At 43.7% G+C, this 70,702-nt stretch overlaps 2 protein-coding genes across 2 annotated transcripts; both read left to right on the forward strand.

Annotated features, from left to right (window-relative positions):
• The first annotated feature begins 3,987 nt into the window (after positions 1 to 3,987).
• DUSP5 (dual specificity phosphatase 5) lies at positions 3,988 to 14,754 on the forward strand. Its single transcript, XM_086752088.1, has 4 exons — positions 3,988 to 4,531; positions 8,587 to 8,729; positions 10,211 to 10,430; positions 12,601 to 14,754. The coding sequence occupies exons 1-4, from the start codon at positions 4,135 to 4,137 to the stop codon at positions 12,999 to 13,001; spliced, it is 1,161 nt and encodes a 386-aa protein (XP_086608214.1). The 5' UTR covers positions 3,988 to 4,134; the 3' UTR covers positions 13,002 to 14,754.
• A 14,189-nt stretch (positions 14,755 to 28,943) lies between these two features.
• SMC3 (structural maintenance of chromosomes 3) lies at positions 28,944 to 56,330 on the forward strand. The gene is made up of 29 exons (XM_086752048.1): positions 28,944 to 29,113; positions 33,112 to 33,187; positions 34,549 to 34,587; positions 35,867 to 35,934; positions 36,267 to 36,338; positions 36,522 to 36,601; positions 37,194 to 37,272; positions 38,601 to 38,718; positions 39,289 to 39,464; positions 39,649 to 39,729; positions 40,033 to 40,197; positions 40,727 to 40,848; positions 41,251 to 41,464; positions 43,113 to 43,216; positions 43,439 to 43,538; positions 44,001 to 44,161; positions 45,524 to 45,665; positions 46,930 to 47,080; positions 48,107 to 48,259; positions 50,016 to 50,167; positions 50,387 to 50,545; positions 51,238 to 51,345; positions 51,523 to 51,631; positions 52,152 to 52,399; positions 52,519 to 52,731; positions 53,444 to 53,635; positions 53,803 to 53,980; positions 54,539 to 54,645; positions 55,814 to 56,330. The coding sequence occupies exons 1-29, from the start codon at positions 29,099 to 29,101 to the stop codon at positions 55,883 to 55,885; spliced, it is 3,654 nt and encodes a 1,217-aa protein (XP_086608174.1). The 5' UTR covers positions 28,944 to 29,098; the 3' UTR covers positions 55,886 to 56,330.
• Positions 56,331 to 70,702: the final 14,372 nt, after the last annotated feature.

The following is a 70,702-nucleotide window of genomic DNA, read 5'->3' on the forward strand; positions in this document are numbered from 1 at the left end:
AAACTGAAACCTGATTGTGCAGATAGCTGGAATCCCTGTTTTAAAATTGCCTGTCCATCTATACGCGGGAATAAGTAATCAGCTAGTGGAACAGAAAGAACAGCGGCTTCTAAAAGGAGAAGGGAGGTTTGGTTTATTCCTCTTTCTCTCCTGACAGCAGCTGTTGACAGCAGCTTGCAGCAGTCAGTGGAGTCACGTAGGCATGAGTCAGGTAAAAACCAGACGTAAGTCTGAGATTCCCTTTCAGCCTGATTTTCAGAAGTGCTGAGCGCAGGCAACTCCCATTCAAGCCAACGCACCGTTTAGCTTAATTCTATTTTGCAGCAGCAGAGCTGGGAATATAAACCAGGTCTGAGAGACACCGGGGCCACAATAAACTGAAATTCGTTTGGTTCTTCCTAATGGTATAGGCTGTGGCATGCATTTTTTTTCTAATTCTTTGGGAATAGTCACTTATGCTTATGAATTTGTCACAGAATGTAGATTTAAAGTGAAAAATGTTTGAACACTTGTTCAAAAAACACTTGTACCTGTCTTCCAGCCCTCCACTTACCGGCAGAAACTTATCTCACTGCTTGTGCTGTAAGTGTTTTGACATCAGCCACTCCAAAATTAGAAACTGATGTTATGGAAGACTTAATAACATTAAAGAAACGCCAACCCATCTTCCCTGCCGTCTTGTGCTGTGCTTTGTTTCTCTGAGGAATTTGTTGCATTTCACAACCGACCGGAGGATGCGGGTTCAGGATTGTGCCCCAGCAGGGATACGATGCAGCTCAAGCCCCAGACTGGGACTCCACAGCATTCAGGTTACTCTCTCTTTACCACCTCCCTGGCCCACCTCCTGTGAGACCCTTGATCTACCTTCCCTTCCTCCATCTCCTTCCCAGCAGCCAGAGCTCCCTGGCTTTCTCTCACCTCTGGTCTTGCTGAGGTTTGGGGTTAACTCTTTGGGGTGACAAGCACATGTGTAGCACCCAGCACAGGATGTTCCTTGTCTCAGCTCAGGCAACTCAAGCCCTAAAAACTTGGCTGATTCTGTCTCTTTTTGCTTCCAAAGAAATGACATTCATTTATTCATCTCAGTGCCTTCTTAAAGCTCCTTTTGAATTTTATTCTCTCCAAAAGGCATTTTGCTCTTTAGCAATGCCCGCTGGGTGCAATCCCACGGATGCTGTGCCCTGGAAGCTTTTACCTGGGGTGGGGGTCCGACTGTGCCCCCCAGGAGCTGGAGCCACCCCTCCCCAGCTGCCTGGAGAAAGTTTCCCTTGGCAGCACTGAGAACAGGCAGAAACAAAGAGCCCGGAGGAGGTGGGGAGGGGAGAAGGGAAGAATGAGCTAGGTTAGGGGAAATAGAGCCTGGAAGAAAAGGAAAGGACCAGCTGATCTGAAAGCCCCGATAAAAGCCCGAGACAAAGGACGAAAGAGCCTGGGAGATTATCAAGGGGAAGCAGGGGGAGGAGGAGCAGAAAGATGCAGCAGGACCTAAGTGGGAATTACGTAAAGTGCTGCAGGGAGGAGGGGAGTTTCCTACCTAAAGCAGGGGGTGGTTGAAGTTACTCAGCCACCTCCATTTACAGGAATCCAGCCCCTTTCTCCCCTCTGGCTGGGAGCACCTGTCAGAGGAAGGAGCTGGCATCCATGTCCATCCCACAGTCCTGACAGCATCAGCCCCGATTGCTCATCTGTTTCCAAGCACAACCGAGTCATTTCGCTGGTGGGCAGAGAAGTCAGGGACACGCTGCGTCCAGCACCCTGCAGCGGAGGAAGCGTTAATACTGCTGTTGTTAGCCTTGTTATTTTCTTCTAATAAAAAGGTGGTCATGACTCACTCCATTAAGAAACAGAAGCAGAGCTGTAATCTACTGAAAGGCAGTTGTTTGGATGCTCGGCTTTAGGTGTGTGGAAGGAGGAAGGTCAGCGGCAGGTCAGGTCTGGTGACACGCTCCCTGCGGCCAGCACAGGCCCAGCTGCAGGTGTTCCCCCAGCAGTTTATGTTCGGGGCTGCCATGATTTGCCCCCCTCCTTCAGACTAGCACTTCAGCCAGGAGCGCGGGGGGAGAAAAGCTCTCTTTCCCACCCCTCCACCTTTCACTTGGGTTTCCTGAGAGGAAATTATGCTCTTGTGCGACTGCATCGGCCTCCTCCTTCCTCCCGGGAGGGAGGAGCACGCGAGCATCTGCCCGCAGCCCCTCTTCCCTTCCCTGTGCCACGCTGGGACCAGTTCGCCAGCTGGGGTGTTACTGGGGGTCAAGTCCCCAGGGAGCCAGGCTGCTTCTTGGGGAGGAAGAAGCGGCTCCTGAAGCCGGGGGCTGGGAGGCAGGAAAGGCAGGTTGTGTTTGAGTGGTGCCGGAGGTTTCCTGTGTGAGCGGGAATAAGTCACTGCACCCCTGCCCACGCCAGATTCCCCACCAAGAGAAAAATAAAGCGGAGGAATTGGCCTGCCCATGCGAAGGGTTTTTGCATAGCTGTGACAATGGCTCTGATGGTGGGGATCCAGTTCAGGCAGGGACCACACCAGGACGTGGAGATGTCTAACCCAGCCGCACTCTCCGGCAATGCCCAGCTGCCTGCCGGGGTGGGTGCCAGGAGCCAGGCTGCTGTGGCGGCAGGGGCCAGGTGAAGACAACGCCCACACTAAGACGCTCTGTGAACATCTGCCCCTACCCACAGGCTACTTCTATTTCTGTTCCCTCTCGTACCCGGACTGACTCAGAGGAGGGGAGCGAGGGGGTCAGGTTAGAAGGTGTCAGCTAGGGGCTGCAAGAGGTTTGAAAGAGGAAGAGGAGGAGGAGGTGCTTCGAAACCAGTAGCTGCTATTCTTTCAATCAGCTCGAACATTTTCCCCTCACAGTCTCTTTCGTGCTTCTCTGTTTCAGCTGCAGGCAGGCTGAGGCAGGGGTGGCACTTCCTGCCTGCTGCCGGGGTGAGCATACTTACAGGGCACCATCAGCACAAATGACACCCTGCTCTCTGGGAGCTCCGCCGTCATCTGCCCGGGCTGTCACAAGCATGGCTGGAGCTCATCCTTTTGCCGAACTTCTTCCAGGGCTTTCCAGTTCTCTTTTTGGTCACTTTGCAAAACTTCTCCACAAGGGCTAGTGCGAGATTTCCCAATTCCCGTGTGTTGTGATGTCTGGACACAGACACAGCCTGAGGACTGTAGTGTAAGTCTTGAGGCACAGTCTTGCAGCCTGGAAGTCTGCCACAAGTAAAGGGACACAAGGCCTCTCCCAAACAGCCATGCCAGCAATTTTTCTGTTGCAGGTGACCCTCCTGTCCCTCCTGTCATCGTCGGGTCGTTCCCCCCCCCGCCACCCCCCATCATTAATTCTGCAGAAACGGCACACCTTGCTCTGCCCCAGGCTGTTCCTTGCTGCCTCCTTTGGGCCAGGTAACCGCATCCTCGGGGACGTTCCCCGGGCAGCCCGCGAGCCCACGCCTGCCACTCTGCCACCCCCGAGAGGGCCCAGGGGCCGGCAGCTCCCGTCCCCTGTGCTCGAGCTTCGCAGGGAGGTGAGGACGTACCCAGCGAGGGGGGAACGAGGGGGAACCGAAACCCCCTTTGCAACCTGGTGTGAGAAACGTGCCCCAGCGCTGCCCTTCCTCTTCCTCCCCCCTGCCTCGCCCCCCCCCCGCCCCCCCGCTTCCCGGCTCTCCGGACTGGCGGGGGAGGGGGAGCGGTGCTGCCGGGATGAGCCTCGGGCCGATGACGGGAGAATTTTTGCGGCGTTTTTCAGCTTCCTCTGCCTCCCGGCCTGACTAACGCTGCCTGCGCGGCCCCCGCCCGCTGCCGGGGAGGGAGGGAGGGGATCCCCCGCCAGGGGGCGGTGCGCCGGACGGCACGGGGCGGGGGATGCCCATATTTGGAAGGCGGGCGCGTCACTCCCCTTATATGGGCAGTGTCGTCAGCGCCCGGCCTCCCATTCATATAAATGCCCGGTGGCGGCAGCCGGGATTCCCTACCCGGCCTCGGCGCGCTGCTTCTGTCCATTCCCATCCCTTCCCCTCCCGTCCTGTCGCCGCCGGCCGAGCCCCTGCAGCCCCGCGGCTCCTGCGCCAGCACCAGGATCCTGCAGCCCGCACCCTCCCCGCTCCTGCCCCGGCTGCGGCGGGGCGCGACCCAGGGCCGGTATGAAAGTCACCTCCCTCGACTGCCGCCAGCTGAGGAAGCTCCTGCGGAAGGAGCCCTCCCGCTGCCTGGTGCTGGACTGCCGGCCCTACTTGTCCTACTCGGCCTCCTGCCTGCGCGGCTCCCTCAACGTCAACCTCAACTCGGTGGTAATGCGGCGGGCCCGCGGAGGGGCCGTGCCCCTCCATTTCGTCGTCCCCGACGCGGCGGCCCGCGCCCGGCTGCTGCTGGGGGGAGGTGAGGGGGCGGCGGGGCCCCCCCGCCTGGCAGCCGTGGTGGTGCTGGACCAGGGCACTGGCCACTGGCAGAAGCTGAAGAAGGACAGCACGGCTCAGATCGTCCTCAACGCCCTGCTCTCCAGCCTGCCGGAGGCCGGGGCCAGGGTCTGCTTCCTGAAAGGTGAGAGGGGTTGCGAAGGGAAAAAGCGGGGGGCGGGGCAGGTGGGGCGCGCATAGACCCTCAAAGCCTCGCCGGGTGTCGGCAGTGCTCCGGTCCCCTCTCCCTCGCCACCAATGCCCCGCTGTTAACCTGATTACTGGCGGAGGGCAAGGAGGTAACGGCGGGATTTCGTTCCTTTTCCACCCACTGGAACTAAATCCCGGATGGACTCTGCCAGCTGAGCCCAAATGCCTTTCCGCTCACCCCCGCCGCGCGTTTAAGAGGCTGATGGAAAGCAAAGAATATTAGGGAAGAAGAGCAAAAGTTGCAGATTATCCAAGGTGTGAAGGGGAGGCGAGAGAGATCGGGGCTGCGTGGGAAATAAAATCGGCCCCGCGGGTCAGGGGAGGTGAGCAGAAGCCCCCGCTCCTCGCCCTCTGCCCGACGGCACGGGGCGGCCCGGGTCGGGCGCCCGAAACCCGGGGGTCAGTGCCCGGTCCTCCCGCCGGGGCGGAGAGGTCTTTCTCGGGGCTGGCAGGGGAAACCCCCAGCCGAAACTCCGGGGCTTGTCGGGGGACAGAAACACCTCCCTCCCCCCACGTGTGTTATAGCCCTTTGATTGCGGTTCTTTGTTTTCCTTCCGTGTAACCTGGGGGTAATAAAACGATTTAGAAAATAGTAGCTCGCCCTTTCTCCTGCTCTCGCCTCCGTTTCTCCTGGCAGCGCCTTTGTCCCTTCGCCTTCTCGGGTTTCTCACCCCTGCCTCGCCCGTCGCACCGCACACCCGGCTGCCAGGGCCAGGCAGAAGCAGGAATTCCCAAACACCCCCCCCCCTTGCCCTATCCAGAGGCCATAGGGAGGGCGTAGAGAAGAAAACCAGGCGATGTTTCTTGAATAAACTCTGCCTCCGTGTCCCCACCGGCCAGAGTTAATTCACTTTTATTAAGCCCTTTCTCACACCGGGTTTTGTCCTGTTCGTGCCTCCTACAACGAACGGTGCCCGGAGGGTGTCCCCGCCGGGGCAGAGGCACCTCCAGCCCGGGTACTGTCCGGTACTGGGTGGGGGAGACCCCCAGGCCCCTTTGCCGGCTCTGCCCGGGCACCGCCAGCCTGCCGGCTCGTTTGGCCACGAGACCGTCCTTCCCTCCTCACGTACCAGCCCCAGGCTTTGAAGTGGTGGCGGTGGCTGTAGGCAGTTTATCTGGGGTGGGGTTTTGATGTAGGCTTGGCTTTGTACCTTGTGTGTGTTGCAAAGCGTCTTTCTCAAGAGCCTGTGGATTTCAGGCTGAAAAAAATTCCCCCTTAATGGATGACAAAGTTTCCCCCTTTTCACGCTGCTGTTCCCCTTCCCTCTCCTGGACGTGCCCTGGATCGCAGAATCAGGCCCATGAAGTCCACAGCCCGCTTCCAGAGCCAGTGTGGCCCAAGGAGCCGGTGACTCAGTGGGCAGCGCTGCTGATTCACCGGGGCCACGGACCCCCAGGAAGCTGATGTGGTCCGAGGAAAGATCTCTGGGACGGTGGGGATATAAATCATCCTGAAGCACTGGGCACTGCTCAGAAGAAAGGGTCCCTTGGGGGTCTGGAGCACTGACCTTGCAAAGAATGGGCTGTAAAACCACCAGGAAAAAAAAACCTCCTTGAAGTTTTCCCCTTATATCCATGTTCTCCCCAGGTGTGGGGGAGCTGGGAGGAGGTGTTTGCTACTTAAAGGGTAAGGTGGTCTCACCTTAGAAATCACAGTGATGAGATAAGATGTGAGGAGGTCACCAAGCATCCCTGGGATCCCACCCCAGGCAGGCCAGCCAGCTCAGAGCAATTGTGCGCCAATTTGCACGCCGGCCCCATTCCATCCTTTGTTTTCTGGCTTCTAGGGGTTTGAGTGTGTCACATCTTTCATCTGTGTAGGTGCAGTTTCATTCTGGCTGAGCTCAGCCCCAGCAGGGCGAGAGTGGTTGTGCGGCGGGGGAAGAAGGGCTGCAGGAAGATAAAATAACGGATCCTCCCTTGGCGCTGACAAGGATTCTATTATTTATTGATTAAAACTGAAGTACGGCCCCGCTCTCTGTGATGAGCAATCTAGTATTTGCAGAAATGACCTCAGGGAAGCTAGGTTGAGTGGGGAGGGGGAAGAGAGGAGATTGCTGGAGGACGGGATGAGAAGATGACTCACTGTAAGAATGGCCTGCAAATATCCTGATCCCCAAGGCTTGTAATTAACCATTCAACAGCTGCATGCTTAGCTGCCCCAGAGACATGAGACAAGCATGTCTGTTCGAACACACACGCTGATTTGGCTCAGGCAGATTTCTGTTTTCATTCAAGAGTAAAAACAACAACACAGGGTGTAAATGGGGATAATGACTCTGTATAAACTGGACATATTTTTCCTATGCGATGGCAACGGTTGCAGGGCAGGGGGAGATAAGGTCAGCTATGCAAAACAAGAGGATTTTTAAGTCCTCTCCATGAAGGGCGGTTGGAGATCAGGAGAGCGGAGGCGTCTGGAGAGCTGCTTGTGTTTGTTGGCTTTTCACACTCTGAGTTGTTAGTGATATCATTCTATCAACCCAGTTGTTCTGGGTATCATTTTATCAACCCCTCGCCTCATGGTCTCCATGGCCACTCGGCTGCTTGACCCACCGCCTCGTGCTGTGAGCTCTGAGGCGAGCTGGCTGAATGGGCTGGGGCGTAGGCGGAAAGGTGCAGGTGCTGAGTGCCAGTTGACTGCAAAGTCACTCTCCTGCCCTCCGTCACGGAAAACAAACTTTCATCACATTCAGTGGGCTTTGGATCATGCCGGCTGCTTGCAACACGAGGACCCCATGGCAGGACTGAGTGGGCGAGAGCAGCACGTCATGAATTTGAGTACACATCTGCTCAAACATTGCAAACAGATGAGGCACCGGCGTTACGGGGCTGAAATGTCAGAGGTGGCTGTACCGGGCAGCCCTGGCAGCGAGGGCGGCGGGGGCCCTGCGGCTGCTCAGATCTTCAGCGCTTCCTTTGTTTCGAAACCCTTCCCTGCACAGGGGCACCCACACTGACACCGCTTATCAGGGCGGAACAGTTGCAGATCAATGAATCGCATGGGAAGGTTTGCTTTCCAAGCTGTGTTTGCTTGAGGGCCGCACTCGGAAGGATTATTGAATTTAGCTGCTCAAGAGCTTTCGCCATTCATTTCTGTTCTGAAAAAGCACAGGTGGCAGACACGTGGCACGCCACTGACATTTCCAGGCTGCTTCTGCTACCTGACTTATTCAAGTCCATTTTGGAGATCGTGTGCTTCCATGCAGCGTGTTCCCAGGCTGGAAACAGGCAACGATTTAGCTGACGACAAACTTTGAGTAACAATGTAATAATAGGATTAATTCGTTTTCATTAGCAGTGCACTGAATGAAACGAATGCAGTACTTAACCATGCAGAATAGCTCATGTGGGGCTATTCAGCTGTCAAATGTTGTCACAGGATTTCATTAAGTTTTATAGCTGTTATTTAATAGATTGGTTTCAGTGGGACTGTCTTCATTACCTCGCTGTCTTGTGCATTGTGGTGATTAATGACACAGTTGCAAACATCCCCCTCTTGTGCTTATGTCCATTCAGAAATGCAAATAAAACATTTCTCACGTTGTTGCAGTGTATGCAGTAATAACTGATAAAGGGAGAATGGCTACTGAGTACAGAAATCTCCATCGCAAACGTCAGGAATAGGGGAAAAGCGCTCATACAAAAAACCTGAGAGAGTTTGGTCCCTGCTGTACTAGAGTTAATGGTTGCTAGACTCAACAGAATTACATTCTCTAACAGTTTTAATCTGGATCCACTGGGTTTTGGCAAGTTAATAATTGTCAGTGGTATCAGAGGTTTTTCCTCAGTGCTCAGAGCCTTTTAAACAAACCCGCTTACCCAGGGCAGCACTGTCCCTCATCGACCCCCATTGCGGTGTATCCCACCACACTGCAAGTGCTCAGGCTTCATTTCTTCTCTACTTTAATTAAACCAGTTTTCAGAAATGCAAACATTCATGTTTCTTTTTTTCTTTTTTCTTTTTTTTTTTTTTTTCCCCTTCCCTAGGGGGATATGAAACCTTTAACTCGCAATATCCTGAGTGCTGCGTGGATGGAAAACTCATTTCCCTGGAGAGGATCGAGGCAGAAAGAAACCTCGCCAGCCACTGTGAGAAGCAGAGTGCCAACCACAAACCTGCTTACGACCAGGTGCGTGTCATGGCCACGGTGGGTGACCTTCCCCTTGGGTCTTCTCCCTCCTGCCACCGGGCTCGGTTGGGGGCCCTGGTGCTGGCGTGGGCTGTCCATAAGTTGTCACAGCCCATGCATTGAATAGGATGCTCTGGTGCTGTTGGTCAGCGTTGCCTCTGCCTGGCTCCAAATTTTGGCAGCAGAAGGAGGAAAAAAAAACCTATTTAGCCCCAAAACTGTGTCTACGACCGGTCTTTATCACACAACCAGGCAGCACATGAGCAGCTTGTGCTTCCCCAGGAGACTTAAAAGGCCCAGGGCAGGGGCTGCCAGCAGTGTCACTTTTCTGGTAGACGAAGGAGCACGCTGTGCCCGTGCCTGCTCCAAGATCCCAGGAGGGCTCTGGTGCTGGCAGAGCGGGGCCGGGGCTGTGGGGCAATTGCTGAGAAGATGCAGTGGTTCTCAAGAGCCGCCCTTGGGTAGAGAGAGTGGGGTTTCCACGGGGGAAGTCGTTGCGCCCCCTCACCCGCCCAGCCTGGGGGAATACGTGTGCTCCGAGATGTCACCCTGCGGTTGGGCTGCTTCCGCCGGGGCATGCGTTTCCTGGCAGTGGGAAAGCCCTGGTGATGGCCCCCCTGCTCCCCTGCAGGCACCCCCTGCCTCAGGCTCCATCCTGCCGCCCCGGATGGCTGCTCCCAGCTGTCCCCAGTGCGTGGGACCCACCAGGCAGGCAGCTCTGGGGGCTGGAAAGCCGATTTCTCACAGCTGGGGGCTGGCAGCAGCTCTTGTGCATCATGGAAAGTTACCTGTGATCTCCGAAACCCATGTGTCAGGCGGTGACTTTTTTCTTTCATGATCTCGTCACCCAGCCTTGGCTTGTGCCGAGGAAGAAGGAACTGAGATGACATCTCAGGGTGGGTGACGTGGCAGGTGCTGTGCCCCAGGGAGACGCAGGGGGATGGAGCTGCCCCTCCCCAAGCCCTGCAGGGCTGTTGTGGAGCCCTACTCCGATTTTTTTTTTTTTAAATTTTTTTTTTTTTTGCTTTGCTTCACCTTTGAAGTTGTGAGTGGAGGGGCTGAGACCTAGGCTAAGCTAGAGCAGCCTCCTCCTCCATCCTCATCTTTCTCCCCTCTTGGAGATGGCTCCCCCTACCTTGCCCATGTTTCAGTAAAGCCTTGGAAGGAACAGCCACCACATATGAAAGCGCTTCGGGTGTGTCCCAAGGGGCAGCACTTTAAAGAAAGCCGGAAACATCCTGCACGCAAGTGGGCTGGGATTTGACTTTGTACCTCACAGATGTGGACAAGAAACTGCAAACCATTTTTTCTGCGTGGGCTTGGGTGTTGCAGTGATTCACTGCCCGGCGGCATCAGGGCCCAAAACCGCTAGCGAGGGAGGGAGCGAGCACCCACGCAGGCTACCTTGCTTTTCTCTCTCTGGTATCAAGACTCAAATACCCTTGAAAATGAATTCCATGTTTCTGCTCCTTCTCTTCCAGGGCGGTCCGGTGGAAATCCTGCCTTTTCTCTACCTTGGTAGTGCCTATCATGCTTCCAAGTGCGAGTTTCTCGCCAACCTGCACATCACAGCCCTGCTCAACGTCTCCAGGAAAAGCTCGGAGTCCTTCAAAGACCAGTATTGCTACAAGTGGATCCCGGTGGAGGACAGTCACACGGCAGACATCAGCTCACACTTCCAGGAAGCCATCGACTTCATCGGTAGGTCCAAATAAACAAATTCCCAGATCTTCATATATTTTAAATTAGTTTATTTTAAAATACATATTGGTGGGAAGGAGATGTTATTTTCTGGATGTTCCCAGATGTCACAGCAAAAGTTTAAGCTCCCTCCCTTCCCCAGCATCTGTCCTGGCGGAGGGATTTCATTGAGCAAGGAAGGAAGAGGGGCATTCAGAGAGAGGCCTCTCTCCTTCTCTCCGGCTCTCCAGGTTCGGAGCCTGAGGAAGGAAAATGTCTTCTCTTGACTGCTGTCAGGCAGGCGAGGCGGGTGAGCTGGTTAGCTTTGCTTTCTTTTCAAAGCAAGCGTAGGTGTAACTTCAGTTACAGGGACGAAAGAAGTACGGTTGAATAACACCAAAATATTTTTATTTTAATTTTTTTTAAGGGGGGGGAAAAACCTCCATGTTGGTTCCTTGGACTTGCATGCCAGATCCTGTAAAAGCCAGGAGAAGCGGTCAACTTATTGCCTTGCTGAGCTTTGGGGCAAGATCCCAGAAATCCAGTGTTTCCCCTTATCAGAGTTCTTTCCATTTCTCCTTTTGATTAATCCAGTATCTCGCCCTTTTATCAAATACCCCAATACCAAAAAAAAAAAAAAAATAGGAGGACTTTAGAAAACTTTGGGCCACCTCCTCCCAGATCTTCCCGCATCGGGCTGTGCAGGTGAGCGCACGCCAGCCGTGCCAGGCAGCGCAAGGGAGAGGCTCCTCCCTGAGAGGCACAGGGCGGTTTAGTAGGGTGGAGCGGCCTCAGCCTGGGTGGAGACGGTGTTGAAATCAGTGCTGTTGCTCTCCAGGAACATCAGAGAGAGAAACGGAATAAAACCCCAGTTACAGACTTGCTGGATTCATTGCTCAGCTGAGTTTGAGTCCTTCAACAGTGCAGGGAGAATGACAAAAACCTGACCTGAGGGTGCCCTTTGAGCCCTTCCCCTTCCTAGTACCGGACTTTTCACACCTTTCAGGGAAATGCTAATTCAGAGCACTCTTCCATCCTATCCCCAGCCCTTCCTGGTAGTTGTTGGAAATTTCCCAGATTTTGAGGATGACTTCAGTTTTCACTTTCTTTTAAAACTGAGCATGTGGTGTAGATGCTGGGGATGACTCAAATCCATGTCTTATTTTCTGCAGCAGTTAAATATAACTGGTCGTGGTGGCACCAGTCCCCCAGCAGACAATCGAAGACAGGCAAATGATAACTTGCTCAGCTCTGCCTTGTTTCAGTGCCATGCACCGAGCACCACACTCAGCGCAGTTCTCCATAAATTGGAGCTTCAACATATTGCTCAAAGCAACAGAGCAGAGAACGTCTATTTTTGAACTGTATTTTTGTGCGGAAAGGGCTTATTTTAAGCACATTCTCTTTAATCTAATAACAATCATTGTGTTGTGTGAGTAACCACAGTGGCTCCTGTTGTGCAAAATGGGTGCTTTGCATAAGCCTTTTATATCCTGACTTAAGTCCAAGCATCCTTTAACCAGGCTGTAATTAGCAACTGCCTGGCAGTCCTCCCGCGCTTGGTGGTGAGTCCCAGGGAGTGAGCTCAGCCTCTCCGCCCAAGGGTACGGACCCACCACGGGCTCGGCTCCTGGTACCGCCGCTTCCTGCTAACTGGCCAAGCAGGGAGTTAGGTTTGGACTTGAAAGGAAAGCTCTGTTTTTCTAGCAAAGCTGATGAGAGGAAGGCAGCCCTGCAGTTCTCACCTTTGGAAGACCTGGGGGTGAGAGGGCTGGCTGGGCCAGGCTTGGGTCAGCCCTTTAAGCTGCAGGCAGAGAAATGCAGGTACAGCAAACACAAGCATTGCCCAGATACCTGACCTCTGTCTCACAATGCTCTGCAAAGTGAGTTGTTCCAAAAGAGATACAGATACATGGAAAGGAGGCAGGGAAGGACTTTTCAAAAAATGCACAATGAATGAAATCAGGATCCATAGATTCTGAAACCGAGTATCATCTGCAGCTCAGCTCCATCTCAGGCTGGATTTTGTCCCCCTTTTAACCTCCCCTAGTACTCAACAGAAGACCAAGCCTGTCCTTGCTGGTGGACTGGCTGTGTGCCATGTTCCACCTCCAGCTCTGGGTGCATGTTGCAGTGTCCTCTCTGTCCTCAAGGACAACTGACAGTTTGCAATGATTATTTTTTCCCCTAGATTATGTCAGACGAACGGGGGGAAAGATCCTGGTGCACTGCGAAGCGGGGATTTCACGCTCTCCCACCATCTGCATGGCGTATCTCATGAAGACGAAGAAGCTCCGCTTGGAGGAAGCCTTCGATTACATCAAGCAGCGCCGGAGCCTGATCTCGCCAAACTTTGGCTTCATGGGCCAGTTGCTACAATACGAGTCGGAGATCTTGTCTTCCACTCCCAGCCCCCCCGTCGCCTCGTGCAAAACAGAAGCAGCGTCTTTCTTTGCGGAAGAACTGACGTTAGGCAAAAACTTTGAAGGCTCATGTTTTGCCTTTCCTACCTCAGTGTTGAGTTCTGTGCCCATCCACTCTCCTGTCCACCAGCTGAAACTCAGCCCAATGACGGCATCTTCATCCTGCTGAACGCCTCTGGGAGACCAGAGCTGGTGCGGTCCTCTGACCCGAACTCTGACCCCAACAAGAACATTTCATGAACGTGCAATAGAAAAACCTAATTGACTGAGACGGAGTGGTTGTTGTGGATCGTACTTCCCATGTGCTGTGACTGTAAGACACAAGTTCTCTAAGTGTGGCAGGTTTTCTGAACTCTTATCATCCTTTTTTTTTTTTTAAAAAAAAAAAAAAAGAAAAAGTGCTTTTTTAGGTTTTTATCCACAGAGTGTGCACCCACTACTGTATTTCCAGATTCCTGGGGAGCAATGAGAAATCCACTTAGTATGTTCTCAGTTTCCATCTCCTTCCCTTCTCTTTTTTGAAAAGACCCTTATTTAAAGTTTCAAGCAATAAGCAGCAGCAGTGGGGACGAAAGCAAAAGGAAAAGCCCCACCTTTGGAAGGGCAGAGGTGGTGGGAGTGAATACTTTTTGTGCTTTCTCTCTGGTTTTCCTCCTCCCCTCTCTTGGGTCTTGTGTTTCAGGGAGCAAAGGGCTGAGGCTGCGGGAGGGAATGAGCTCCTTTCCCAGGACACTGTTGCGCAACCAGGTGAAAAAATCCCCTCTCCTGCTCCAGCCTCTGAGGTGTCAGGTATTGAACCCAGCGTAACTGGATACCAAACCAGACCCTGGATCCATTCAGGTGTGGCATTTCCTGTACTTCTGCCTTTGCCTTTGTACTGGATGTGCTTTTAACTAAAGCAGGGGACTTAACCGGAGCTATCAGGCTACCCTGCTGAGCTATTATCCTCCCATCCCTTATTTAAGAACAGCCCTAGAATACTTGAATGTCTCCGCAATCCTCATCCCAGTTACTTCCCATCAGATAACACTGTAACTGCTGGATTTTACACCAAAAAAAACCTGACAAGTTCCAAGCCACCTCTTCCTCCATCCTTTCCCAAATGTTCCCGACTGTATTGTGCGTGGTGAAGTGGTCTTTCTCAGTGTTTTGTGGCTTGCTTAGAGTGTGTGGTAACCTGTAGCCAGCCTTCCTCTGTGAAAACTGGTTTCTCTCTCGCTCATGTTGGTTTCTGTGTCTGCAGGGAGTTCAGAACGAGTGATGCTCTTTGTCTGTTGACCTTTTTATTTTATTTTTTTTATGTAATATGTATGGGAAATGGCAATAATTTCCAGAGGATCTCGTGAATGTGAAAGTAAACCTGAGATGGTTTTTATGGAGTGTAAAAAAAAAAAAAAAAAAACCAACCAAAAAAGTAATAATAATAAAGAAAAAAAAAAACTAGCCAGGAGAAGAAAGCTGTTTGTTGTACTTGGAGTGAGCTGCGAAAGTGCGTTGGCAGAGCTCAGTGGCAGGAGAGGTCACCTGAGAAAAATCCCATGGCCCAAAAGTGGTATAAGGAGGTAGAAGAGGAGGGTGAGCGTGACTGGGCTCTGTGCTGGAAGCCTCCGAGGTGCCTCTCTACAGAGGGGAGAAGGTGAGGGGGAGGATTGTGTTAAACAGAATGACATGAGTCACGATGGCGTCACTTCCCAGCGGCTGGGCAGGCACTTCTGTTTTGATTCACGCATGTTTTATATAAGATTTGCCATCTTGCTGAAGATGAAAAACTGAAGTAGGCACGGCCCCCGCTTCCTTCCCGCGCACACGCCACGGGATGCTGCATGCCCTGGCCCCTGGCGTGACATGACGCCTGCGGGAGGGACCAGAGTATGTGGCAAATGCTCATCTTTTCACTTCTTTTAAAATGAAAAAAATATTTTGAAGCGCTAGCATCTCCAAGCCATTTCATACCCCTTTTCAGCTGGAAGGTTTTTCAGCTGGCTCATCACTGTGGCACATCTACAATCTGCATTTCCAACTTATCGAGTTGAAAAAATCATGGTGGATGTCTGGGTGAGTAACAAAGCACCTATGCCCTCTGGGGTTCATCCATTTGGAATGTTCTCTCCCTGGGAAGCAAATCTCAGACGAGAAGCTGTGATTGGAGACAAGCCTTGGATTTCTTCCCTCACACAGAGAAGAAATCCCATTTCCCCCCGGGAAACCTGAACACGGGAACCAGCGGTCAGGGAGGTGAGGAAGGTGATCTAGTAAGAGCAGATCAATTAATTTTCTGAAAGGTCTGATTGCTCCCCTTGGGGATCTCTGGAAAGTGCTCTCTGTCTCTCAGCCCCCACAAGCACCTGAGAGGAAAGGCTGCTAGGCTTCGCAAGAGTGGGCACATCCTGGCCACAGAGACCTACAACCGTGACGGAAACAGAGCAGCCAACAGCTCTCATTGAAACAGGGTAAAACCCTGTCTGGGGGAACGACAACCTTCATTTCTCAAGGACAAGGAAGCTGAAACCCTCTGCAGACCTGATGACATTTGCCACAGGAACCTGCAGAGCATGAGGCAGTGGGCTGAAGGGGTTAACAGAGGGACTGCTGGCCTTGGCAGGTTTGACCACAGCAGCTGGAAAAAAGGATCACAGGCCAAGCTGAGGAGCCAGGTATTTAGCAGAGAGAGAAAGCAGCTGCTTTGGTTTTGGACAGGGACTCTGATCCTGGGCTTTTGCACAGCGTGTTGGTGGACAGTGTTGGCAGAAGGAGATGCTGGGCTGGGATTCAGCAAGGATGGAGGGCCAGAGCCCTGTGTGAGCCTGAAGAGGAGTTGTTGCTGTGCCTGGGCACAGGAGCCTGAGGTTTGTGCTCCTGCCCAGGGCACAGTTCCCCTCTGCTTGGCTGGTCCTCAACCCACATCTCCTCTCTGCAGGACGAAGCCCCAGCATCCAGGGCAGAGTGGCATGTAAGTGCTGCTCCCAGAGGGACACGGTCCCACGCTTGTGCTGGTGCCTGCTTTTCAGTTCCAGTGCTAACCTAAGACATCTTCCTCCAGTTCAGCTCCTCCCTTAGCCAGCTTGGTGGCACCCACCTCTCTGAGGGGACATGACAGCCATCTGACCGCAGGGCTCTGGGGTGACAGTATGTGCTCTCCTCCTTCCCTGCCCATGCTGCTCCCGCGGGCAGGGAGGAGCCAAGGACCCAAGCACCAATCTATAAAGGTGAGTGTGCCAAATCAGGATGGCACCTACCTGGGAGATGAGATGTTTGAATGTGAACCCACCTGGGTAAGGCAGAAATCTTGGTTCTCTGCTTCCAGACACTAGCGCACAACCGCTACCTCCATCCTTAGGAAAACAAACAGCTCTGACAGTGTTTTGTGGCTTGTGTGCTGAGCAAATTCACCAGATCAGGTAGAATGGAAGATTTAGAGGGCTTTTAGAGCTTTTATAGCCCAGGTGGGCTTGGTTTTAAGCAGCTTACTCCTAGGGATGGAAGTTGAGATCAGGCAGGCGCATGGGGAATGTCAGAGCTGAAGGATGGGGGCTGACAGTGGTGGGGGCTGGCTGGTTCAATGTGCCTCTGTCCATCTGCCAGCTAAGCCTGGCAAAGAAACAGGGATCTCAAAAACAAATTCTGATGGAAAGTAGAGACCTACGTAGCTGTAACACCAAGGGGAAAGCTATAGCAGCATGCTTTCAGACATCAGAAAAGGAAAGTGAGGGAAAGATGCCAGGAATGCTGTACCCTCAGGCAAAGCTTTGATGAGAGCTTATCCCTTATGATACCTGAATCCAAAGAAGATCAGAGGACATGTCACAGAAAAGGGGATTTTGCAGGTTCTGCCGCTCATGGAAGTGCTGGGACTTGAGCATCTCTCTCCATTGACACTCCTGGCGATGCAGCCTTATGTCCTGAACTCCTAAGTGTTAGTTGGGAGCTGTTTCAGATCCTTATGTGGGAATGAACAGGGCTTGTACCACGTAGCTTTTGGTCTGATGCTTTCAGGCTTACAAAGAGCAGTCATGTTGTGAGCGCGAGCGCTGCTGCTCAGCCTGTGCCTCTGCTTTGCACATGTGCCTTTTCTTTCTGCCTCCAAGACAAAGAAAGTCCTCAAAAAAAACTTCCACAAAAAATTACATTTCTTTACATGGTTGCAAATCAGATTGTGAAGAGATCTGGGGTGGCAGTGGATGGGTGGGTGTTGTCTTTAAGTGTCCCTCTGCGTTCTTTTAGTCCATACATTTGCTGGTGGGATTTGCAGCTTATGCTTGGCACAAAGGCTTCTCGGATTAAAGGACTTTCCAAAAGGGAGAAATTACATCCTGACCAGTAAAACGCAGGTAAAATTCACCTGCTTCATGGGCAGCTTATACTGAGTGCCCATCCCTGGTCCCTGAGCAACACAAGGTCGGTAGCTCTTAGCTTTTTGCCTTCTGGTGTTGAGCTTTTTTTCTTCAGGAGGCAAAGCCTGAATGAACAAGGTATTCCGCAGGCGTTGTTGTTTGTATGCTAAAAACAACACTTGCCTTGCAGGGAAGTCAAAGGTCCAAATGTGCCTGCAACATGGCAAAAGTAAGTGAGGCTCCACGTACGGTGGATTTGACCCTCCATCTCCACTCTTCATGGTTTCCTGCTAATTGGAGAGGAGACACGCTGCCAGCTCACTCTCCAGGGAGAAGTCAGGAACCAATTTGCAGAGCCACATAAATATGGAAGCAGGATTTTTTTTGAGGCGTAGGAGGTGTTACCAGTACCACACACTACGGTTCCTTGGCTTTATCGCATTGTAGGCTTTTACCAAGACATGAGTAAGTTCTCTAAATAAGGAATATGAAAATAGCTTGTGAAATAGGTTGAGTCATCAGAGAAAATCAAATGAAGTTCTGACACTAGGGCCTCAGTTGTAAAGTCCTACTTTGTTTTACGGTTGCATTATAAACTATGAGGTCACTTCAACCTGATTATTTCAGCTTCAAAATTCAAAGTACTCTGACATCTAGGTAAGGCTTACCAAACGGGTTCATTTTCCTATTATCAGCGGTGTTGCTTCCCTGTGCATCCCGCCTCTGAAGACTTGCAGGGAATGTAAAGGTTACCAAGAGAAATGGTTTCTGTGTGCACTTCTTGTGTAGTTATGTCGTGTCTAGTTATGAAAGAGAATTTATGGCCCCTAGATATCCCTTTGAAGTACTAGCCCACCCCATGGAAGTTATTTGTAGCTCCTGGGAATTCTAGCAGGATCCGTTGTTCTAGGAGCTGAACAAACACCACATAAAACCCAGAAAGCCAGTAACTCAAGACTGGGAGTGACCATGGTAGATAGAAAGGGAGAAAGAAGCACAAAGCCCCAAAGGGACAGCATTGTCCTAGGACTCTCTTATTTCTGTCAGGGATTTTTTCATACGCCAGAATAGGACCAGGGAAACCACAGGTGGAAAGCACCTCTGCGAGACAAGCATTCGCCAGATCCATGGGACCCGTTGGACATGGTGTACATGAGCAGAAGTGGGAAACGTCTGTAGCATTTCCCCTACATGATGCAGGGGTCCCTGCCCCAGCCCAGGCTCGCTGTGGGCACAGCTAGGATTTCAGGACAGGCAGCACGTAAAGGTGTTTGATCTGCTGGGACTGTTAGACGCTCAGAAACAGGCGAACTGATAAAGAGCTCAAACCCCTTTGGCTTAACCATTTTTCCAGACTGGTTTTACTGAGCTACTGATGTTAGTAAAGTTACTCACACAAGTAAGCGTTCATTGGAAGAGGCTTAAGTCTCCCAAGTGAAGCAATAATATAGTTTTTCACAGACTCTCTTTTTTTTGTGTGTATGTGTGAATAGTATTTTATTTCTGTCACACAGATACTCCATTTCTGAGACTCCTTTGTAAAGCAGCCGGCATTTGATAGTGAGTCATTTCTCATTATTAAATTGCCCATATATTGCAAGCTGCCTCCAGGCCCTGATCCAAAGCCTATTGCCTGCAGTGGAGAGGATGGCTCCTGAGCACAATGGGCTTCGGATCAGGCCCTGGATGAATCTTTACATTGAATCTTTATTTTAAGGTATTTTAAGGAACTGTTTGTTCTAATCGGAACTAAACTTGCTGCTGCATTGAAATGGAATGTGAGGTCCACAGGACTGAAACTGGAACAACGGGTATATCCTCTCTGCTCTAATGCCTCCAATCATGTTAAGTCAAGTTAACTGGAAAATCAATTGACACGAATTCCAGCATGACCATTAACTGCCATCCGGCTGGGCCCCGAGAGGCTGGCCAAGTTGAAGCAGATTTCTAACAGGGACGGAGCAGAACCATGTGTGTTCATCTCCTAGAGATGCTTTCAACCCGCGGTCTCCCTAGCAATGCCCAGGTTGCCCCGAGTAATTACTGTGGCTAACAGAGAGCAGGGGGGTCAGGCAGTCTGGGATCGATCGTGAGCTCTGCCCTTGGCTTTCCAGGGCAAGCGCAGCAGCCGCTCTGCACACTCCTGCTGGCACAGCCACATTTGTCAGAAGGATAAAGGAAGTGAGTGAGACCTGGACTGACCGAGCTGACCAGACGGATCCCTTGAGTACATAGAAAAGGACTGCAGCAGCAAAACTGTGTTTTCCGCAGCACAGCTCATTTCTCCTGCAGAGGATGTTTCTGCTCTGTTGGTACAAAGCAGAGCTTTGCTGATGTTGCTTTGCTCACGCAAGAAGCATTTTGCTGCTAGAGTGGACCTGAATTTCTCTCTAAATGTTTCTCGCGGGCTTATCTGTATGTCTCTGCGTCCTGCCGTGCATCAGGGATAATGACATCGATCTCATTCTGAGAAGGGCATACAGCTTTTTTTCATGTGTTTGCAATGCACATTAGACCCACGGACAAAGGCTAGCCTAGGCACAAAAATCTCGTTACCACGATGTATTTATTATTCTGTGCTTGTGAGGCCATATGTTCCATATTACAATAGAGAGTTTGTTGGTTTGTTTTTTGTTTTTTTTTTTCCCTTTCCCCCTCAAGATATAATGTTTTACTTAGTTAAAACCAAAACCAACTGGGCAGCACTTTCAGACAACCACCGTGGGGCAGAGCAGCCGCTCTGCCAGGAAGCGGGCGATGTGAGCCCTGGGTGGGTGGCAAGAAATCCGTGCACTACCGAGAGCTAAAGCATTGACATGGTTCCATTTACTAAATCCAGCTGTGAAGAGCAGCTGGTTTTCTGGCAGACTGCGTGACATACGCAGACGGATATGCTCGAGAGAATTGATCAGGGGCCACCGGTGGGGAGAAGGGAGATGGGGAGGGTGTGTTGTTCCCTGTGCTACTAAGTGCTAAAGTGGCTCCTGGCAGTTCTGATTACCAAACCAGCTGCGAGGAGCTTTTCTGGACTTGAATGTGACATCTGATGCGGATACACCTCGGCCGCATGCATGGGGAGGAAGGGGGAAGCACAAGGCTCCTGCATAACCGGCTACTGCCCTGCTAGGTCCTCGGGCTTGCGGGATCCTGGGGAGAGGTCACGAGGGCAAGTGGAGGATGTCTGCAGACAGCAGGGGAGGCTGCCAAGAGGCTTCAAACAGTGTTCCCATCTCGGTTTCTCAGTTTCTCTTCCCATTTCCTTCTCTTCAGCCCCCCTCCAGGAGGGACCCGAGGGCTCCAGGGGAGACAGCAGGCACAGCAGGCCAGGGCAAGGGGAGATCTTGTAGAATAAACGGCCAGACGCTCCATTGGAAGGCTGGAAACGATAAAGAAAATGCCCATTATCTGTACTGAAGTGTGAAAAGCTGCACCAGTGAAGCCTGCCAGCTTGGGTGTGATGGAGAAGGATGTCCTGCTGCCCCTGGCCTCCACCTGGGAAGAGCCTGAGAAATGCTGAGCTCTAATGCTGAGCGGGAGGATGGTCCGAGATAATCCCTGGGGTAGAGGTTTTAGTTTCCCTGACAAAGCTGGAAGTTATCTTTGCTGTCCTTTGATCTTCAAAGGACAGGAGGAAATTTCACACTCAAGGGAGGCCACCTGGTGTCAGGTGAAGTTGCTGCAACTTGTGAAAGTTCGTCGGACGCCATAAGGCCAGCAGTTCCCCTGCCTTAGTGTGAAAACGCCTTGCAGAAGGGACTCTGCCTTTTCCTGGTCTGGTTTTGGTGCCCCGGTTAGAAAATCACATTTGCCTGTGGATCCGGAGGCTGCAGATGGATGGCTCAAAGAGGAAGTAAAATCCAGGTAATGTGATTTTGATGTGATTCATCAGTTTGGACGTGTATACTTGGATGGATGGGTGCGGTTAGCCAAAATAATGATTTTTGTTTTAATCTAATTACAAATTTACCACTGCTATCTCCTTCCAGGGTGCTATTGAGGAATAGAAGCAAAAGGAAAGGGATTTTTTGGTACTTCTATGGCGGGGTGACGGCATCGGTGGACAAGGGACGAGCAACTGACATCATCTACCTGGACTTGTGCAAAGCTTTTGACACTGTCCGGCACGACATCCTTCTCTCTAAACTAGAGAGACATGGGTTTGATGGACGGACCACTCGGTGGATAAGGAGTTGGCTGGATGGCCGCACTCAGAGAGTGGTGGTCAACGGCTCAATGTCCAAGTGGAGATCGGTCACGAGTGGCGTCCCTCAGGGGTCCGTGCTGGGCCCGGCCCTGTTCAATATCTTTGTTGGCGACATGGACAGTGAGCGCACCCTCAGCAAGTTCGCCGACGACACCAAGTTGTGTGGTGCCGTCAACACGCTGGAAGGGAGGGATGCCATCCAGAGAGACCTTGACAGGCTGGAGAGGTGGGCCCGTGCCAACCTCATGAAGTTCAACCAGGCCAAGTGCAAGGTCCTGCACCTGGGTCATGGCAATCCCAGGCACAAATACAGGCTGGGCGGAGAATGGATTGAGAGCAGCCCTGAGGAGAAGGACTTGGGAGTGCTGGTGGATGAGAAGCTTAACATGAGCAGGCAATGTGCCCTTGCGGCCCAGAAGGCCAACCGCATCCTGGGCTGCATCAAGAGAAGCGTGGCCAGCAGGTCAAGAGAGGTGATTCTCCCCCTCTACTCTGCCCTGGTGAGACCCCACCTGGAGTACTGTGTCCAGTTCTGGAGCCCCCCCAACACAAGAAGGACATGGACCAGTTGGAGAAGGTCCAGAGGAGGGCCACAAAGATGATAAAAGGGCTGGAGCACCTCTCTCATGAGGACAGGCTGAGAGAGTTGGGGCTGTTCAGCCTGGAGAAGAGGAGGCGCCGGGGAGACCTGATAGCGGTCTTCCAGTACCTCAAGGGGGCCTACAAGAAAGATGGGGAAAGGCTGTTTAGTAGGGCCTGTTGCGATAGGACGAGAGGTAATGGTTTTAAAATAGAGGGGGGTAGATTTAGATTAGAAATTAGGAAAAATTTTTTTACGATGCGGGTTATAGAACACTGGAACAGGTTGCCCAGAAAGGTGGTGGAGGCCCCATCTCTGGAAACGTTCAAGGCCAGGCTGGATGAGGCTCTGAGCAACCTGACCTAGTCAGGGATGTCCCTGCTCCTTGCAGGGGGGTTGGACTAGATGACCTTTGAAGGTCCCTTCCAACCCTAACCATTCTATGATTCTATGATTCTACTTCAGGATGCTCTGTGGAAGTCAGATGTCCAGTCTGGCATCTCTGTCAATATAATTCTTTTGTACTGGCCACAAAGCCTGACAAAGTTGCTCCAAAACGAGGTGGCCTGGGTTGCAGACCCACGAGAGCTCTCTCTGCCCCTTGCCCCGCAGCCTGGCTCACCAAGAATGCTGAGTGCAGACACTCAGCCTCTTCTCTGCATCCACCCCCCAATTTCCCCTGTGGCCCTCGGTTAGACGGTGTCCCAGGGCTGCTGGGAACGGGTTGCAAAATATCCCTTTGGTCAATGATATCATCCAACCAACAACACCTCCGGGGCTGGGACAGGCACCGCCGCTTGCCCTCGGTCCCTCACCCACTCTTTCATAACAGCAAACAATCAGTCTCTCTGTGGACGCAGCTTCAGAGCAAGCAGCCAGTCCCGCAGATGGGATGTGTATATTTATGTCTGCGTGGCTCTCTTACTGCCAAGATCGCATTTACTGCTCGCTTGAACACGAGGAGATTCTTTGGAAGTAAAACTGACTGTTGTTAACTCACCTCCTGGTCGCCCAGGCTCGCGCTGCTCTCTGAGCTGGCGATCTTTCACCTGGCATTTGGGATCAGGCAAGTCTTTGGAGATCACCCTGGCTTATGATTTATTTTGATGAGAATCAGTTGATCCTGTCCTCCCAGAGCTGTCCCCGGTGGTGGACGGGCAGGTGGCCCCCTGCCCAGGAACATCACACAACCCCCTGAAAGCAGCCACCCCCTGCCCCAATGCTGGTGAGCTGGTGCTGAACCAAGCCCTGCTCCAGGGCAGCCCCCACCGAGGCCAAGGGGTGCTGTGGGCTACCACCCTGGCTGCTGGGGCAGCCACCAGGTACAATGGCCCTGCAGGGTCCAGCACCCCTGATTCGCTTCTCCTTCACATGTGAACCACCTGAAAACAGATCTGGGGGTGCATCTGGGGGTACCCTCCAGCACAGCTGGCTCCATAAACATCCCATTGCAGGGCTCTTCCCTTGTCTGGGGATTAATAAAAGAAAAAATGCAGAGCAATAGTTTCTTTCTCAAAATTTCCAAATGCAAGAAAGCTCTTTGTTGCATCACAGCAAAGAAAAACAGAGATGGTTTCCACCCTTTGGCAGGATGCGGCCCCTCTCGCCCCACAGCAGAGCTGGCCTGGCCCACGTCGCCTGCCGGCACGGCTCCCATGGTTCCTACCACAGCACCCCGGTGTGTAATTCATTTTGTGTGTGTGTGATGGTTTTCTTTATAAAATTAGCGAACCAAGTGGAATTAATTCAACCACAACCACATTTTATTCATAGAGAGGCTCAGCTGAAAGACGATGAGCAGAACAACTGCTTTCCCTTAATAAACCTGCAGCAGATTCATTCATAATAAACCGCATCTTTTTTTAAAAACAGACCTTTTTCTATTGTTCTTCATTTTACGCTGTTGTTTTACCCTGCCACTCTCTTCTTGACAAGCATGTTCACTTTCTGAAACTGTTGTTGGATGAATGGTTTATGGATGAATACTTAACAGTTAACAATAATAATTTATCTTTACACAAAGGATTATAAAGATCAAGACAAACTTTAAAAAAAAATTTTAAAAGAAACTGCCTGACTGTTTTGAGTTGTTTAATGTGAATAGAAATAGAGTCGGAAAAGGAAAAGTGAAAAAAGACTCCAGTGCTTTTCATGGTTGGCAGAGCACCCACAGTGAGGAGATAATGGGCGAGCTTAGCAGGTCTCCCGGAGCCTGGCAGGGTGGCTGCCCTTCCACCCACCGCAGCTCATAAAGCGCAGGGCAGCAGGGCAGCCGCCTCGCGGAGGAGAGCTCATGATCCACACACGATGCTGGGCGGTGGAGGCATATGGCTACCCGCTGCCCGGCTGCCTCCCGGGGCTGGGCTAGCAGCAGCGACTGAGTGGCTACTGCTCTGCTCTCCTCCTCTGAAATCACAGGAACAAGCGCCGGTATCACCACCGCTTCCACTTTTGCACTTTGTCTATAGGTATATCAGTGTCTTAAAGTGCATCGCGCCCTGCATCGCTCAGGGCCCACTGCAGCTGCGGGCTGGGAGCAGGGATGTTCACCGCCTGCTGCAATGTTGGCACTGGAGACAAAAAAGAGCAAGAAAAGGGCCTGCAGGTGGTGGAAATGGGTGCCCACCATTGCAACACAGATATCACCGACTGACGCTGTGCAGCCAGTATCTGAACCTGTAATTACATCCACCCCTTATCAAACAGAGCTTTTCAAGGGTCTTGCAGGCTTAAGGCTTCCTCTTCTAAGGGTTCGGCAGGCAGTTGCTCGCTGGCAAAGATACAGCTGTTTCTGCAGGTTCTGGTGAGGGGTCAGACTCTTGCATCAGAAGGTGCAGGAGTGACTACAGGGCTTGAGGGCAAACAAGCTTGGTAACTTTGCACAAGAAAAAAAATCTCCATGAAAGGAAACCTATGTGTGGTTTTCGCATGTTTTTCAGAATAAGTTCTCCTCTTTCCTCGAAAGCCTGGTGGGTTGAGTGCACTGAGACCAACGTGCATGCCCAGTCTGCTCAGAAAGGGCAGATTTCTCTCCCCTCACCTGCTGGAATCTCCACTGAATTCAAAGGTGAGAGAAAGACGTTCTATGGCCTTGCTGCCTTAGGATTTGTGCTTGACATGGGCAGTTTAGGAGGAGAGGTTACCCTGCTTGACCTTGGGCAAGATACTTTCTCTCTGCCTTCGTTTTGCAAACTGAAATTAGAATATCAGAATATCTTGGCTGTGTGTTAGAGTGCAACTAAACACCGGCTTCTGCAGGGTCTCACCAAAGTGTCTAACCAAAGCCTGGTTATTCAGTTTTCTCCTGAGGTTCTGCGGTGATGCCAACATGAAGAACTGTCCCCAGCAGTGCTCTGCCTCTCCTGCCACTTGCTACTGACTTCAAGTGATGAAGCACAATTGATTTATGTTATAATGAGCCTACTGATTTCTACAGTCATTTAAAAACGGCAGTAAATGCCTCAGTGATTGCATCAATGAATGCAGTCTTTACACATGTTGGTTCACAACTAAAAGTGGTAATAGAAGAGGTTAATAATACCCTTCAACTGCTTCCCCCCCCAATATGTTTAACAAGCTTTTTTTTCTAAGAGATATTTTACTATTTGACAAGAAAAAAAAAATACTACAGAGTTGACATCCCATCTATATGTTCCTGTTAAGCTTCATGATAGGAATGCTTGATGTGTTTTTATGCCAATGAAGCCCAGATGAATTAAAGCAACGTTCTCACTTTTTTCTTTCTAATGCTAATGTTTAATTCTAGCATATTTATAGAAAAAACACTGCATATAAAACAGGGCCATAGAAAAAAGCTCTGCAGCACCTACTGAAGCTTGGTGAACTCCAGGCGTAGTAAGAACTGATTGTATGTTTCAAGGTTCTGAATAAAGTGTGCTGTTTTACAAGCCATCAGCTTTCTGCACTCCTGCAGCCACGGTAGCTTGACAGAATAAAGATGACATGCATCGCCCTTGGGTTGGGTGTATATTTTCAGCATGGACTACAAAACCAGAAGAAGAACAAAAAATATAACACCTATCCCACCCCACCCCTCCACTCCCTCAAATACAAACGTCTAAAAGCTATGTGACAAAACCTGTATGCAGGGGCCTGTATTTGAAGCACTCTGAACTAGATAATCATTTGTCACTTAATCCTTAATGAATACAGCTGGTATTTTTGCAAGCACATCACACTGGTGGGAGTGTTTGGTGGTGAAATATCAGTGAGATATGATTTTATTCCTATGAATAAATATAGCCTGGTGTCTGTGCACATCCGTACGCACACATAAGTCATCCCCAAACCGCAGGAGTACACTGTATATCCAAAGTTCTCAAGAGGGAATGAACACCTGGGGATAAAAAAAAAGATCCCAGGTCCTTATTTGTGCCCACTCATAATACAGAGGGTGATGCACTTCTTGGTACACCGCGACAACAGGGAGCTGTCTGGGGCACCAGATGTGGACCAGCAGCTTGTGGCATCTCAGCTCTTAGAGCTTCAAGTTGAGCCAGGGTTTTCAGGAGGACTTGGTGCATCCTGGCACAATAACGTCAGTACAGCAGTCAAAAGAAAAGGCAAAATTTTCCCCAGCTGATGGTCACTCTGGTGACTCTGAGCTCCCTCTTTAGGTGAAAAAGATTCAATCCTTGCTCTGGGCGCCTATGATTAAGTGAAAATAAGTTTCTGAACTACAAAGGAAAGCTCGAAAACATGACTCAAGGCATCCTATACCTCTAAAAGAAGAAAAGAGGAATTAACTTTAAAACTTTCAATTTAAAAACTTTTCTATGCCTGTTACTGCCCTGAGAAACAGGGATGAGTAACAGAGGATGGTCCTACCCTTGAGGAGAAGGAGAAGGCTGTTAGTGAGGAGATGTCCCAGCTGCTTGCTGCAACAAAACCTTCGCTGACCTGTTTCAGCAGAGGTCACACTGCACTGCCTGCTGTGCGGTGCCAACGGAGGCACAAACACATAAAACATCGCTGTTTTCTGCCCCGAGTGCTTCACGGGTTGACTTGAAAATTACAAGTTTATCTAGACTTTGTAAATTTGTGCAATTTATTTACAAGCCAATATTTACACCAAAATATATATAAATAATTCTTTTAACTGTGTATAGGATTGTTTAAGTGCATTGTGAGGAAAAGTGGGGAATTCAACATCGCTTTCTTTTCTAAACTCTTCTCCCCGCTGCGACCAAGTCCGCTTGGATGGGCCAGGCAGCTGGGACCCAAAGTAGTGGCATCTGTAATTCACTTCTCCCCAGAAAAAGTGACAAGTAAATTCCACAAACAATCCCAGAAAGACGTTGTGAGACCCATTTAAGTATTTAAAATTCTCCAAAGCTCTAAAATGAAAGGGATTTTGAAAACGCAAATCGATAAAATATTTTCTTCTCCCAAGTACCATTGAATTGAGCTATTTAAAAGCAAAAGCAGAACAGTCAGGCAGGAAATTTTCATGCAGAATTTGTTTGTGAAGCAATCATCCAATGCTTTAGTTTTTTAAGCACTGTTTTCTGAAGAAACAATGAACCATTTCGCTAAAGGTGCAGGTGACATCTGTTACAATAGCCTCTTGATGAGCCTTTAGTAAAACCGTTTCATTACATGGTAGTTACGTAATGGTTGGGACTGGGGAGATTTTCCGGTTAAGCAAGGAAAGTAATTCATCCACTTATTATTCTAGGAGAGGTAGGAACTAGAACGTTCTGTTTAAATCTAATTTTTCTTAGTGTTAAGAGGATCAGTACAGGAATTGTACTGTGTGTATAGAAACGTTGGCTACAGCTGCATTTTTGAAGGAGTACTGTCAAATTGAAAATTGCGTTTTCTCTGAGATGTCGTTCCCCTACTGTTGGCACAATAACACCTGAAATTACTGTAACTGAAAGAGATTAGAAGAAAATTAATGTTTCTCTTCCCTAATTTTGCTTTTTTGTGTGTGTTTGACAGCTCCTTTGGGGAGCGGAATAGCGGCTCTCTGGGAGTTAGCTTTGGGGTGGGTACAGACTCAAGCTAATATTTGTGTTTTCCTGACAATAATTTGCACCATTCATGTTACTCTGCTTGCCCTGGGCACAGAATTGCCTTTGCTCAGGCTTTTCGTAGCAGAGGCCGAGCTTGGCTCTCAAGTACCTTGCACCTAGAGGCGGCTGGGCCCTGCCCACGCGACTTCGTCTTGCCTCGCTGGAGGGACTGGAGCCTGCACAGTGAGAACAAAGAGCAAAACCAGATGTAAATAAGCTAAAAATTGGAGAAGGCACTGAAATTCACACCTCACATCCCCACAATCCCAGCCCTGCACAGCCGCTGGCAGGCCCAGAGCCTCCGGCCTGGTGGGATGGCTGGGCGAGGGGGCACACCGCGGGCGAGTGGGCACGCCAGGACCCAGCTGCTGGCCCTAATGTTGCTAATTCTTCTTTTTTTTTTTTTAAATAGCGTTTTTTGTAGCCACTCGAATAAAAGACAGAATTTAAGATCAAGGTTTTATTTCACATTCCCAGTGAGCACTTGTACCGCCCCTCCACCTCGCGAGAGGACACGGCCCTGCGTGTAGCGCATTTCTTCCCGGAGTCAAACTGGCCCCTGGCCCAGCAGCGCCCCCTGCAGGCGCGCAGCGGCGCGCCCCCTCCCGCGCGGCCGCTTAGCCCCCGCTCAGCTCACACTTGCCTTTGGCGCCCAACCCGCCCCTCAGCGGGAGAAACCACTTTTCCCAACTCCCTGGGGGGGACTCCTACTGCGAGGGGTGGCAGTGTCACCCTCCTTCTCCTCTTCAGAGCACCTTCAAAAACGCCGGTGAGCCACTTTAGAAGATTAAAGAAAGGTGACTCCCTACTTTCCCTTTCAATGTCTTTCACCGCTGGAGAAGGGGTGCTTTCTGTGTTCTGCACCTCCCCCTCCACCGCGTGCTGAATGGTTCGCGCCGGGTCGGGGTGGGGGAGTCTCTGCCGCCATTTTGTTTGCGTGAGGGGTGAGCGGGGCGCAGTGCTGGAAAGTGGGGGGAGGCTGAAGAGGCGGGAGGAGGCGGCGGCGGAGGTCCGGGGGTCACGTCGAGCACTTGTGCCGAAAAGAGACAGTGAGGGTGGGCTGAGCGACGGCAAGAGGCACCGGGGCGGGCGCCTCCCCCATCCTTCACAGACATGTACATCAAGCAGGTAAGCTGGCGGGATCTGAGCCGCCCGCCTTGTGCGGTGCAGCCTGGGCCTGGCTGGGCCAGTTTGGCCCGGCCCGGCCCGGCCCGGCCCGGCCTGGCCTGCTCGGCCCTGCCCTGCCCCGCCCCGGCGCTTGAGAGGGTCTTCAACCTCCGGGCGAGCGGCAGAGCCAGGTCCCGAGCCGCAGCAGGAGGTCCGTTGGCCCATGGCGAGTCCGAAGGCCTTTGCTTCATTCACAGCTATTCTCCGGGGGGAAAACCGCGGCCCCTGCTGAGGGGAGACGTCCCCGGCCCAGCCACAGAGCAAAAGGCTGGCGTGTACTTTTCTTCCCCCGGTTCTGGAGGCTGGTTTCATTCACTGCAGGTGTGAAGTGGTGTTGGAGGGAGGCCCTCTTGGACACGGGACTTGTTCGCGGGCTCTGTAGGGACCCTTTGGACGGGGCAGCCCCGGTATCCCCGCCCTTCAGGCGGCGGCCGACCCAAGGCCGGGAGGCTCTTACCCACGCGGGGCGCGTACACAAACAGAGGGCCCCTTAGCTGTCAGGCAGCATCTTTCAGCTCTTAAAGTTGTGGGTTCTCCTCTTTTTTTTTTACTTTTGTTTTTTTTTAGATCTGCATGTGGTGTCAGTGGGGAAATGTGACTGTATTTGGCGTTTCAATTCGAACTGGTTTTATTTACCCCTTCGTCCGGGAGAAACATCAGTTACTGTTTGTATTGGGGTGATGCCTTAGGCCCCCGGGAGTGGATCATTTAAACTATTATATTTTGTCGTTGACAAACAATCTACAGCAAACGTTCAGTTAAAAAGAGGGTCCTTGTATGGACAGTTTCCAAACAATTTTTAAGATTGAGGCGGTCGTTAATGTTACTTCTGTAGCGTATCCGTGCACAGTATGGTTGATTTTTTTTAAGGCTACTTTCGTACCACTGCCTATGCATGTTCATACAAGGCCGCCTAGGATTCTCATTTTTCAGTGGACTCAAAATTGACCTGGCTTTCTGATACCCTACGGCTGTCTTTATTAAGAAGAATCTTTTAATCTTTATCATGTTTATCAAACTTTTATCTTGTTTGAAAATGCGTGTTCTACATAGAAATCAGGTCTTCATCAACTATTTGGCTGACTAGGGAGTGTTTCAAGTGCCTTTTGATCGTGTTTTAGTAAATCACTCTGTCATTGCAGGTGCGCACATTGCTTTAAAGTCTTTGAATAAGAATTCCTGTTCTCCAGATGTGAATTGCACAAAAGTAAACAGTAGCGAAGATATGTAGGATCAGAACAAGAAGTCTAAATTAAGTCTCTTAAGTACAGCGTAACAAGGTGTGAACATGAGACTAAAACGGATGAGGGTGAATTTGGTTCCACCAATATCCCGTATTTTGTGGCTTCCCGGAAATAATTCCTGGCGTTTGAAGATTAAATATTTAAATCTTAATGCGAGGCTGTACAAGGCAATGAAGAGGTTATGATGTTACAGAATATGTAGGATGGATGAAGTGAGAAGCCATCTAGGAGAAAACTTTGGAGGTGGTGGGGAAATGATGTTCAGAGTCTGCGGGTATCTTACTCTTGTGGTACCTGAGTATATGAGTGGTAAAAGCTTGTGCTTCTGTAGTAATATCCAAGAAATAATTAGTGGTTGCTTTTACCTTTTTGTAGAGGCTTTCGAGTTCTTATGAGAATAAAGTAGATGAATTATTGCAATCGGAATGGTTTTAGAATACTATAGGAAAACTGTAATGCTATAGAGACCATTTTTTTCCCCCCCAATTATTTTAATTTTTTAAAATTGAAATATGGTGAATTGGGAAGCAGCATTGTTTGCCAAATGGTATTTTTGTTAATTGTTAATTTTTTTTTTTTTTTTAAAATCGGAGTTGTGTGAATGTAGTTGCTATGGCCTGGAGTTGGTGGCAAGACTTGAATAAGATTTGCTGTTCCCGTTTTTCCTTTGAAAGCCACTGGTACTGAGGCAGAGCTGAGTTGCTGTGAAAGTCTCCATCTGGCAGATGAGGCAGACCGTTTTTTACGGGAGGTGGGAGTCTGTGTTCCAGCCACGGTGACTGGGTAGTCTTTAGTTAATATATTGTGTTAAACTTGCTTTCTGTAGTTTGGTCCATTAAATTCTGAGATCCTTAATTACTTCCAGTACAGTTGGTTTGGATTTAGATCTGAATATAGTGCAGGGTGCTTAATGAGAACAGTCTTTTGCCCGAGGAGGAACATAGACTGTTGCAATTCAAAAAAGGTTTAGATAGGCAAAGTATTGCCAGAAGTGATAATGGAAAACTATTCCTTTCCAAAATAGCTACTGTTGCTTAGATCTGGTGTTTGCTGGTCAAAGATTACTAATTTTCTGCCTACTTATATTCTTAACTTCAGATTCCAGTAATGAAATAATTTTGCAGAGGATTTGACAGGGAAGACAGTGCCTGGGAAGAGAATGGCTCTGTGATTTCTGACTAAAAGTTAGTTAATGCATTTAAGTTTTATTTCAGTTCAATTTTTATAAACTCGAGTGTTTGATTTGCCATTTGACAGGGCATCTTAATTTAATATTGAGATGGTTTTAATCCAGTAGTACAAACAGGTGATAAGAGGAGTTTCTGTGATAATCCTTGATACAGGGTTGTCACATAGTGGGAGAAATACTTAAGACTGAACTTGACACGGATGAATCAGGGCAGTTTCTTCCCCTAGTGTTTTGTCTAGTAAATTTTACAGAGAGGATTTTCCCCCACCGTTTTTATAGCATGCTATTGCGGAATATGACCATAACTCTGAATGCAGTTGTTTGTTGAGTTATTTTAGGTGTACAGTTAATATAGGCTTTTGTAGTGGGGGGAGGCTTGCTTTAATGTTTACAGTACTGCTTCTTCCTACGTTTTGCTGACGTTTTGTGTGTGCTTCTTGGATAACAAGCGTTATGCTCATCTTCTGGAACATGGGGTATTCTAATACTTGAAGATGTGAGAAAAGAGGTGGCACATTCAGAAAAATAGAAAATAGTGATGAGACCATAGACTTTACAAACAAAACAAAAGTCTAAATAATTTCACATTCTAAACTTCAGCAGTAATAGTATTGAGAAATATCTTGTAAGACATTTTGCTGTCTTCCTAACAAGTAGTTCTTAGTTTATTATAGCTGTCATTGTGAAACATTTGCATTATTTTAGCAACGTCATACTTCTGGGTGAAGGGCATAGCAATTAAATGTTAACTCTAGTCCTTTTGTAAGCATTCTTGCTGAAAGATCTGCAAAGATCAAAACTTTTCAGGTGGCTGCTGTCTGACTGAGCAGAGAAAAGCTGCTGTATAGTCTTTCAGCACAGCTTTAGTGTTTGGAAAAGGTTGCTTAATGCTGGAATGTGTGTGCTGGAAGTTGGATCAATTTCGCTGCTGTGCAGAACTGAAGTATTAGTATATTACCACTCCGTACCTTGTATGCTGTGTTACTTGGCCTGACAAACCTCAAATCACTCCTGAAATTGAATAGCTGAAATTCGACGTGCTGCTTCTAGATGACTGCTATGTGGTTCATGAAGTTAATTGTGTAGGTCTGCATTTGTCTATTTAGGAAGTGAATTCACTAGAATCAAGATAGCTTGCTTTTTTACTTTTCCCTTTAGGTTGCACAGTAGAACAGTTTATATTGCATATAAAATAGGTAGAGTCTGGTATAGTTTTTGCAGTCTGTAATTGCTCTACTTGGAGAATTTGCAAATAGAATTGTTATGCTGTATGTGCATTGTATTATAGAAATAAAATATAAATCTGACGCTGCTAGGGTAAGTGCTTGTTACATTGGGGTTTTGTTTCTCCTGTGTAGGAAGTTGAGGGACAAGTTTTATGGTGTAAGTTGCTGATCTTGACCTGGAAGGTTGAAGTGTGTGGGAAATCAAGTCAAATTGATGTAAATACTCTGTAAAACCTCGTAGTTCAAAAACCGCTCAAGAACAGAGAGAACTTTGTTAAAACAACTCCCTCTTCTCATTAGGTAATCATTCAGGGCTTTCGAAGCTACAGGGACCAAACCATTGTGGACCCGTTCAGCTCAAAACATAATGTCATTGGTAAGTTCTGATACTTGTCTTTTAAGACTAACTGCAGCTGCACTGTTACTTCAGATGATGTTGACATTAGAGTCCTTATTCTAACTACATTTGACAACTATTTTCTGTTTCAGAAGCTTCTTGACAGTTGTCTGTGACATGTCACAAGATGCATTCCACTTACAGCGAAAGAATGCTAGCGTTCAATTTTACTGTGACAGTTGTATGTCTGAGTCTTCAGTAATTGAGTGAGGTCTGTACGCCCCTTGATAGGTGCAGATACCTATATCAGCCAGATGCGCTTCTAAGGCTGTCCTTGCAGGAATAACAGCACAGAATTTTTATGGGATTTTTTTTTTTTTTAAATTGGCATGCGAGTTTGATGATTTTTTGATAAGTAAGCACACTAGCTACTACAAGCTGCTGCAGAGAGGAAGATCATTTTTCTTCCAGCTTTAGAGGAATTTTGGACATAAAAACTTAGTAGCCAGGATTTACTTACTCTGAGACGGGAAAAAACGTGCATATGACTTGAATAGTATATGCTGTGATGTAATGTTAGTTCAGCACGAGCTAAAACTTCATCCAGGTATTAGTGTTTTCTAAAGGGGGAAAAAAAACCCAGCTTCATTAATTTATGCCTTTTTAAAGGCCTGGTAGCAATCCCAAGTAGTTTTGAGGATGAGGTTAATCTAGAGGGTATGCAGGCAGGAAGGGCTGAAAAGCCTGGGATGCTCAATGCTGCTGGCAGGCAAGCAGTTTTGAAATCAGTACAGTAGGTGCCAATCTTAAAGATAAGACACTGAGCCTTGCTGAAACACGTCAGAATGAACGCTGTTAGTGCAGAGCAGTGTTCTTACACACTTTTTTTTTTTTTAAATAGAAATAGTACTTCTTCCAATCCTTTTAAAACAAAACATTGCTGAATTAGCAAGTGAAGTATTAAGGAGTTCATGCTCTATATGAAGTTTGTGTAGTCAACCTGAACGTACAGGCAAGTAATTTCCTTTGGTTAAATGTAAGAAATGGATGCTACGACCAGAAGAATTGGATTTAGGTCTACTGTTCTTATCTCACCAGGAGATCAGTATTAAAAAGAGAAGGACTGGAAGAAGTAGGATTGGTTTAACCACTATTCTCATTGTGGAATACTGTTGGAGTTTGTAAGTCATTGTAAAGTGCCTGAGTGGGGAAAGGACTGCTCTCTCGTTCTCAGAGAGTGACTAAGTGATCCACCTACTAAGTTTGCTTCATTCCCATGAGACTCAGTTTGACTATGTTATATTTGGGTTCTGTTCTTGAATATTTATATGGAAATTTAATCTGCATTGCAATGCTAACCTGTGTCAATTTGAAGTTACATTTTGTGTTTTAATTTTCAGTGGGAAGAAATGGATCTGGAAAAAGCAATTTTTTTTATGGTAAGCATGAATTTCTTAATAGAATAACATGGAGGTGCTGATAATACCAAGTTTCTTTGGTTTTACCAGAAGTTGGTTTATCAAGTGTTCCTCAGCAAGGAGTGGTAGATGGGTAATTACTTGCAATGATGAAAGGCAGATCTCAATGCAATTGTTTAATACCTACCTTCAGTTTTTTCCCAGGTATTTAGCTTCTTTTGCTAAAGGCCCTCTAAGATTTTTAAATTGCAAAAAAAAAGTATTTACAGGAGGAAACTGATTCTAAGAGTCACCCGCCTTGAAAACTGTTTGTGATATTTGCAGTTGCTTTAGTAGCTAAATTCTAAGTTGGTTCCATAAGAGTATGGCACACCTTATCCAACCTTTTACATGGACCAGTTGGAGAAGGTCCAGAGGAGGGCCACGAAGATGATAGAAGGGCTGGAGCACCTCTCCTATGAGGACAGGCTGAGAGAGTTGGGGCTGTTCAGCCTGGAGAAGAGGAGGCTCCGGGGAGACCTGATAGCGGTCTTCCAGTACCTCAAGGGGGCCTACAAGAAAGATGGGGGGGATAGGCTGTTTAGTAGGGCCTGTTGCGATAGGACAAGAGGTAATGGTTTTAAAATAGAGGGGGGTAGATTTAGATTACAAATTAGGAAAAAATTTTTTACGATGCGAGTTATAGAACACTGGAACAGGTTGCCCAGAAAGGTGGTGGAGGCCCCATCCCTGGAAGCGTTCAAGGCCAGGCTGGATGAGGCACTGAGCAACCTGACCTAGTCAGGGATGTCCCTGCTCCTTGCAGGGGGGTTGGACTAGATGACCTTTGAAGGTCCCTTCCAACCCTAACCATTCTATGATTCTATGATTCTATATGGTTACAAGGGGGATTTTGTGGGGTGGGAGCATCAGTGGAAGAGCAGAGATGCTAGTCAGAGGCATTAGTGGACTTTATGATGGTAGTCTTTAAAAATTGCTAAGTGTTAAGTATTTTAGTGATATTTTCAACCTGCACTGAGTACTGTGTGTTTGTAGAGAAAAGCTAATGAATCCCTACTTGTGCAGTGTTATTAATGCTTATGCAGTGAACTGCTAAGGTAGCGACAATGAGACTTCGGAGGAATTTTAGTGTACAGAAGGCTGAGTGATAAAAATCCAGCAGATTAAGGTTTTTAATGAAGAAATATTGTGAGATATTAGCAATGGCATGACTGTACTATACAACAGTAAAACAATATGCTTTGAGTTAAAGAAACTGCTATGAGAATAAATCTTCTGTTTCTTTACTGTTTTATTACAGCAATTCAGTTTGTCCTCAGTGATGAGTTCAGCCATCTTCGCCCAGAGCAGAGACTGGCTTTGTTGCATGTAAGTGAAGGTGTATAACAAGACTAAGGAATAAGCTAATGTGTTTGAAAGTTACTACAAAAATGGTAAATTGCTGGGCTGTGGATATTTTAAGCTAATTGTTTAGGAAACATCCTTAAACTTTTGTTGTTGTGCTGATAATGCACACTGGTGAATGTGTATGCAAGATGTTCAGAAATAACAATAGATGTACTGAATATTGCATAGATGCTATTGACTCTCAAATCCTTGGAAGAAAAGCGGAAGTGGAATTGTCAGGGAAAAGGGGAGATAAATGAGCTCAGAGTCCTTCTAAGGTGGGAACTATCTAACCAAAATATCTCTTTTCTTAGGAAGGTACAGGTCCCCGTGTTATTTCAGCGTTTGTGGAGATTATTTTTGACAATTCAGACAACAGATTACCGGTAAGTTGAATACACTACTTCAGAAGTAGATGATCATTTCACTCTAGTATCTCAGTGTTACAGAACTCTTCAGTATGGTAACTGCTTTTGAGTCAGTTCTGGTAAAAAGTGCCATAGTAACTCTGGATTAGTTACACATACATACTGCAAGCAATTAAATTTACTGCGTTTTGTTTTCTTCAGATTGATAAAGAGGAAGTCTCACTTCGCAGAGTCATTGGAGCCAAGAAGGACCAATATTTCTTAGACAAGAAAATGGTGACGTAGGTACTTCTTTTCCTTAGCTGAATGAGATTAGTAGTATTTCTGTAAAACTCTCTAGTCACACTGAACACTTGCATCTCTAGCCTGAAATCAACAAATACTCATGAGTTCCATGAGCAATGCTAATTTAGTTGTGTAATGCTGAGTGTGGGTATTCTGGCAGAAGGGACATCAGTCCTTGTGCAATAGACAGCAGACTTTGAATTGACAGTTTAATCCATTTGTTAATGTGGTATTTAACTGCTTATATAATATTTCTTTCAGGGCTTTTTTGAATAGAAGAGTTACCAGACTTTAGGTTGCTTCATATCCTTCCTTGTGATATCTTTACCTGTATTTGCCGCCTCTTTGCTTCGAGGTGCTTCTTTCTTAATCTCTTTCCGACACTACAGTATTTTAGATATTTTCCATTTTTATTCTCTCATCTCATTTTAGAATTGGCTATTATCAAATAAAGAAGCTTCTTCAAACAGAGCATGCGTTGCGCACAGTGATTATAGTATGTGATGTATAATTGTGATACTTTGCTGAATTTTTACAGCTATCATTTTTACTGTAAGTGTTTTAAATAGATTTACAATAACATTTCAGGAAAAATGATGTCATGAATCTTCTTGAAAGTGCTGGATTTTCTCGCAGTAATCCCTACTATATTGTCAAACAAGGAAAGGTAAGATTCTTTTTCACAAAGTAGAAGAAATCGCTATCGAGAGTATCATGTTTCCTGGATGCCAAACTTAGTTTAATTATTGCAGAAATAAACCAAAACCTAAATCCGTTTTAGTTTGAAACAGTTCTTGTAGGTGAAGCTTTTGCGAATATTGCCGTTTTAGTTAGTAGTGTATGTCAGTTTTAAGAAAAATATTCTAATACTTGTAATGTTGATTTTTTTTTTTTTGTAGTAATCTTACAATCGTGTGCTTTTCTGTATACTTAAATACAAAGCAAACTTAATTAGTATTACTGTAGCAGTGTTCAATTCATAGATTACCGGGCCTTAAGATGAGACAGCAAATAATTGTAAATAATTTTAAGAGGCTAAAAATACTGTAAATGGAGGCACCAAAACTGAACACACTCCAGGGAAAGGGCTCACAGCATGGCGTGTATTAACTGGTCTTCAAGATCCAAGCGCTCTTAACAAACCTTTCAGAGGACACCCAGATCTGGAGACAAAGGACAGGTTACTTGTAATGGCTCACAGTGTGGGACACCTGGAGACACTGATAACTGTCAGCTCCAAAAGATTACTGAAAGGCGTACTTAAAAGGCGAATGCAGGAGACTTGAGGAGCACTTAATGACAGAAGTGTTGACCTAGCAATACAGTCCTTCAAATGTTTGTCAAGATAAATTTTCCTGTATGGCTGAATGTGTGTATTTGGGAGAAGCAACTTCAGCTGGAAAGTCGCTTATGTTTTGTAGTGGAGATTGGTGCGTGTGACTCTTACAGCTATAATATACATTCTGGTTTTAGTATAATACAAATTAGAAACAGTTACCTTTTTATGAAAGGATGCAATCACTGAATTTCTATTGAAGGAAAGTGAGTTTTACATTGACTTTAATTGTATGACTGATTTAATGAGAGTTTCATGACCTGAATTATTTTAATTTTTATAACACACAGATTTTCGTTGTGGTTTTATGGAGAGGTTTAAACTAGTTGGTTTAGCACTAGGCCTTAAACCCAAGCTTGAGTTCCTCTAAATGTAATTTTGAGCAGGTAATGATTTCTTCAGTTTATGTAGTACTCATCGTGGGTTTTGGCAGTAACTGGTAGCATTTGAAAACCAACGAAGTTCATTACAAGCAGAATACTTGCCATCCTAAAGTAATTATCTCAAAAGGAAAGCAGCATGGTATATACTAGATATCTGAATCTTCCTGCCAAAACCTCAGGCAAGTTGGCACAGCAAAAAAAGCGCGAACTTTGTTCTGTTGTAGTTAGCCATACATCCAGAGCAGGCTATTGAAATCATAGATTGTGAATTTTCAGATCAACCAGATGGCCACAGCTCCTGACTCACAAAGACTGAAGCTACTAAGAGAAGTAGCTGGTACAAGAGTGTATGATGAACGTAAAGAAGAGAGTATTTCGCTAATGAAAGAAACAGGTAAACATAATTTAAGAAATTAATGTTTTATGCCACAGTTGTTGTGTTAACTCTGAAGGTTTGTGGCTTTTTCAGTAAAATTAATTGCTAGATAGATTTTTATTTGTGGTATGTTAAATTATATAGAGCATGTCATATTTCCTCCTTGAATTTTAAATATTTCCAAAGGTTTAATAAGTGACTTCATGTGTGCTTTTAGTGAAAAAAACTTTTTAGCTAGGCTAATAGGGCTATTTGTGCTGTTCAAAACATGAGTGATGTCGGCTGGCAGTGATCCAGAAATCAGGATACCTACTGCTATGCAAACAGTAAAATTTGTGTAGTATGGTCTATAATTATTTTAAGTGTGTGAGCCAAGAGAGTAGATGCTTGTGTTGCCTTACATCACTAGCATCAACAGTTCTGCTGTTAGGATGTTTTTTTGGGGGAGCTTCTGGACACGGTTTCTCCTTTTCATGTTTCATAACTGTTGACAAATAGTTAATCATTGGAGGAGACTGAGTAGCTGTAAAGGTGTGGGAATGTATTACAGTGTTTAACTGAACTTCAATCTTGCCATCTTTTCTAAAGAGGGCAAGCGAGAGAAGATCAATGAGTTGTTGAAATACATTGAAGAGCGACTGCATACCCTGGAAGAAGAGAAAGAAGAGCTGGCTCAGTACCAGAAATGGGATAAAATGAGGAGAGCATTAGAATACACAATTTATAATCAGGAGCTTAACGAAACCCGAGCTAAGCTTGATGAGGTAAGATATCTTGGCTAATACAGAATATAACATGAGCTGTTGATTTGCTTTTGCCAACATCCCCTTTTGTTCCTTGATAAAATCCTGTCAGTGTTCTCAACTAATTTAAAAAATTACTTTGTGTCTGGAACTAGTACTAAAACAGAATCTTGCCACTTAAGCTAATAGTGTTATTTCCTTGCAGCTGTCTGCCAAACGAGAGACAAGTGGAGAGAAATCTAGGCAGCTGAGAGATGCACAGCAAGATGCTAGGGATAAAATGGAGGTAAAAATACTTTTAACAAAGGCTCTCCAGAAGTGTTTTTTGCTTTCTTGGGGGTGGGGAGAGTGGGAAATGTGTGTAGGTGGGTAGGGGTTTTTTGTGTGTGGTTTTGTTGTGTTGGGTTTGTGTTTGTTTTTTATTTTTTTAAATAGTGTTAAGTTCAATGCTTTCATCTTGTTTGGAAACGGGAGAAGTTTTGCACACTTACAGTGTATCGTGATCTGTGTGATAATGATCTTGTGAGTTTTGATAGATACTGAAATGTGCATGCAGCGTTTAAGATACTACATACTTAAATTTGTGTAGGAAATAGAACGGCAAGTTCGAGAACTGAAGACAAAGATTTCGGCAATGAAAGAAGAGAAAGAACAACTTAGTGCTGAAAGACAAGAGCAGATTAAACAGAGAACTAAATTAGAGCTGAAGGCCAAAGACCTGCAGGATGAATTAGCTGGCAACAGTGAACAAAGGGTATGTAACAGTGGTGAAGTCTTAAAATGTCATGGCACAAGGTGGTACACTTGTATATTGCAGTTTTGGTTTTAGACTGTGGCCTTTGATTATTTTCTAAGGTTTACTCGACAGCTATCTTAAGTTTTTTGTGATGTCTTCATCTTAAAACTTTGTGTTCTTCTAGGCCGTGTAAACATAGACTCCTGTGTTATGATCCTTTATTTATTTATCATCTTGGATGTTGCAAAATCAAACACGTGTAATTCTCTTGGTCTTAATTGCTGCAAGTATTGGGAAGGAGAAGTTTGTAGCACTAACTCGAACTTGTTTATTTGGCCCATACAGACCATCCTTGATTGCATAGTTAAGCTGCTTTGCTGTCCTGATTGGAACCGAATTCACTTCTGTTAAGTGTCGAAACAGCATAGTGTCAGATAAGATTGCAAGATGCCATTGCTTACAAATAAATTATTTAGAATTGTATATTTGTCTAATAATACAGTTCCTGATATTATGTAACTTTAAATACTCTTTGTTTGACTTTCAGAAAAGACTGTTAAAAGAGAGGCAAAAGCTTCTTGAGAAAATTGAGGAGAAGCAGAAAGAATTAGCAGAAACGGAGCCGAAATTCAACAGTGTAAAAGAAAAAGAAGAGAGGGGAATTGCTAGGTGTGTGGCATTCTACAACAGAGTGTCAAAGCATTTTAAAAAAACAAAGATACTATCAATACTATTAATTCGGAGTTATACTTGTTGCTTGAGAATAGGGTAGCTATCTGTACTTACAGATAGTCTGTAAAAAGCCTCCTTTATTGTTGGGGGAGGGGGAAACAGTATTTGGTGAACTTAATTTTTAAGCTTAACCACTCTTGTGAGTTACTGTGGGCTTTTTGTTTTGGTCTTTTAGGTGATTGTATGGTTTATAACATCCTTTTTGTTACTGATTTGGTGCTTGAATTCTAGAGCGTGGTTTAACACTTCTTGAAAATTCTTACGGTAATTCTTAAAGCTTGCTCTTAATGAATTGAAGAATTCTTTATAATGCAGCATGTCTTTCCCTTCTCAAAATAGACTTGCACAAGCTACACAGGAAAGAACAGATCTTTATGCAAAACAAGGTCGAGGAAGCCAGTTTACTTCCAAAGAAGAAAGGGATAAGTGGATAAAGAAAGAACTGAAGTCTTTAGATCAAGCCATTAATGACAAGAAACGGCAGATTGCAGCCATACACAAGGATTTAGAGGATACAGAGGCAAATAAGGAGAAAAACTTGGAACAGTACAGTGTAAGTTTTTAGTTTATTACTTCTTAGCATTTTTGAGAGAAGGGTTACACAATCTAATCTTGGACAATTAGACTTTAGGGTCTCTTTATAAGGAAGGTAAGACTTTCTAGTTGGGTGTACTTTGAAAATGGGTGCTTGGAAGCATCTGCAGATAAGCTTTTAAACTCCCTTTATGACTGAGTCTAACTTCATGCTGTATGTTGACTGAATTTCTAGTACTTTCCCCAGTGTTTGGCTTGAGTTTTCAGGAAGAGATGTAGATCTACCTTGCTCTTGCCTGTGTTAAGCATGGCTTTTTCATACAGATACCAATTTGTTATGTTTTTATAGCAGTCTGTGTTATTTGCACTCTTCTCTCTCATTTTCCCCGAACAAAGGATTCTTTAAACTGTGCTGCAAGCATTGCACCTTTGCACCACAATTTCGGCTGGTTAGAAGTTGCATCCCTGTCCGTGTTAGAAGTATTATCTGTATAACTTTTAGATTTTAATTTGCATTCAGGGACAGCTTTTACGTGCAAATGCAGCATGACAATCCAAGAATACCAGTGCTCCTAGGAGCCACAGGAGTGAAAAACCCTGCACTTACGGTGGGAGAGCATCCAGCGCCAATGCTGCTACTCTGCATGTATTGATAGACAGACAGTGTGTTCTTGATCTCTGTGTAATCCACTGAAATCAAGGATGAGTCTGACAAAATCTAGGAATGTAGCTGTACAAACATGACTGTTCTGCTAAAACAGTGTTTGGATGAGGCCCACATTAGCAAAACACTCAGGCTTTTGAGTTCGTGAATGAAAGAAATGGCATTTGTCAATGGCTGGCTGTTTTGTATTGCTTAATAGGAATTCTGTAAAATTGAAGAGCTTAAATTTGAGGTGACCTTTGATTCCTTTTATAAATTCTTTTTATAAACATGTCTTAGTTTTCTTTTTCTGCTTAAGGAAGGTTGATTTATGCTCAGGCTAAGAGTTGTGCAGCTTTTTGTTGTTCAAAGGGGAGATGTCTTGGGTAAATACGATGGAGAGCTTGCAAAGTTAGGTTGGAAAAACTTCGCTGTGTTTTGAGAACACAGCTAGTCCTGCTGTACACAGATAAGTATGAAAGCATTATCTGAGCGCTAGCCCTGAGCTGGTTTGAAAATGACAAATGTTAAATGAGTAAGGGTAGGACGTCTCTGCGTTGACTTAAACAGCACACTGTTGATAGCAGGTATGGTAAAATACTAGTACTGTTGGAGAGCAGGCTAAGATTCTTGACTAAAAGCGGTATGACATAGTACGCAAGGCTCGTATGTATGTTCTTATCAGAAATGTTATTTCAGAGCATGATTACACATAGTTATGTCTATGGTAGCTACTGTTGATTTAGTTTCTTACTGTGGCCATTTCATTCTAATACCCAAATGCGCACTCAACTCAGTGCCTGCCTTGCAGTCTGCTTCATAACTTCACCTTGTTACTGCTCCCTTACAAAGATGGATGCATTCTTAGTGCTTTTACAGTTTGTTGTAAATTGGTTAAAATGTTTGTAGGAATTGTTTCTGAATTTTAAGGAATTTAAGTATTGAATAAAAGATTTTTTTTTTTAATTTTTTTTTTTTAAACGTAGAAAGCTCTAGCTTCATGATGTTCTTTTCTTTGTGTTAGAAACTGGACCAGGATCTTAATGAAGTGAAGGCTCGTGTTGAAGAACTGGACAGAAAATACTATGAAGTGAAAAATAAAAAGGATGAACTACAGAGCGAAAGAAAGTTAGTAATTAATTGAAATATGTCTGAATCTCACTTACAGTGAAGGACCCCAACTGTGTAGTTGTTAACATGGCATGTAGGTATGTTTTTAAAATATAGCCATGTATGAAGTCCTGCACTTCGCCTTCACATTAGATTAGCAGTCTTTGACAATAATGATAATAACAACATTTTTTAGGCTTCATTCACACTTAAAATATTGTAATTATTTTTATTCTGTAGTTATCTATGGAGAGAAGAGAATGCAGAACAACAAGCTCTCGCTGCAAAGCGGGAGGATTTAGAAAAGAAACAGCAACTTCTCAGAGCAGCAACAGGAAAGGTAAGATACCTTATATTTGAGAATTCCTCATGGAAGCTTTTTTGTCATTCTTCAAAGGACAAGTCATGGTTATATCTGAAAGATGACAGTTACTTTTTTTAGTTATGATCTTACTGTTGTAATTAAGACAAATTTGTAAGCTGAATTTTTCAAATATTTACAGCTCTAGAACTACTTGGAAATTAGCATTGTAAGCTCAAGGTAATTGAGGAGTAAGGAGACCAGATAGAAATGAAATACTTCTAAAATTTCTTCTATCTTCTTGCTACTTTTCAGGGTCTTTTATTTTTATTTTTTAGAAAAAAAAACAACCCCAGACTCGAGTATTTAGATATCTTCCATTAGAGCTGTAGGTTAGTTAACAGGAACTTGGTGAAAAAGGTTACAACTGTTACAAAGTTAAGGTGGATATTGCTTCTGCATCTTTTAATGGCAGTGCAATAATGAGCTATATTTTAACAGGCCATTTTGAATGGTATAGACAGCATAAACAAAGTTTTGGAGCACTTCCGTCGAAAAGGCATAAACCAGCATGTTCTAAATGGCTATCATGGCATTGTGATGAATAACTTTGAATGTGAACCAGCTTTCTACACTTGTGTTGAAGTTACTGCAGGGAACAGGTAATTGCATGCTCTTCAGAGTTACTTAAGTTAAAGCAGCTGCAGTGTTACAATTTGGTTGTTGATGCCAGTTGCCATGGAAAGTTTTATTCTTTCAAACTTGAGCTCTCATTGTTTTTTTGTCAAAGTGCCTTCTATATAGCATGGACAAACTGCTACTCCCTCAAGAAGGAGGTAAGAAGAATTCTGCCTATTTAAAAATTAGTCTTAACTGCTCTTGATCTTGTCTAAAAAAATCTTAAAACAAACCCACACAAAGACCCCCAAAAAAAGCCGCAGACCCACACTCCTGACATTTACCAGAAGGACTGATGGTGAGGCTGAGTTGTATTGAATAAAGTGTACAGCATCTTCTGGTGTGGAGAATTCTACAGTCAGCAATGCTGATATTTCAGTGATAACAATCAATAAGTATTATTTCACTTAACACTAGAGAAATCTCGTAGGTGACGATGGTTTCTAAATTGTCAAAGCTGCTATTTAAAAGCAATCTGAAAAAATATTGAGTATTAATGTGTCTGTGTCATGTGTGTTCTAGAAGTAGTGCGTGCCTGTTGGGTTAATCTACCACTTTCTGCAGCACCTGACACTTCAAATTCATTTGAATTGTCTCTTTGTGAGATTAGTCCCCTCTTCCAATTCAAAAGTAGTCATACAAATTCTCGTTCTAATGAAATGTAGACAGTGGCATAAGGGCAGGAAAAAGGACCGTGATGACGTGATCTTGCAAACTATCACATAGAAATGTTGAGGCTACCACAATTCGAAATGCAGTCCCTCATCTGAAATATCTGTGTATGTGTGAATGAGTATGTCTCTTCAAAGTGCTTCACAGTTCTCTCTGAATCCTGTTGTGCCCCACAGTTTGGAAAAAGCAGAAACAAGTGAACTGTGGGAAGATCACTTCTTTCAATACTTCCGTTGCCTGTCCCAGTCACACACAGGGAGATGAATGCGGTCTCTGTTTTTCTTGATTGTGTACAGAGGCATAAGTTGCAAACTCTGTAAATCCATGCAAAGATGGCTGAATACTGTATACTGAAACAGTATGGAGGACAGAGGTTTGCAGTTGGACCGAAAGAGGCTGTGAACACAGTGACGCTGTACGCTGAGAGGCGTGACTGAGCCTGGATTGAGCTGCTCTTGTGACTGTAGGGTAGAATGTAAAATTCTTGGCAGATACCATTTTAATGAAAACAAATAGAGTATCCACTTGCTTATTTTAAGGCACAGACTTGAAGAGAAAATGCAATGCAGCTTTATATTGATACGTTAATGGTACTGCATGCTTACTGTTTCCATTCAAAGGTTAGTCCTTTTCAGTTAGTAAAGTTTTACTTATTTGTTTGGCTTGTTAATTAGGTTGTTTTATCACATTGTGGATTCTGATGAGGTCAGTACAAAGATCCTAATGGAATTTAACAAAATGAATCTTCCTGGAGAAGTTACTTTCCTCCCTCTCAACAAGCTGGATGTTAGAGATACTGCGTATCCTGAGACTAATGTGAGTTAGAGTTCTTTTTGAACCTTCCTCTACTTCATAATTAAAAAGCCTCATATTTTGAATTGTTTGTGTATATTGCTTATTGCCCGCCACTTGCTTTGCTGTTGAATGTCTGCAATTAAATACTAGTATGCCTCTCAATATTAAAAACTCCTGTTATGTGAAAATACCTGCTTTCCTAGCAGTTATTTACTCTTTAAACTTTTAAGTTTATCTTGCAAGTAAACAGCTGCTACTAAAAAGAAGTAGAATTTTATTGTAACCTGGTAACTGATAATGACCTGCGTTACTGAACTGTAATTTTTTTTTTTAAGCTGAAATGCTGCCATGTACAAAAGCTGAAAAGCCATGTTACAGACTTGGACAGTTTCTCAGAGTTATTGGAAATTAATAGTGTTTTTATATTTTAAAATGCTTAAATAAGACATTGACAACCATTTTAAAATTAGTTCTGAAATAAATTTCAAGAAAGTATCTGCTCTTATTCAAAACTTAAGTAGTGAATTAATTGTGCAAATGTTAACTGCTTCCTACAGTATTGCTTCTTACAATAATCATAGTAGAATAATATTTTTTTTCGTTTTGTTTTCCTCAGATAAACATAAGAAAAAATAAACAGGAAATAATCAGACTTCTAGTGTGCTTATTTTGGGAGGGCTTTACTAGTAAAACTGTGTTAATGTTTATGCCCTGCCCTCTACAGGAAGGAATAATTTTTTTGAGGAAAAAACTTGCTGGCGATTTATGATACTTCCTTAGCTTGTTTCAATAGCAGTTTAATCGTTGAGTGAGACTCCTGACAGACTCTTACTTGGCTTAAGGCTCAAGCCTAGCTGTTAGAAGCTAAAATTGCGAAATCTTGCACTTGATTTCCATAGGGGGTTTATATGTTTGTCTTGGGAATATTCAGTCGGTGTCATCCTTCTACCAACTGACAACTGTTTATTTCCAAAGTATCATTCATAATGTTGTGGCTGAGTTCAGGGCTTGACATCGTATATGTCAATAATGATAAACACAGCTCCAGAAGTCTTCACTTATTGATTGTGAAGCCAATGTTAATATTCAGGAATTTTTGAGATATACTGAACTCTTAGAAATTCTTGTTAAAGGGCTAGAGTGTATTCTGTTTTTACTTTTGATGGTAGTTTCCTTTTTTTCAGGGCTCTCTTGAATTCTGTGTATGAATTAGTTGCGATATACTTGTGATAATACTTGTATTTGTATCAATATCTACTTCTCATTAAAATCACTGTCACTTCAGGATGCTATTCCTATGATCAGTAAACTGAGATACAATCCAAGATTTGACAAAGCTTTCAAACACGTTTTTGGGAAGACTCTAATTTGTCGTAGCATGGAAGTGTCTACCCAGCTGGCCAGAGCTTTCACTATGGATTGTATTACTCTGGAAGGTAAACACTGCTATTTTTATAATAAATAATTTATAAAATGTAATCCCTGGAATGTGAGGCTCATTAAACATGGTCTGTTAGTGTTGTCAGAATAAGATTGTTTTAAATAGTAGTACTATTGACTGAGGTGTACAAAATTGCACTTGGTTAAGTATAGTGCTTAAAAATACAGAATTTCTTCAGAAACGGTTTTATTTTCTTATGATCTAAGAGTTAGTAGCTATTGTCTCTCTGTCCTGAGAATTGTAAAGCAGATTAGGTTTGTATTAATCCAATTTGGTTTATCCAATTTAACAGGTGTTTGTTTTCCTGGAGTATTTATGGTGTTTTCCACAAACTTAAACAAGTGTCTAGAGTGTGAATGTATGACCTTAATTACTAATAAGTGCAAGGTGAATTCTTAGGCATACCAGACACGTTTACATCTTATGTTCTCTGAGATAATTTATATATCTTGTTAATTGCCTGTTCTCGGAGGGGAAATTCCCTGCAGGTTTATTGTTGTCTTTTTGTCTGTTAAAGTGTATCTGAAAAAAGTCCTAAGGATATGTCTGAGGAGGAAATGATTAATTTTTCAGTAATGGCACGCTCTGTAAGCCACAGATGCTGCTAATTACTCAGCCTCTCTTTTGTTTTCTCACTCACAGAATATTTTTTTTTTTTTTGAAACTGGTAGTGCTAGCTAGGCATTTGCATTTTTCCCCTAATAAAAGTATTTTTTTTTTCTTCAAGCTGCATGATTCAAAAGTTAATTAAAAACAAAGAAACAGAAGAGCTAGTGCTTAAAGGAGATCATAGGAGTCTGTGTTGGTCTTAAGAAAGGAAATGCATTTTAAATTGAATACAGAAATAAACATTTCCCTGATTACTGTAAACACATATGTGGTTCCTGATACTGATGCCGTGCTTCTGTATGTTAGTTGAAATATTCTAGTTAATCTGCTGAGTTGTGTTGTAGAAACTGCTCCAAGCATTAGAGAGAGCATATAGCACACAGTGTATAGTCTTACTCTGTTATGCTCTTAGGTGATCAAGTAAGCCATCGTGGTGCTTTGACTGGAGGCTATTACGACACAAGGAAGTCTCGGCTTGAATTGCAGAAAGATGTTAGAAAGGCAGAAGAGGAACTTGGTGAACTCGAAGCAAAACTCAATGAAAACTTGCGCAGAAACATTGAAAATATCCTTTTGTTCTTCTTGGGGAAAGGTTGTGTGATGACAAAACTTTTGTTTTGCAGTTACAATAGCAGATGTAAAACAGGAGACTAACTTTTGTTAATATTACATATTAGCTGTGGCATTTGTTTTGACTATTGCTTATGCAAACTGGTTCTGTATGTTATTGTGGGGGTTTTAGTAACAAAGAAATCAATGGTAAAATAGAAACCCTGCATGTGAAAATTGATGTACAGCCATTGAAAATAAGATTTTAAAACGTATCCATTGTTTATGCCTGAATTGCATTATTTTTAAAAAATCATTTTTAGGTCAATGCAGCTAGTGAAGAAATAGTTTTTATACCACTGCTGTTAAATTTTTTTTTGTAAAACTTCGATTTGGGGGAAGCTTGACTGAAAAATAGTAAAGTGAAGCACATCTTGTCTAATAGTTTGCTTCAGAGAGTGGCTGGGCTTCGGAGTGTAGGCTTCAGGAAGAAGGAACGTTAGTAATCTGTCCCTATTAAAATCTGATCTTGATCTTTAAAGCTTAGAGATGAGGTTAAACCCTAAATTCTGAGGCTTTTAATAGAGTTTGTAGTAGTAATTGCAATAACTAATTATTCTGTGTTAATCTTCACTGCTTCTTCTGACTCATGCTATATTTTTAGTACTGATATCCTGAATTGGTGCATTACATAGTCCACTTATGCTATGGGGGGGAGATGGAGGGCATTATGTTATAATTAAGCTCTGAGTTGCTTGACAATCTTGATCTTTTCAGTCTCTTTGTACAAAAATTAAAGTAACTGTCACGTTTTTTCTCTAACCCCTTTAATACTACAGTATCCTTTTGAGATCCAGTATCTAGAATTCAAGGGCAAGGGAGGTTTATACAATTTTCTTCTCCATTATCCAGGTCATTATGTCCTTTGAACTGAACTCCTATGTTTTTTGACCTGATGCAGTGCATTAGAGACATTTTTAGGGCAGCAGATAAGCAGAACACTGAAGCCTATGCTTAGATCCACAACTGATTAGCAAAACTATAAAAGTATGTACCTATGTCTTGTTAAGTCAGTGGAAGAATGTTGAAATGGGTGTTAATCATGACTTAAATAGACTGAATTTGCCAACTGGCTTTACATGCAGCAGCAATAACGAATGTCTTCTGCCATTCTTATTGTTACCTGTAAGCAATGTGCAGGACCCAGTTTGTGTATCTACAGGTAAGTAAGTATTAAGTGTGGCATTTTCTCCTTCCTTAGAACCACAAATATGTAGGCATATGATCTTAAAAGGATTTGTGCAGAAACTAGTTTTAACGCCAATCCCAGTGTGCATGGTACAGGAAGCCTGCTTTTTGTAACTAGGAATGTGAGTTTGAATTCCTGCTGCTTGTAGTTCGAATTCCCCAGTACCTGTTAGATGCTTTGGTTTCATTATAACTTGGCTTTTAAGCAAGACTGCTATTTGGAACTGAGAAATCTTTCTTGCTGTTGTTTAAGTAAAAATCTTTAGGCCTGGGTTTCTTTGTGTATTCTTCTGAGTGCCATATTGTAAAATTAATAACAGCTAAATAGGGCTTTCCTTGTTTGTTCTTAGTGTCGATAAGGGTGCTCAAGGTACTTTGATTCTTGATTTCTCCTCTTCCGTTGAGTATTTTGGTTTGTTGTTTGTTTTTTTTAATGACAGCTGAATATGCAAACAAAAATTGAAGGTACTAGTAGGTATAAAACACCTTTTAAAATAAGGACAGTTTTCCTTAGCCCACGGTATGGATTAATAATGAGATTGACCAGCTAATGAACCAAATGCAGCAAATTGAGACACAGCAGAGAAAGTTCAAAGCCTCTCGAGACAGTATTTTGTCAGAGATGAAAATGCTGAAGGAGAAGAGGCAGCAGTCTGAAAAGACATTTATGCCTAAGGTATAGTATGGGAATATTAAAAGTTGTTACTGGTTATATATTGTTTCGTTAATATTACTGATAAACTTGCATTCCTTTCTATTTAACATCATAATACTAAATATGAAGAATTTATTAGAGATATGTCACAAAAATATGTTTATGTAAACAGAAAAGTGAAATTCATATAAATCTAGAGATCGCTTTAAGGAAAAATTCTGTCTAATGTCTGTTCCATAGCAACGCAGTTTGCAGAGCTTGGAGGCAAGTTTACATGCCATGGAGTCAACTAGAGAATCGTTAAAAGCAGAATTGGGGACTGATTTGTTGTCTCAGCTCAGTCTTGAAGATCAGAAACGTGTGGATGCTCTTAATGATGAAATACGACAACTACAGCAAGTAAGGAAATTAAAATGTCTTTCCGTTAAATGTCATACCTTTCTTCCCAATAGACTTACTTTTGTCCTTTTGTATGTGTCATTTAATGAATATAGTGTAATTAAAGTAATGTTTCATGAGTAGTAGGTAGGCATTTTTTGAGTTTTCTCATCTGCGTATTTCTTAAATGCTGGGTGAGTTTTACTGGCTGTATTTTGAGAGAATTATGGCTATTTGTGTTGGAATCATTGCATTTTCCTTGTTCCTGCTCTTGAACAACAATAAATACAAATAGATATGATCTGAAAGGAATTGTACACAGTGTAGTAAATTAAAACAATGCCTTTAAGTATGTGACTTAAAGTTTTGTCTGACCCCGACCTAGTTGAAAAAATACGGCTGAAGTGTACCCTCTAAAGCTCTTCTGGGTTTAAGAACTGGATTCAGATGCTAATACATTTTAAGAAACTTACTGATTTGTATGGTTGATTTCTGCACTAGAGAGCTGCAAGAATACTATTTGGTTCTTTCTACCTTTTAAAGTTAAGAGTAGCACTCCAAAGAACTGTGTGATATTTTAATACACAGAATTGTGTGAAGGGTGGGTGGTTTTGTTTGTATTAATTTTTTTTTTAAGAAGGAAAAAAAAAATTTAAGAGTCAGTTAAGACTATTAATATACTTTTTTTTTTTTTTTTTTTCTTTTCTCTCCAGGAAAACAGACAGCTTTTAAATGAGAGGATTAAACTAGAAGGCATTATCACAAGAGTTGAAACATACCTTAATGAGAATCTTAGAAAACGCTTAGACCAAGTGGAACAAGTATGAATTTTCTCTTAAATGTACTTTTGCAGTCTGTTCTTGGTTTATTTCCAGGGCTTTAATGTGTTAATCATTTGATAATACTCATTCATTATCTCTGCATTATCCTTGTTTGTCTTGTTTATACTTTTGTTCCCCTCCATGCTGAAGCTTGGTGGCATTTACTTTGTCCCATAGGAACTGAATGAGCTTCGAGAAACAGAAGGTGGCACAGTTCTTACTGCGACAACGTCGGAACTTGAGGCTATCAACAAACGAGTGAAAGATACACTGGCACGGTCAGATGGTTGGTAGCATCTTTTTTTTTTTTCTCTTTTTTTTTTCTTTTCTTTTTTTTTTAGAAAATTCTCTAGTTTTGAAAGTTCACAGATACCATATTTTTGTTTAGAAATAGACCCTAATATGAGAAGTAATCCTTAATTTCAGATATGCTGTAGTAGTTACATAGTGCGTAACAGACGTTTGGAACTTACTCCAAAAGATAAGTGAAACAAGATTTTGTGCATGTTGTACACTTTTTTAAAAAAAGTGTCCACAATTGCACACTGGGATACCAGTAAGTATGTGTTGGTGATAACAGACTTCTGGCTTCAGGGCATAGCACTTTTGAAGCAACCTTCATACAAGTATGATCTTGTATAGTTGTTCTTAAATTTTGTCTAACCTCTCTAAAACTAAGTTGCTGTCAATTAGGATCTTTAGATTATATTTTTGTTTCATAAATACTTGACTGGATAATTGCTGATTTAACGCAGGCACGTAAGACTTAACCAGTTTGGGTTTTGTGCTCTTGCTCAATATCGCAGATCTGGATAATTCTATTGACAAAACAGAAGCAGGAATTAAAGAGCTTCAAAAGAGTATGGAACGCTGGAAGAACATGGAGAAGGAGCATATGGATGCCATTAACCATGATACAAAAGAACTTGAAAAAATGACTAACAGGCAAGGCATGCTTCTCAAGAAGAAGGAGGAATGCATGAAGAAAATCCGCGAGTTGGGTTCACTTCCACAGGAGGCGTTTGAAAAGTATCAGACTTTAAGTTTAAAGCAGGTAATGTGTGCTTGATTTCGTGTTTCATCACCTGAAATATTAGTGTCACGTACATTGTGAGTGTCAAATGTGGCTAGAATTGCAAGTCATTTTGATACATTAATATTTTCCATTTACAGTTATTCCGCAAACTGGAGCAGTGCAATACAGAACTGAAGAAATACAGTCATGTTAATAAAAAAGCTTTAGATCAGTTTGTGAATTTCTCAGAGCAGAAGGAAAAACTGATAAAAAGACAAGAGGAACTGGACAGAGGCTACAAGTCCATCATGGAGCTGATGAATGTGCTTGAGCTTAGGAAATATGAGGCTATTCAGCTGACTTTCAAACAGGTAACAGGATGGCGACAATTGTAAACACACTGGTGCTGAAATAAAATTGTCCCATTATGTAGTAGCTGTATGGGAAGAAACAGATATTGAGAGCATCTGTTCTATGATAGAAGGCAATAACACACAACTTGAGGTTTGTGGGTTTTTTAGATACTGGAAAAGAAAAAGGCTAGCATTTTAAATAGGTGCTCATCTTGTTTTTATTACAACTCTAGCTTTGCTTTAAACCTCTAAAATACTTCCTTTTTGGTGAATCTCTCTGTTATGTACAACCCTTTCTGAGGAATGTCTGGTTAAAAAAAACTCTGCACCAAATCCATTCTCCAGATGTAGTGAAATTAATTACTAATGTTAACAAAGGATCCTAAATACAAAGTGTGTGAAGTCTTCTCTTAAAAGGTCACTTGCTTAACTGAGAGATCTCATCTGAAGTTTATTTGAAGTAAATCGTACTTGTTTTTGCTGCTCTTTTATGTTTTCATTTTACTAGTTGATTGGAAAAAAATTGTTAAAATTATCATAGTACAAGAACAGTTGGCTTAGATATTTTTAAACCAAACTGTATAGCCTCTGTTTCTCACTTCTGCTTGAGAATGAATGTGGCTCTCTGCTTTGAAGCAGATACCTAATGTGATCATGGAAAAACAGCTGTTGTCTACATTTTATTTCACTATGTAAAAATGAGCTGGTGTACTGACTGTTTATTTTTCAGGTGTCGAAAAATTTCAGTGAAGTATTCCAGAAGTTAGTCCCTGGTGGCAAGGCCACGTTAGTGATGAAGAAAGGAGATGTGGAGGGCAGTCAGTCCCAGGATGAAGGTGAAGGCAGCACTGAGAGTGAAAGGGGATCTGGATCTCAGAGCAGTGTTCCATCTGTAGACCAGTTCACTGGAGTTGGCATAAGGGTAAAGAAAAATACATGTGTTTCACTACTCCAAATACTTGTTTAGATTGCCTTTTAACTATATTTTTAAAAAACAATGTGTTATTGGTCCTGCTTATTTTCTGTAATAGCAAGTGATGTTGTGGTTTAATATTTTGAAATCATCTTGCTGTGACGTTGTTTTCATAGGTATCGTTCACAGGGAAGCAGGGTGAAATGAGAGAAATGCAGCAACTTTCAGGTGGACAGAAGTCCTTAGTTGCCCTAGCCCTGATATTTGCTATCCAGAAATGTGATCCAGCTCCATTTTACTTGTTTGATGAAATTGACCAAGCCTTGGATGCTCAGCACAGAAAAGCTGTTTCAGGTAACTGTCTACCTTTTATTAATCTTCATTGTGTTTGAAAGTGATAGACTGTCTTCTCATCCCTGATGTTTAAGATAAAAGCTTTTAATCATAAAGGCACATTTTTTAATATCCCAGTATGTGTGTGAGAATTTAACTTTGTGCCTTCTGAAGCTTTTATGAACTTGGTTTTAGGTAGCAGCTCTGTGTTGTCCACTGTGTCTAACTACACTTTAGTGTGGTTGAAATTGTCCTATTTTGAACTGTAGTTTGATTTTTTAAAATCTACAAACTGCATTGTTGGAAAAGTGTTTTATCTGTTTTCATTGTAGAAGTTAATAGCCCAGTGACTTTGAGTGGCTGGATTTGTCAGAGTTGATACTGTAGTTAATGATAATACTTTTAAAACCTGGTATGGATTCTTTCTTGATTTGTGATTTGTTTATTTGTTTTTTATTTTATTAACCAAAACCTCATTTTGAATAAGGAATAGCAAGCTCTTTGCCTATCTAGTATTAAGACCTGTACTGCTTTATTGAAAAGATGACATTAATAAAGAATTTTTATGTTCTTTTTTAGATATGATTATGGAACTAGCTGAACATGCTCAGTTTATTACAACAACTTTTCGGCCTGAACTGCTTGAGTCAGCGGACAAGTTCTATGGTGTAAAATTCAGAAACAAGGTAAGTTAACGTGTTTTAGTTATGGCATTTACTGAGAACCTTGTCAAGTTGTGGATTTGAGACTTGACTTAGCTAGAGTTCCAAGTAAATCAGTCTTATTTCAGTGATGGATTTCTAGTTATATCGCTGTCTTGTGTTAAAGTTCTCTGCTTCCTGAAAAATAACTTAAATATCACAGAATCATAGAATGGTTTGGGTTGGAAGGGACCTTAAAGATCATCTGGTTTCAAACTCCCTGCCATGGACAGGGACACCTTCCGCTAGAGCAGGTCCTTCAAAGCTGCATCCAACCTGGCCTTGAACACGTCCAGGAATGCGAGGCATCCACAGCTTCTCTGGGCAACGTGTTCCAGTGCCTCACCACCCTCATACCTTATGTCTAATCTAAACCTACCCTCTTCCAGTTTAAAGCCATTACCCCTTGTCCTGTCACCACATGCCCTTGTGGAAAGTCTCTCTCCAGCTTTCTTGTATGTCCCCTTTAGGTACTGGAAGGCTATTGTAAGGCCTCCTCTGAGCTTTCTCTTCAGGCTGAACAACCCCAGCTCTCAGCCTGTCTTCGTAGGAAGGGTGCTCCATCCCTTTGATCATCTTTGTGGCCCTCCTCTGGACTTGCTCCAACTGGTCCATGTCCTTCTTATGTTGGGGTTTCCAGAGCTGGACACGGTACTCCAGGTGGGGTCTCATGAGAGCAGAGTAGAGGGGGAGAATCCCCTTCCTTGACGTGCTGGCCACACTTCTTTTGATGCAGCCCAGGATGCGTTTGGCTTTCTGGGCTGCAAGCACACATTGCTGGGTTGTCTTGAGGTTCTCATCAACTGAAAACCCCAGAATGTAGAATCATAGAATGGTTTGGATTGGAAGGGACCTTCAAAGGTCATCTAGTCCAACCTTCCTGCAAGAAGCAGGGACATTTCCAACCAGATCAGGTTGCTCAGAGCCCCATCCAACCTGGCCTTGAATGTTTCCAGGGATGAGGCATCCACCACCTCTCTGGGCAACCTGTTCCAGTGTTTCAGATTTCTACAGATGTCCCTTGTCATGTTCTGTAAAGGAAACTAGAAATCAATTATAGGCCTGTTGCTGAGTCCTAGAGCCTTCAGAAATAAATCTGTCTTATTCTGTAGGAGATACTGTAATAACTGTGTGCTTCTTTCTGTTCCACCAGGTTAGTCACATTGATGTGATCACAGCAGAAATGGCCAAAGACTTCGTAGAAGATGACACCACGCATGGTTAAACACAGTTGTACTTACTGCTTGTTTGGAAGATGTGTGTATAGTGCTATGTTTATTCCAGAGACCTGTAAATTTAAAATACGAAGTATTTAGTTCTTGTTTAAAATAGTTTTTGAACATACATTTTAACCAAGACCCCAGAAGGCTTAGTTTCAAAGGAGCTTGAGTATCCATTTTGTCTCTGTTGCTGTATTTTATAAGATAATTGTTAACGTTACCTTTATACAGTTACCTGTAGTTTGGAAATTTTATTCTCTTCCCTCAAATCTTTTGTAAAGTGTCTGTTGCTGTTTTAAAGCTTTTCAGAAAGTGCTAGCTATTCCTTCTTAAGTATAATTTTATCATTTATATTGCCTCATGTTTTTTTAAATGGCTTCAATTAAAATGATTGCTTTTATTGCTGTAACTTCTATACATTAAATTTTTGGTTTATATTGTCTGTCTTTAGACGATTCCACTGAGGTGGAGTAAATGCTATTGGGTCATGTTGGAGCTGCATATTTCAGAAGTATGAGACAAAGCAATTATTTCAAGCCATTCTTGCTTCTCTTTTTTCCCCTTTTTTGCACATTACCAATGCCAGCAGAAAACTGCCCCAAATCCGCGTGTTCAATTTCAGTGTTCTGGTTATTGAGCTGAAAAAAATGTAAGTATCAGAAGATAATGAGAGAGAGCCTAGAATTGTATCAAGACAAATCACAGCCCCTCTTCTTTCCCGGCACCCTGGCCAGTGTGACAATTCTTCTGTAGTATCCCTTCAGCCTGAGAGACCAGCATAACTTGAGCTAAGAGACACTCACCAGTCCAAATGTGAATCTACTGTCTAAGCTTTTGACAAAGGGGTATTGAATAATTTGATATGTTATTCTAGAAAACTTAAGGTTTTACCATCAACCGTATATTTCTTAGATAGCAAAGTAATTATAAAAACAAATAGTGTGTGTATATATGTATAAAAAGATAGTATTTAACAGTATTTTACGTAACTTCACATAGTACAGTGAGAAGCAGTGAACTTGTGTACTGCATTTACTCTGTAGGGCACTTTAAACGAAGCAGAAGAATAAAGCTGTCTGATAGGTTCTCATCTGCAAGCACCCTTGCCTCCCCACTGGGAGTTTAGGAAGTGCAGGAAAGGAGAGCGTGAACTGATGGCAAGTCTCCTGAGCTGAGGAGTGCACGTACTTACTGTACAAGTCAGGGTAAGGGAATAATATTAAAGCAAGCCTGGTATGGAGTAACTTCCCCAGGGAAAAGATAGTCATGTAGGAAATTGCTACCTGCCATAAGTCTTAAGGGACAAGGAGGAGGATGCTGTAGCTGAATTAACAAAATATTTCTATAGTTTTAAGGAGTCACTAGCTATATAGTAGACCTCTTTCAGTGAAGAGAGGGTAGGGTACGAAATGTGAAATGAACTATTGAAGCCAAAGTAACCCAAATATCCCCAAAATTTTTAGGTGAGTAGACTTTGTTTGAGAAGACTGAAGAACTTGAAATTTGTCCTCTGAATATGGAACTCTGAATATGCATTTAGAGTGGCTACAGAGCAAAGCATTCCTGAATTACTCACAGGTGGAACAAGTGAGTTCAAAGTCCAGAGAAGGACCTAAAGAACCTAGCCACAGATTCATACCTAAGGTTACTGATTTCATGCCATTTGATCCAGTGCATGTAAGGACATGCTTGAAGTGTCTGTGGTTAATGACCATCAGATAGATGACTTGGCTGTGGTAATCGCCTGCTGTGCTCTCAGCTAACTCATTAGCCTTGCCAGTGCTAGGCCATCAGCTTTACAGTTGTTAGCTGAATTTTGGGATAAGCAGTTCATAGGCTATGAAGCTAATTACTGTGCTTATTAAGAAGTGTCATACTACATCCATCTAAGACTGGTCATTAATTTTATCAAATAATCTCATTAAAGGGAGTAGATGAGTAGAGCAGAGGTTTGGGGTTTTTTTTTGTTTGTTTTTTGGTTTTGTTTTGTTTTGTTTTTTCTTGTACAGTGCTTAGCATAGTAGAGCCTAAATGCAGCTGAATAACTAGAGTAATTTCAGCTGTGTTAGGAATTTTCCTCTGGGTTGAGTCTAGCATTAAGTTTGTTATCAAGCACAGTAGTAAAATGGTTAACTAGCAAGGTGGTGGAAACACAACTGAACCCTAGGTTGATACTATGCAGGGTAAGAATAGACTAGTTTTCACTTCAATTTCTTGTCCCCTGAAGACCAAGATTTAGAACTACTTGCACAAAACTTGGGAGATTAATCAAAACTTTCAGAATCCCTTTTCAAGGTAAGTTTGAGGGGTGGTGGTTGTTTTTTTTATGTAAACCTAAATGAGTACTAAACTTTATTCTGTCTTTTAAAAGTGGCATTTCTAGAGAGGCTGGCACCTCTAGAGAGGTTGACACCATGTTTCCCTGTGAGCATACCCGTTCCCACATGCTCACTTTCAGTGCTGTGATGCCTCTGCTGTGCAGGTACTTGCTGGAGGAGTGATCAGTCCTTCATCTGGTTCACTAAGTGAATGTGTTGCCAGTAATGCTGGCAGGCATGGGAAAGGCTGAAATAACTTGCACAGCACCTTCTCCAGATGTCAATGCAGAGCCTTTATCTAGTGCTGCAAATGCCCTGCAGCGAGCTTGGCTTGCTGAGTTAGAAGCTGTAGTTGGAATTGAAGAGTGCTTCAAACAGGGATGGAGCAAGGTAGGTGATTTAGCAAAATCCATGCCAGGTCACCGTGTTAGAAAATAAATTGCATGAGAGAACTGCATGAAAGCAGGGAAACCAGAAGCTCATCCCTTGCTGTATGTTTTCAGGAAAGTCCATGTACAAAGGAGGAAGAGTTGTTTTGGAAAAAAAATAACCAGTACATGCAACCTAAAGGAGTTTTGGTGTTCCCAGCCTAGATTTGGCTGTGATTAATCACAGAATGGTTTCGATTGAAAGGAACCTTAAAGCTTATCTAGTTCCAAGCCCCATGCCATCCAGTAGACCAGGTCCCTAAAAGCCCCATCCAACCTGGCCTTGAATACTTCTAGGGATGGAACATCCACAACCTCCCTGGGCAACCTGTTCCAGTGCTTTGCCACCCTCAGAGTAAAGAATTTCTTCCTTATGTCTGGTGTCAACCTACCCTCTTCCAGTTTAAAGTCATTGCCCCTCATCCTATCGCTACATGCCCTTGTCAAAAGTCCTTCTCCAGCTTTCTTTTAAGCCTCCAGGTACTGGAAGGCTGCTATAATGTCTCCCCACAGCCTTCTCTAGGCTGAATAGCCCCAACTCTCTCAGCCTCTCCTCATAGGAAAGGTGCTCCAGCCCTGTGATCATCTTTGTGGCCCTCCTCTGAACTTGCTTCAGCAGGTCCATATCCTTATGTTGGGGGCTCCAGAGCCGGACACGGTACTCCGGGGGGGGTCTCGTAAGAGCAGAGGGGGAGAATCTTCTCCCTTGGCCTGCTGGCCACACTCCTTTTGATGCAGCCCAGGATATGGTCTGGAGTGGCAGAAAACTTTTCTTTGCTGTCTGCCCACTAATGATATGCTTCCGATTACTTCATAAATCTGAAGATGTGACACAGCTGTTGCAAAATGTAGTAACTGGAGTGATGGGTTTCCAAGGTCTATATTTCTGGTGTTCTGTTTGTAATGGTTCGTATCTGGTTTACTCAACATCATAGTTTACAAGTTGCCTTTTCTGTCTGCCAGTACTTTAAATTCTTCCTAGAGTCTTAAAAATAAGTTTTGTTGAGAGTTGGTGTGTTCTTAAGTTTCTTCAACTATGTCCTGTTTCTTCCTCCTCGAAGTTTAAGGCAAAGTTCAGTGGAACTATACACTCGCTCTGAACATCCCAGAAATTGTAGAAATCCTGGGTGCCCCATGGTGCACCTGCTCTTTATGTCGAGGAAGTCTGGGCTTGAGATGTTTTGGCTGCAGGATCTGCATAGTGGGTCTAGTGGATGCTTCTCAGAAACACGGCAACACAGGGCTAGTATTCTGGGTTGGTATCGGGAGTGCAGCTTCTGTTGGCAGGATGTACTGGGAAAAGGTCACTGGTGGTATGATCCAGAAACATGAAACTTGGGGATGTTGCGATTTTATTTTCATTTTTCTGGTTGTACTTGTCCTTCCAGTAAAACAACTGTTGTTTTCTGGATATCCACCTGGGCTGTGTTTCCTACTGCAAGCTTGAAAGTTATCTGGGAAACGTCAATGAAGTGTAACTGCTCAATGTCTCCAATATAGGTGTTCAACTGTTAATTTTCTTAATTATCAATATGTGAAACTTAGCAGCTGAATTGCTGGTCATTTCTGATATCTTAAGTTAGTTTTCATCTGTTGCAAGCATTCTTCAAGTACTTTGTAAAGTTAACACCTTTGAGTTTTGCATTTTTAATCTTATGTAAATGTTACAAGGTGTAGTTTGTAACTTTGGGCAGGAGATGGAGCCAAACTGGACTAAATGCAAAAAGGAAATTTGCTTTGTTGATAAACTTGATGGTAAAATCAAAGCTTTTTAATGAGATTTTTGGAATTCCAGAGGCTGTTACAGGGGTCATGAAGATCCTGAACAAATAGAGAAATACGAATTATAAACAGTTTCACGTGGACAAGAATGTAAGTAAATGGGAATAAATCACTATTTTTGCTTTAAAATTTTTAAGTCTTTAATATTTTAATAATTTACTAAAAGTTCTTATTGGGTAGAACTGTGCCATTCCAGAAAAAGATATGCATAAGTTTATGTGAAAATAAACATTGTACAGGTAAAGTAAAAAAAAAAAAAAATCTGAAAAATTGTCACAAAGGTATAAGAATCTTGAGTCCTCTATAAGAAATGACTAATAATTCTTTCTAGTGGATGAAGTCATTCTTGTCTCCTTGCAGCTGAACCTGTGAGCGTGGGAGGTCATGATTCCCAAGGCAGGGATGAACAGAGGGGACAAGCTGCTTCTGTTAAAATTTTTCCTGCAAATTGGAGGTACAAAGTGAGTTACCCTGGCTGTTGAAGTTGGCAACTGCTGGGATCCTCTCAGCTGCTCCCGTCAGATGTCTTTATCCATAGGCACACAAGAGCATTTCTGAAGAACAGCTGCTCTGCTTTTGGAGCACCAGGTTCTAACAGATAACAGCTCTTCACCTGGGGAGGAATGGCAATTTTTATTGACTCCTAGTGGAGCCCTGCTGATTTTACAAGCTGAGAGTCATCAGATATTGTTCCAAAATATTTTCCTAGGGAAAGGTAACCTTAGACTCTGGAGGGTCTTTATTTCCAGCATCTGCTTTCATTCCTCATTAGACACAATGGATGCTTTTATTATCTCCCTAATAGTCAATAAAAGCATTCCCAGTAACAAAATCTAAATCTTTTCACAAGTGCATTTAAGTTCATTTCACTAGTGGTACTGACTTATTTTTCAAAGCGGGTTGTAAAAGAGTGGATTTGGTTTTACAGAAAAGCAAATACATATCATTTAGTGTGATTATAGGCATATTTGGGGATTATTTTAATTGGAGGCATTTTTCACCTCGGTCCTGACGTGATGTCTCTTTTCTCCCTCTTACAGTCAGCTGAAGTGCAGAGAGAAGCTAGTTAGGCTGAGATCCTTATCTCTGGTTATTCTGCCTTGCTCTGCCTTTAGTTTTTATTCTTTCCTTCTCTGTCTGTCGTTTGCTACCTTTGACTGTAACCACGAGGGGGCATATCTTGTTGCTCAGCTTTTTAATTTTAGTTTTCTGCCTATGTATTTTGTCTCAGACAAACATTTCTTATATAATGCAGCGACAGTGATGGCCAAAATCATTGTTCAGTAGTCCTTGGATTCCTCTGTTGCTGCAGTTTGAGCTAAATGTTAACTGTTGAAAGAGGATACATTTAGCCTATGAATTTTTGTAACAATGCTGAACCTAGCATCAGTTTTCAGTGCTACTGAATCAGCAGCTGCTTCGTGTTGCACTTCACTTCTAGGAGAATGACATTATTCTTCTGAAATATCTCCAAACTTTTATTTGCTAAGGCAAAGAATAACATTTACTTTCTTACTGTAGTCATGACTTGCATTTGGGATAGCTTCATTCCTCTGTGTGGAAATGTAAAGATGACAAACGACACCCACGTTCTCAGATTCTTATGCCTGACAGTTCTCACCATTCTAGAAATGAGATTTACGTTGGATGGCATCGGCATTTAGAATCCACTTCTGCAACTATGCTTGAGAGGATGTTGTATCGGTAAGATTTTTGTTGGGTTACAGGTCCTCAGTGATACAGCATCTACGTATACTATGCTTTAAATGGGAGGCACTCCAGACAGAGTATTTATGTGAGTCAGAAGTGCAACATCTTATTGCTGTTGATATCGCTTAAGGGTTGTAGGCAGATGCTGCTGGGCCTTTGAGCACAATGAAAATCTGCCTCTGTCTCGAGCTCAAGTTTTTCACCTTAGTTTAAGGATAAAAATGCGTCTGTGACCTTCAGTGTTCAGATCACCCAAACAGCATCTAGCCAGCTGGATGCAGGCCCTTAGTGCAGGGGAAAACACCTCACCCCCTTGCATAAACTAGGGGAAGTCTGAGCTTGTAAATTAATTTCTGGTCAGTTTTAGAATTCAAATTTGTAAATATTGAGTAGCTGGAATCTCTCAAGTACAGCTGTAGTTCACAACACTGGCTACTTGGGAATAAATTTCATTCCCACTCTTTTGCGATTACCTATAGACTGACAGATACTGCAGAAACCAAAACTGCACTACGGTTGCTCTATGTAGCTGCCATAACAGCTAGGAAGGATTTATAAATTTTAGAATAGATATGTATACTATATATAATATTATGCATTACAATATATTATTAAAATAATATATGACATTATTTTTAAAAATATTTAGATAAATTTTTAAATTTAATTTTACTACATTTTATTTATGTATTTTTGTATTTTAGAAATATTTTATATTTATTTAGAATATAGAATATAGAAAGACATATTAAGGAAATATTCTTTTCCACTTTAGCCTAGTGCTGTATTAAATATTTCGTCTGATGGTTTTTACTTGCTTAGATTATAAAAGTGCTGTAATGTAGATGAGGTATTTACACACAATTTTTAGAATGCATGGTGGTGGTATCTAATACGTGGTTTAAAAAACACCTTTTAAAAATGTTTAAATTTTTTAAAAGGCTTAAAAAACGTGGACTGGGACAGTTCGGAAGTCCTAACATTTTTTCCCGGTTGCCTACAATACTATCATGTAGGTTTGCCACTAATTAACAATTTTGGGGTATTTGATGGGTTATGGTGTTGATTATTTATCTTGAAAAGATACCAAGTCACCCACCATGCTGTTATGGTTACAGCCCCTTTCAAAAAAACAGTCTTTTGCCAAGCCTTTTTGTTTTATGCATGACAATTCTTTGACCACTTTTCAGTCAGTGCCCCAGTATTTTTGGCCCCTAGGATTTTCCGTGGGCCTTATCAGAGGTAACATAAACTGAGGTTGAGGTTCAGGCTGATCTTCTGTGATTGGTGCCAGATCCTGGATATTATTTGGTTTGTTCTCTGGTTCATTCTGAGAACAAATTTCCAAGAGAACAATGCTCTGGTGGACCAGGCAGTACTCCTGAGTCCAAGTTTTAAATCACTTGGCCTTTCTTTACCTTCATGAATCCTGTCTTACTCCACAAAGGTAATTATGCTGAAGCTTGTAAGATTACTCTGATGGTAAAGAGAGATTCAGATGGGTACCAACGTAGGTAGATGGATGCACAACTCTGAAGCATGGCAACATTCAAATCTTTAATAAGGGATACTTTTAAAAGTGTGTTCACAACTGTACTTAGAGAATATATGTAAAGGCTTTCATGCACAATGTGCTGTTTATTTCAATTAAGTCTGTAAAAGGTCTTGCAAAGTTCAGGGTAAATAAGAGAAGGAAACCCACACAGTTGTGATCCATCAAAAGAGATGGGGAAGCAAAATAATGGGTTATACTAGTGTGAATCACCTGAACCCCTAATGACTATTTGGAGTTCTCTCCTGGGGGAGACATCTCCTTCTGCTACATAAGACATCAAGGGTCCAAGGTGTAAGACAATCACACCTAGATTAGATGCTCAAGGTAGGTGATATAAATATTCCCTCAGGGTCCAGTGTAAAGGTAAAGCAGGGAGACCACAAACTGGATGGAGGAGGAAGATTTTGGTTTTGTGAAGTAATAGTCTGGTGGGTAGCTATAGTAAGCAGAAGAAACTGGAGAATGCTTATTTGCTTCCTGCTCTTTAGTTCCTCCTCTTACCCTCTTCTTCAGGAGGCTGGGACGCTCTCTGAATGTCAGGATAGGGATCAGCTAGTAATACTCAGCACAGTACACTTCTGCCTTGTTGTCCAGTTCCTCCTTGTTTTTGAGTTGCTGAGTGAGGCAGCTTGTGCTGATTTCTGGAATGTGCAGCAAGGGAAGGGGAAAGCGTGGATGGATACAGCTGGTGCGATAAAACTGGAGAGGAGGTTCCCAGGACAGCCAGGCTTTCAGGGTGTTGTTTTTGTCTTTACTATGTAACAGTTCAAGAGAAGTGGCTTCACTGTGGGAGCCCATGGGGGCTCTGAGGTAGCAGAAGGGTATGTTGTGCCGGTTCTCTGACATACCACCGGCCTCTAGGAGAGCGACCCAGAATCACAAACTTGGAGACTGGCAGTCAGATAAGGACATTTGGATTGTCAGGTATGTTTGCTTATTGGACCTGCTTGCACAGAGCAAGTCCCTTCTTCTGTCTGATCCTTCTGAGGTCACCTGGCAATAAAAGGAAGGACAGCTCAGTGGGTTGCAGTTTCAGATTGGTGACAAGAATTTACAGAGTTATTCATACCATGCGCTCCTAAGGAATCCCTGAATTGAGCCCTAGGATCTCCGTGTGGGTTTCCACACTGGCTGATTGTGGAGGTTGTATTAATAACTCTTTGTTATGTAAGTGCATAGAAGTTGGCCTGTGTAGAAAGAGAGCTAAGGTCTGGACAAAGGCCGTGATAAAGCTCTCTGGAACTTGCTTTGTGACATTCAGCAACTCAATGGCTGTTGTTGTCTTTGTCTGTAGGGAAGTTGTGCTCACACAACTGCTTGGATCACTCAGTCTGTGCTACAAACAACATTGCTGATGCCACTCTGTTTCCTTGCTCTCTATGAATTTCCAGGTGCCAAAAAATCCAAGGCAGGATCCAGGATGCTCCTTCAGTCTCTTTGCAGAGAAAGCAAAGAACATGGTCTGTTTGGAAACCTCTGTTTGGTCTGCGTGCCATGCCTCCCAAGCAGCGTCACCAGCATTGCCAGTTCTTATGAGGTACTCTGCTTGGTGACTAGAGAACTTTATTTAGCAGGACACGCAATCAAGCAGCTCCAATCGGGAAACTATTAAGAGCAAAACAAAACAAAAAAATGGTGTCAAAAAAAGCTAATTAGGTACATCATATCCAGAATCACATCCATGAATAACTTAGTTATGTATTGTTTATGAATAAACTGTAATAGCCTGTCAGTCTTTAACTTCTGCATGTTTTTTGTTTCACTAGGGCTTGGATAATCATTTTATGAACCAGTATCTTGAGAGCTGAGCATCCTTTATGGTTTGTAGTTTCTCCTGACTTCGTCTTTCAGGACCTACGCACAGTGACTGCAGTTTGGGTGTGTGTATAATGGCTTGGCAGGTCTCTGCAGTTGTGGAATTTACAATCATCGCTCTGTGTGTAATGCTTAGAACAGCTTTTTTTTTTTTTTATTTTTTTTATTTCTGGTAGATGATGAATTAGGCCATCTGTCTCCAACGTCTACTGACCCTTCCTCCTACTCTCTTCTTTCCTGGTATGTTGGCACTGTTGCACAGTCAGCCAAGGTCAAGGTCTGGAGCCTCAGTCTGTGACCTTCACTGCTGAGACCACAATGGCTCAGTCCTCAGTTTCCTAGGGTAATTCTCCAGCATGTTATGCACCCACAGGTCTCAGAGGCCATAAAAGGAGGAGGGATCCATTTACAGTACATTAAGAATGTGATAATAAGAACTTCCTCCATGCATGCAGCTAATACTTGAAGAGCACTTTATTTAGCCCTAAAGTTAACGAGTGGGCTGGTTTTCAAAACATAAATGGGACACTTCCTGATTTGCACCAAAAACGGCAGAGGACTCGTGAAATCAAATGATCTGAAAATGTTAAATGCAGATGCACTTAGACATCACTGAGATGAAAGCTTTCACACAGTAGAACTAGAAAGCCACATAAATTTGTCTTGGCTTATTCAATTTTGCCTGAAATAAAAATATATGATAGTGACGTAAGTATCAGCAGCCAAACAGATAGGAAGGTTTACCCCTATAAACCAAGGTAGTATTGGTAACTATAAAACATGAGCCAAAGCTTTCAGAGATTAGTTGGAATTTTTCTGCTGAATTTGCTGGGCTTTGGCTTAAGTGCATAGACACAAAAGACCTTACGTAAGGACTTGCAGTGATAAAGATCTCTGCAAGCACTTGAGGAATCTTTTGGAAGCTTTTTTGTAAACAGTGAGATCTTTAGCGTGAGTGTAAGACTGCAGGGCTTATTTACTGCTGTTGGCAGTCGTCACAGGGATATATGAGTGCCTGTGCAGCTCCGCAGGAAGGGGACTTTTACGGTATTACCAGTGGTGTTACAAAATGATGAGTCAAGTATTAAAAAAAAAAAAAGTGAAAGTGTATGGAAATCATGAGTCTGTGTTTGTTTTAAAATAGAAGGCAGTAGGTTCTTTTTGTTTGATGCTTGCCCTTTGGCCTTTAAAGGTACATGCAAACCATACTTCATAGCAGTTTTGTACTCAGAAAGTACCCAAGAAGGCCAGGAACTTCTTTTTAATTGACTTGTGAAAGTCCCATGCAGTGATAGGACTCCATCACATAGGGCTAAAAGAATGCAAATCTCATTGTACTCTATGCCATAATATCTTTAGAAGAGGTGGTACTGAGCTAGCAGAGGAAATGATGGAATGAAATTTAAGGGAGTTGACTAGCAATGGAGAAGAAGGGGAAATTCTTACACATAGAAAGTAATCAAAATACAACATCTGATGACAGAGCAGATGTAGGATGCCTGGAAAAGAGTAACTCTTGTGATTCTAGATCAGAATTACCTCTGACAAGGAAAAATTATGAGTTGTGCTATGCAAATTCTATGCACAGTATTATTTAGCCCAAGAACTCAAAGCAGTTGTTAGTTTTCAGCTCTTTTTTTTCACTTGGCTAATTTCAAGTACATGTTTTTGCACCTGTTTTGGCTGTAGTGTTCCAAGGTTTGTCTTGTGGGTCCAACCAGTCCTGTCCGGAGATGAAGCAGACGAAGAGGTTGATGCTGAAGGACGATAACTACACACACAAATAGTTTCTCTCACTCCTTGAGAAGAGGCCAGCCTCCTTTAAATATCCAGAGCCTGCCCACTCTCAACTGTGGTTGTATGTTGACAGACAAGATTGCTGCTCTGAGACAAGGCCCTGCCCATGCCGCACTAAAAGGTTGGTCTTAGAGCAGTCATAGGTAGGTCAGTCCCCGTGCCTGCCCACCTTGGCACACAAAGTGGCTGCCCTGAGTTGAATGCTGTACTACCCCCTCACACGCCATCCTGACCGTAGATTCACAGGCACTTGCAGGACTAGGGTACAGAGAATGAGTAGATCTGCCATGAGAAGGCCTTGGTCCTCCCATTGGAGGCAGCACAGTCATAACCTCAGTTTTTCCTGCTGGGATTTATAATCATAGAATCATTTACATTGGAAAAGACCTTTAAGATCATAGAGTCCAACTGTAAACCTAACACTGCTGAGTCTACCACTAAACCATGTCCATAAGCACCACGTCAACACGTCTTTAAACTTAGCTTAAAAAACACTTAAGTGTCTCACTTTGTGACTTTACTGGGGCTTCTTATTATGGAGTGACCTCGAGGAAGAGAAACTGGATAGATTGCATGTAAACTCAGTGTGAGGAAAAGGGGATGTCGGTGGTGGGGTGACTGAAAAAAAAAAGTTTAATGCTGCTATTTTCCTGATGCTTTTATTAGTCTTGAAGTGTTAATGAGCCTTTGAGATTGGGCAACATTTGATCAGTTCTCAGTGTACACCACAGCACAAGGGGTCTCAGTTTAAGGAATAGAGATGGGCTTATGAGTTGATATGAAAAATCAAGCATTCCCATCATTGTTGTTATAATAGTTCCTCTGTCTTAATAATCCCTCAAAGACCAACGCAGAAAATGGTCTGCTCCTTGTAGGGAAGAAAAGATTGGAACCATAAAATTCAGACTACTTTGAGACTTCTGTCTCTCTGACTTTACCAACTGGCAGATGACATCAAAGAATCACTGGAAAGGGGCTTATTTAATTTTAAAATTTATTGGAAATTGTCACCTGTGGTTGTAATGCTAACAGCTGCTTTGCAAAAGAGAGCGGCATTATGCCTGGATAAGGATATGAAAGCTGAAGCTGTGGACTGGGATGGAGATGTAAGTTGAACTTTCTGGGATATACAATCAGTTAATTCTGCTGTCTGTACTACATGTGTTAAGGGCTCAAAATGCAGGAGTTTAATTTTTTTTTTGTTGTTTTTAATAGTAGAACTATTACAATGAATTAAAATAAATAATTTTACATAAAAAACATTCAGATGAGATATGCAAATAACAATCCTATCCTAACAAAGAGTTGGAAAAATACCTATTTTTCATGCTTTTTTTTTTTTTTATAAGACCTTGAAAATACTTCTGTTCATTTTAAGTTTTCTCTGTACAAACTTGGGATTTAGGAAAAATATAACCCTTTTTTGAGAACAGAAATGGGAAAGACAATTCCTCGATGCGTAGTGTGTTTCTGAAGGATTATCAGAAGCCTTGGGCACGCAGCGAGATACAAGGCTGTAGGGCAAGAGCTTTCAACTCCTCTCACTGTAATAATCCATACAAAATGTGCCACCTTGCCCATCTAATTGTAGAATTTGCAGAGAAAGAGAATAAGAAATCAAAATAAAAACTCTGTAGAGTGTATCAATAACTAGACTGAAAGGCTAAATCATTTCCAAATTTTCACATATACTCTATGACCTAAAAGATCAGCTTCTTAAAAAATACTTTTAAAGCCAAATAAAATTCATGAGGGTTAACAGTTCTCTACAGTAAGACTTTAACAGTATCCATGGTCATGTTCATCGGTGAGATCCCTGTTGGAGTATATCTGAGATGGCTTATGGGTTTGGGACTTGGGTGTTCTGTTTGTTTTAACCTTCTTTCCACCAAAATGGACATCCTTATAACAGCACCAGAAACTGTGACCTAATAAAAAATCTTATCATAGATGATTCAGAAAAGTTTTAAGACTAGTCATTTATTGTTCAAGTAAGAGAGTCCTGTTTAGAGCAGCAAAAGATCTGTCTTGTAGTCCTTGAGCTGGAATGGTGACAGAGGAAAAGATCACTCACCTGCTGCCTAGCCTGTCAGGAAAACTGTCAAGGAGGTGGGACGGCAAATAGGGTTGGGAACAGCCTGGGGGAAGACTTCCAGCTGGACAATGGGTTTGTCACAAAGCTGAAGGCCTGCCTATCCATTGCCTTTGTGCATAGAATGTTGTTAGTATTACAGCTTCCACTGAAATTCTTCTGGACTACTCAGTGAAGATGCTGAAAAAACAGCTTCCCCGAGTGTATTATGCAATCTGTTATGTGGAATCGGAGCTGAAACAGCCCGTCCAGTGGGAATGCGTTTGTTTTGTGTTATCCTTCCAGCAGCGGTTTATCCATGTGTGCTGGAAATTACAATATTAAATGCTCCAGCATGGAAATTTTGTGTGAGGATTATCGGACTTAAGTTTTCTCAGTGCACTGCAGCCCGGGCCTCCTGCTGGCACAGGAGTCCTCTGGAGCTTCCACTGCAAAGGTTTTGAAACACCAATGCCTGAAATTAGGAAATGTGTACTCTGCTGAGGAATAACAGAAGAGAATGTTTTCTCTGTTTCACTCCTTCTGCATGACAATGGCTATTAAAAAACCTTTGCTCTTCTCTTGCTTCCCTCAAGCAATTTGTTTAAGCTTCCCATTGTTCCAGCTTAGCAGAATAGCTCTGTTTTCTTAAATGGCCAGACATAAACCTTGGATACCAAAAAGTTTATTTCCATTGCTTTTTCTTCCCCTGTTCCCCAGATTTACGCATGAAATATATGTACACAGAAGACTGAGGTGTTTCAGATACTGAGTGTATTAGCACCCTTTCCTGAGCTGGATCAAGGATGGTTATCTGCAAATGAAGCAGAGGCAGCTTTATGGCTGTTGCCTTCTGGAAGCAGAGCTTCAGTTGCTTGCTGTTGCCACCTGTCTTTTGCTGGACGCAGCTCGGCGCACTCAAGGTCAGTCTTTCCCATTCTCACAATGCGTGTACATTGTTGTGAGCACTCGTGTCTCATTCCTTGGGACTGAATCTTCACTATAGTGCTGAGACCTGTCCAGAGGGTGGCACATGTCTATCTTAAAACAGATCCACCAGAAGTTTAGTAATTGAGTACAGTGTAATTATTTAATCAAGGTTATATTTCTTTGGGTTTTATATAGCAGCACGATTGTGCTGGATTTTTAATTCTCTGGTTGTTTCAACGAGTGCACCTAGTGCTGCAGTGGCAGAAGGCAGTTGTTTTTGAATCCATGTGATGTATCACTACCACGTGCTTGGTGCCTTGCTACTGGCCCGATCCTGTGAGGTGTTCATCACAGTCCAAAAATAAAACTTGCTCACAATGTGATGTATGGAATAGTCTTACAGGGGAAGGGAAGGG

This window comes from Chlamydotis macqueenii, chromosome 7 (genome assembly GCF_036417535.1).
Source record: "Chlamydotis macqueenii isolate bChlMac1 chromosome 7, bChlMac1.mat, whole genome shotgun sequence".
Lineage (NCBI taxonomy): Eukaryota > Metazoa > Chordata > Aves > Otidiformes > Otididae > Chlamydotis > Chlamydotis macqueenii.

What these genes read in the sequence shown, in the direction of transcription:
- SMC3 (XM_086752048.1), top strand. An exon ending in ATGCTAGGGATAAAATGGAG is followed by an intron (nt 39,730 to 40,032) that starts GTAAAAATACTT and finishes AAATTTGTGTAG; the next exon opens with GAAATAGAACGGCAAGTTCG. An exon ending in TCAGAGCAGCAACAGGAAAG is followed by an intron (nt 43,539 to 44,000) that starts GTAAGATACCTT and finishes ATATTTTAACAG; the next exon opens with GCCATTTTGAATGGTATAGA.
- DUSP5 (XM_086752088.1), top strand. Translation starts at nt 4,135, where the DNA reads ATGAAAGTCACCTCCCTCGACTGCCGCCAGCTGAGGAAGCTCCTGCGG. An exon ending in CAGGGTCTGCTTCCTGAAAG is followed by an intron (nt 4,532 to 8,586) that starts GTGAGAGGGGTT and finishes CCCCTTCCCTAG; the next exon opens with GGGGATATGAAACCTTTAAC. An exon ending in GGAAGCCATCGACTTCATCG is followed by an intron (nt 10,431 to 12,600) that starts GTAGGTCCAAAT and finishes TTTTTCCCCTAG; the next exon opens with ATTATGTCAGACGAACGGGG.